The sequence below is a fragment of the Callorhinchus milii genome, unplaced genomic scaffold (assembly GCF_018977255.1).
Source record: "Callorhinchus milii isolate IMCB2004 unplaced genomic scaffold, IMCB_Cmil_1.0 Scaffold7, whole genome shotgun sequence".
In the NCBI taxonomy this organism is placed as follows: Eukaryota; Metazoa; Chordata; class Chondrichthyes; order Chimaeriformes; family Callorhinchidae; genus Callorhinchus; species Callorhinchus milii.
Window position 1 is genome coordinate 711,353 of NW_024704748.1, and position 60,948 is coordinate 772,300.

Sequence of the window (60,948 nt, forward strand, 5' to 3'; positions counted from 1 at the left end):
CAAATTATAATGTAAAATATTATTATCGATGTGTGTATATAATCTCGCGGAACCAAAGGCCGTAAACAGTGTATGAGCAAACTGTGTCCCTGTCTGAATAAGAATGAGCTTCGCTAATTAGTTAGGCTGGAAACTATTAAGTTGTGTTCATCTCTGTTATTGTGATCATCTATGGGTGGCCTTTTGGTCTGTCTGTGTGCGCTCGCCCGCTTATTACTGGCGTTTTTTATGTTCAAATAAACCTGCCTTCCCATGGTTTAGTTCTGGCCAGTGTCTGACTTGTGTTATACTTAAGATAAGTAATTCATTTGTACACTCACATGTGTGGTTCGTGCTTTCTGGGCCAGTGTGCATTTAAGCGCACTCTCTCGCTGGAACCATTATATTGTAGGTTATTTCAATGGAGAAAAAAATGGTGGTTTTATTAATGGAGTTTTAGGATTTAATGTACATAAAGCACAGTGCAAAAATATGAGAGATTTTTGTCAAATGGATCTATCCCAATGTCTCAGATGGTTTTTTTTGTGTGTGAGGGGAGTAGAAAGTGGAATAAAAGGCGATCAAATTGATCATGATTATATCATTCTTTATCTCACAATTGGAAACGAGTCAAGTGAAAGTTAAACGTTAAAGTTGCTGAAACCAAAATGTTCAAACGCGCAGTTGCAAACCGATTATTATTTACGTAATAATAATCCTTGCATGTATTATATTCTCTGCAGCTCAGAAGCGAAAAAGAAAGGGGAAAACGGGTCACAGTTGTTATTTGCAAAGCCATCACTATTTACTTTTTGTTGTTTCGAGAATTCACAAATGTATTTTGAAGCAAGCAAACTTTTTATTAACTTTAATAACAATAATCCTTGAATTTATCGAGTCTTCGGGACGTCTCAAAGCGATTCACAAATATACTGTAAAATAAATTGATTGTATATTTTGTGGGAAATATGCGGGTGTTGGTTTCATTCCCAGGCCGTTTGTATCTGAATTACTATTAATTGTCGCTCTCTCTCCGTCTCTCGCTCTGTCTCTCACCGCACGCCTCACACTCAGAAAATTCTTCCTTGAAAAAGTCTTCGGAAATCGAGGAGAACAGTAAGAAAGAGGAGTCGGAGAGGCCTAAGCAGAGGCAGAGGAGGAAACCTCGGGTGCTTTTCTCTCAAGCTCAAGTGTTCGAGTTGGAGAGGCGGTTTAAGCAGCAGCGATACCTGTCAGCGCCCGAGAGAGAACAACTCGCCAACAATCTCAAACTCACCTCCACTCAGGTCAAAATCTGGTTCCAGAACAGGCGGTACAAGTGCAAGAGGCAGCGACAGGATAAGTCATTGGAGATAGCCGGGCACCATCACCCTCTACCCCCGAGGAGGGTCGCCGTGCCTGTTCTAGTCCGTGATGGGAAGCCTTGTATTGGGGGTTCTCCAAGTTACACTGGGTCTTACAATGTCGGAGCCGGCGCCTACCCTTATAACAGCTACCCCGCCACATATGGCACTTACAGCAACCCGGCTTACAACACAAACTATAGCTGCGCTTACACCACGCTCCCTTCTCTGACATCCTCCACGGGCGCCCAAGCTTTTATGAATGTGGATCTGAACACGATTAACACGACTGTGCAACCGCAGGCTCACTCAACCGCATCTGTCTCTGCTTGTCAGGGGAGCTTACAAGGAATCCGGGCCTGGTAGGTGATGGGTGTCACTCAGAGAGACGATAAAGGATATATTGATTTCCTATGAACTTTTTTTTTACATATAGATAATTTCAAATAAAAAATATAAGTGTGGGGGTGAGGGGGTGGGGACCAGCACGTTTTCTTCCCACCAAAATCCAGTCTGGATTGAAAATGATTGAATTGGCCGAATATTTATCCCCTTGTGTGTGTGTATGTATTAAACCATTTTTGTTGCCTTTTTCTGTAATGTGTGCTTTCCAATCCGACGCGGTTTGATCTGATTGTTAAAACTTAGACCAGAGAGACTGCGTGCACACTTCATCTGACACACATAAGTGTATCATTTCAGACCCCAAACACACATACACACACTCTCCCCTCCGATTCACTCCCGGATTAAAGGACTGGGTGAACTATAGAATTATAGTGCACAGAAAGAGGCCATTCGGCCCATGGTGTCTGTGCCGCATCTTTGGAAAGAGTTTCCAAATCAACCCCACTCCCCCGCGCTCTCCCCAATGCCCTGATCAACCCCACTCCCCCGCTCTCTCCCCATAGCCCTGATCAACGCCACTCCCCCACTCTCTCCCCATAGCCCTGATCAACCCCACTCCCCCACTCTCTCCCCATAGCCCCGATCAACCCCACTCCCCCACTCTCTCCCCATAGCCCTGATCAACCCCACTCCCCCACTCTCTCCCCATAGCCCTGATCAACCCCACTCCCCCGCTCTCTCCCCATAGCCCCGATCAACCCCTCTCCCCCGCTCTCTCCCCATAGCCCTGATCAACCCCACTCCCCCGCTCTCTCCCCATAGCCCTGATCAAGCCCACTCCCCCACTCTCTCCCCATAGCCCTGATCAAACCCACTCCCCCACTCTCTCCCCATAGCCCTGATCAACCCCACTCCCCCACTCTCTCCCCATAGCCCTGATCAAGCCCACTCCCCCACTCTCTCCCCATAACCCTGATCAACCCCACTCCCCCGCTCTCTCCCCATAGCCCCGATCAACCCCACTCCCCCGCTCTCTCCCCATAGCCCTGCAAACTTGTCCTCACAAATAATTATCTAGATGACTAATGAAGATATTTTAGAGAGGATACAGAGAGACGCGGGTGATTTTTAAGGGAGTAATTTACTGCTTGTAGCTTCCATATTTTGGAAAACGTGAGAGATATAGACAGACAGAGGAAAGGGTGAGTTAAAATGATACATTTATCCGCAGTCTTAACTATATTTAAAGAATTACAAACTATTGGCTGTTTTAACCTTCCTTACTCCCCATCCCAATACTCACACACCTCCAGAACTAAGCAAGGTAAATGTCAAGATTGCCTTTTATATATACCCACACACACAAATGCCAGATTGATTCTGAACACATTGAGATACCTACGGGAAGAGAGCGAACAAGCAAGCGGCTCACACACACACACACACCGCCCTCTCAACCACTTGAAAATATCGACTTAAAGAAAAGGCGAAAAAAATCACTTAAATAATTGTAGCTCTGTTTTTAGGTGGGGAAAAAGGAACGGGGATGAGAAAAGGGGGAAGAAAAAAGGAATGAGGTGTATGTATTCACACGGATTGTTGGCCAAATTGTCCGATATTTCACTGAATGTTGCTAAAAAAAACTCTTCACTGTACAAAAAAATAACCTTACGCCACGATTGCAAAGATGGAATGGAATGTCATGTATAGAGTTCAACTTGTGTTAATAGCACAGACTATTGTGATGTCTGATAGTCAAAGGGAAATCCTCCCTCCCCTCCCTGGTCTTGTATAAAACACCACTCTGCTATAAAAACTGCTGGAATACACTAAACCGACTAAAAAAATAAACCTTCAGGTGCAATATTTTTTTCATATCTGATTACTTTTGTCTTAAAAGTGTTACATTTGTTTCTAGCGACCAGTTACGGTGGTACTGTGATTATAAGTTTCCAGTGATATATTATTAATAAGGCCTCAAATCGCATGTTCCATTATATCTTTAAGTATATATATATATAAAGTATCACTAACTTTTTTTTAAAAAAGTTTCCATACTTTGTAAAAAATATTTAATTGGAAAACGTATTGACATGCTTTCTTTCTGGACAGACTAATGTAAATATTAGTTTGCTGTGTGTAAATATGTTAATCCGACGGATTCTAACATGCTTGCATTTTAATTGTTTATCTATATACATAGAAAGCTGTATTTATTATTATTATTATTAATAATGATAATAAACGTGAACAAGGTATTGGACTGAACGCATTTCTGCACCGCGTTATCCTTTTTTTTATTTGTAATATTATTTTCCCAATGGGTAAACTTAAATGAAACTTAAATGTTAAATATATATATATATTTCTTTATCTTTAATTTAAAAAAATGTAAAAGCGTGACTCTCACGGCTTGGATCTCGCACAGGAGGAAATATATGTCGAATTATTATATATATTATATTATGATGTATATGTATTTTTTTTAAAGTTTTCGGAGAACAAACGTAATTTTAAAAAATTGCCACATAGCAAACAAAGTCAACTTTTTTTTTACTATAACTCCCCCCCACCCCAACGCTTTTAATTCTATAAAATAATCCAAAAATGTTTATTCAAATTCTCTTCAAACCGCCCAAAAAGCGGGCTTTTGTGTGTGCCACCTCCTCTTTCCCTCTGGGGTCCCTTTTGCTAATAAATGGCTTTGCACTGGCGACCCGACACACTCAAATTAATTGTCCCCGTGGCTTGGCCTGTGAAAGGGGACGTTATACAGAGAAAGAGAGGAGAGAAAGGGTAGAGAGGTGTGATTAAAAACCCCTAAATACACGGAGAGAATGGCCCGAGTTAGCCTGAGAGGTGGCGACAATAGAGTTTTTAATTGGATTCGCGGAACAAAAGTTGCATGTCGGAAAGGGCTGGCCTCTCCATCCACACAAAACCAGACTGACATTGGTAAATATTCCCTCCTCATTGACGCCCTGCAAAGCCGGACATTATTTAATAGGCTGATTAATAAGACGATGCCTCAAATGTGTTCAGTTTCTCTGCCTCTCTCTTGCGCCGTAAAGGGGTCCTGATTAAAGAGAGGTCGGGTATGTATGTGTGTGTGTGAGAGGGGAGAGAGAGATTGCAGTCTATCAGTCTTTGGGTTCGACGGAAGAGCGATTAAGCCGCAGACAGAGTGGGCTACAGCAGAATTATTATTGTTATTATTTATTTTAAATTAATTACTTTTCTTCGCCCCCTTTGCACTATACTGCGGGCTCGGCTGTGCACCTCTCGGTATTCGTGGTCTGAGAGAGAGAGAGTTAACATTACATATACTATAAACAACACATATATGTGTTTCTAAAAGTTTATATGTATGTTATATATAATATATAGCATCTTCAAACAGGAAAAATAGTCAACCTGCATTAATGTAAGACGATCAGTATTCGATATTCACTATGCAGTCAATTCACTTCACAGTATATTCTGTGAAACGCTTTGAGGCGTCTCGAAAACGTGATAAAGCGCTATATCAAATGCAAGGATTATTATTATATATAATATATTACATATATATGATATAAGCACTATGTTGATGTCCTTTATTTGCGTTAGCGTGATTTATTCTAACAAATCTGCTCTCCTTTGAGAGAAACATTGTACATTGTATAAACTGCAATTTTTAAAATTGTTTTGAAGGCCAAAAGGTATTTTCTATGCGCAAGCCCTGATGTTCTGTCCTGGGATAGAGGCTTTATTCCATAGCAAACCTTACACATATTTTAATTCTCAAAGCTATTCTAATCTGTTTTGTTAATAGTCAAATAAGTATAGAAAGATATGTAAAGATATATATTAAAAATGCATACCATTGCAAATAAATCTGTCCTCGAGGGGGAAAGGGGAGATTTTCATTTTGTAGACTAATTGGTTTGAAATGTGAAAACAAGTTGCTTTTTCACTCAAGGTTTTCTACTATAAAAAAAGATAACATTGATGGATGAAAATACTCTCTCTCTGTGCTCTCTCTCTCTCTCTCTTTCGTTCTCTCTCTCTGACACACGGCCCTACACGCGTACATTTTCCCATTCTCTCTCATTCTCTGCCACACACATAGTCACAGTCAGACATACACTTTCACTGTTCAAAACACACGTACATATTGGAATAGACATGTTGCATCCACCGCTTATAACCTACCTACTTGCTCGCTCGTTCACACGGGCTCTCTCTCTCTCTCTCTCTCTCTCACACACACCACACAGACACACACACACATGCGGGTAGTCAGAATGACAGACACGCGTTTTCTCTTCCTCTCTCCTTTCTCTCTCCCAAACAGGTCCACACAGGTATGTGCACACACACAGGTTTAGGGATATATATATATAAATACACACACACACACACTGAGACTAAGGGTATCACACACACACACAAAACAAGCACACGCAACGCCCCAAGTCAGCGCCCCTTTCCCGTCAGTTAGGCGTTACGAAACATACAGACACTGCGCCTTACAGTATATCTTATGAAGCGCTTCGGCACGTCTCAACGACGTGATAAGGCGCTATATCAAATGCAGGGATTATTATTAATAACTACTAATAATAGTCTATCAGCATGTTCAGAGCCTTCTATTTAGGTGGGAAGTTTATAACCACAATATTCTATAAGTAGAGTATTACTAAATTAAGGATTACAGTAGAAGTACAGTATTATTATTTACAAATACAGAAATGTATAAGTACAGTTTTTGTATAAATTGAGTAACCGAAAAAGAATAGCTCGGTAAACCCGAATTGATTTAAATTCATTTGAGTGAGAGAGAAATTTCATTAAGCATGTCATAATTCCTTTACAGTATATTCTGTGAAGCGCTTTGAGACGTCTCAACGACGTCGTAAGGCAAGTATTGAATGCAAGTATTATTGTTATTATATCTTGGTTTGACTCGTTTATAAACAGCGTTGTGGCGACTGGAAACTGCAGTGAAGTGTGTCACTTTTTACGGGTGGAGCAGTCAGTGTGTCCGTGTGGGAGGATCTACCGAAATGTTTAACCAACACTTCTTTAATATTGTGCCTTTCTTCCAGGGCATCGCCTCAAGGTGTGTAGTGTGGGGGGATTTGACCGAAGGGTATGCTCAATAAAATTCCCCCCACCACCCGCTTAGCCAAGGCAACTTTTGAAGGGAGGGCGTGGAAGAGGGGTGCAATACGATGAAACGATTGCAGGGGAGAGCGCTTGACAGCGGTGTATTGGAAATCTCCATCTCCCACACACGCCACATACACACAAACCACACACCACGAACACACACGCACACACACAGATACATTTACATCAGTGTCAATTGGCATTTTACAGTACAAAGAGAGAGATAGTGAAATACAGAGAAAGAGAGAGTACAGTGAGTGAGTGTGAAACAGTACACAGACAGAGTGGAACAGTACAGAGAGAGAGTGACACACACACACACATTTCACGCACATTAACGCCTTGGTATTTTATTTCCCTTTGGTGGCACTGAAAAACAGTCACGCGTTTAGGAAACAGTCAACGCTCTTCCATTCAACAACGCATCCCATACCCTAACGCGTTGGGAGTTAAATATTCCAAATGGCTTTAAAACAATAAGATAACACCTGGAAATGGGTATGGTCTTAATTCCCCCCACCCCACCCGCCTCTCTCTCTCTAAAACGACTCTGTACCACTACCTGCAAACACCCTGATCTACCCACTAGTGCTCCATCTGAGGAGTGGCTCAGCTGATGTTTAATGTGGGAGTAATAAATCGCCAACAAACATAGGGGTCTGAAATGGTGACTGTCTGGAGGCCGGGGCGCACGGTCTGCCCCACCACCGCGGAAACACACTCGGTCTCAGTGGCCAGAAAAAGACACCGAGAGACAGAGACGTGACGCCCGCGGACTGTGTTTTGTTACTTGGAGATGGTTGAATAATAATAATAATAATAATGCGGGAATGGGAGGTGCGGATATCAGTTCACACTCAACGGTAATCAGAGCACGAGTCAATCTGTCTTCAATTTTTTTGTAATAATTATTATTTTTAAGAGAGGAAAAAAGAACTTTGAACCAGTGGCCTGTTGGAACAGAACATACCCAAGGCAACTTAGCTTCTGCCACTAAGTAAGCGGATTCGAGTGGTTTTTTTTGCATACAATATATAAATTAAATGTTAACCCTATTCTCTATAATTAGCATACTACTGTATATTAATAGTAATCATCCTTGCATTTGATGTAGCGCCTATCACGTTGTTGATAATATAATATTAATATGGAACAATCACAATAATTTATTATTAATAAAATAATATAATATTAACAGACACATTGACATCAATGCAATATGATGATGAATACATATATTTCTATATACTATATATACCAACAATGCTTCATATATTTATCAAATTAGATAATTTTGTGTGTAATCTGTGTCAGAATTAAAGGAAGGTATTATTATCATACAGAAGGAATTATTAAAAAAATAGAGATGACAAACGGATGAAATAATAACCTGTAATTCATTTTTTTTAATCCGCTAGATTTAATAAGGTAACGAAAAATGGACTTTGGTTTCGATACTGACCGACCAATCGACATTTAATGATTTTGGGGGGTTTGTTAACCGGAAATATTGGGTGTGTTGAACGAGTGGAGAGTGTCGAGGCAGGTTTGTTTTATGTGGTTTTCTTTTTATTTGTGTGTGTGTGTGTGCGCGTATCTGTGTGTGCATGTGTGTGTGTGTGTGTGTGTGAGTGTGTGTATGTGTGTGTGTGTATGTGAGTGTGTATGTGTGTGTGTGCATGTGTGTGTGTGTGCATGTGTGTGTATGTGTGCATGTGTGTGTATGTGTGTGTGTGTATGTGAGTGTGTATGTGTGTGTGTGTATGTGTGTATGTGTGTATGTGTGTGTGTGCATGTGTGTGTGTGTGTGTATGTGTGTGTATGTGTGTGTGTGTATGTGAGTGTGTGTTTATTTGTGAGAATTCCTTTTGAACAAGAGGCGAGAGGAAAAAGACCTGTCAATGGAATAATCCGAGCGCCTTACACAACAGTCTGGCTTCAGGCAAACCAACACAGAGAGGTAACACACGCAAATAATAAACATATAGTAAGTAAGATAAAAATATAAATTGGGCATTTTCCCCCACTAACACACGTCTTTGCAAAGAGTGGTTAAACTGTCAGACTTGCTGAATTTACACGTTGTTGGGAGAGCTGAAGGGGAAAGAACACACATTATTGTCAGTCTCTCTCAGGCGCTCTTTCAGTCTTTCTCTCTGAGCCTCTTTCAGTCTCTCTCTCTCTCTCTCGGTCTCTCACCCTCTCACCTTATATTGCTTGTATATTTTAATTACTTACTTTTAATATAAACAGTCGGCTATTCGGAAACCGCCGGATAATGCGAAAGCTCCACAAATAATGTGTTCTCAAAACACAGAGAATTGAGAATGTCTGGTCAGTTACCAAATTGTTCCTGTATAAAGTGGGACAGAGTGTAATATATACACCAGGGAGAGAGAGAGAACTATAGAACTTCAGACAATTGCAGAAATTTAGTAGGTAAAAAATTAGTAAATTGGGAGAAAAAAATTACTAAAGTGTAAAAAAAGTTCAATTTAGTTTAATTCAGGGCTCCTAGTCTCTCTGTCTCTCTCTGTCTCTCTTTCTCTCAGTCACTCTTTCTTTCAATCTTTCATTGTCTCAGTCTTTCTTTCAGTCTCTCTTTCTCTCAATCTCTCCGTCTTTCTTTCAGTATCTCTTTCAGTCTCTCAATCTCTCTTTCGTTCAGTCTCTCTTAAGTCTTTCCTTCTCTCTCAGTCAGTCTCTCTCCCAGTCTGTGTGTGTGTCTGTGTCTCTCTCCCAGTCTGTGTGTGTGTGTCTGTATGTCTCTCCCAGTCTCTGTGTGTGTGTCTGTGTCTCTCTCCCAGTCTGTGTGTGTGTGTCTGTGTCTCTCTCCCAGTCTGTGTGTGTGTGTCGGCGTCTCTCTCCCACTCTGTGTGTGTGTGTGTCTGTGTCTCTCTCCCAGTCTGTGTGTGTGTGTCTGTATGTCTCTCCCAGTCTCTGTGTGTGTGTCTGTGTCTCTCTCCCAGTCTCTGTGTGTGTGTGTGTCTCTCTCCCAGTCTGTGTGTGTGTCTGTGTCTCTCTCCCAATCTGTGTGTGTGTTTGTGTCTCTCTCCCAGTCTGTCTATGTGTCTGTGTCTCTCTCCCAGTCTGTGTGTGTGTCTGTGTCTCTCTCCCAATCTGTGTGTGTGTCTGTGTGTCTCTCCCAATCTGTGTGTGTGTCTGTGTCTCTCTCCAGTCTGTCTATGTGTCTGTGTCTCTCTCCCAGTCTGTGTGTGTGTTGTCTCTCTCTCTCAATCTCTATACATTGTTTTTTCCTCTGCTTCTTATGACAAATCTGGGCTAACAATTAGGTTAACGCCATAATTCAATTAGACTCTAAACATTGTGACATGTGAGCGCTCCTCTCTCGCTCTCTGTCTCTCTCTCGCTGACTCCCCACTTGAGCAACAACTGATACGGAATCGAAGTGAGAGGCAAAAAGGGAATGATGTGAAACACACACAACACATCAGCTATTGCGATCCTCGGCCGCGGGTCACACAGACATCTATAGTTTGGGAAAGTGTTACAGGAAGCCTATATTCACGGGCTTGGGATTAGCAGAGCATTACAAAAAAANGTGGGGCTGTTTTCATTGGAAAATAGACGGTTTGGCAAGTTAGGAACATGAATTTGAATTAGTCGATTGGCGGATCGCTTTTCCGGGAATAATAATCCCTTCAAAATAAATAAAAATAATATTTTGGTTACTTCAATCCACGGCTGTTTGTGGGGCGCTGTTGTGTGCAATTGGCTGTCGTGTTTTGCCCACAAAATACAGTCAATTCACTTTACAGTATATTCTGTGAAGCGCTTTCAGACGTCTCGAAGACGTGATAAGGCACTGTATCAAATGCAAGGATTATTTTTAGTACTTTATTATTGTATCCCTTATTGAGACTGAAACCACAAAACCGTGGATGGACATTTAATGGGGAAGTATATAGAAGTAGAGTGTGTGTGTGTGTGAGTGAGAGAGAGAGAGAGAGAGAGTAGAGAATTGGGATTTAGAGTAGAAAATGGCTCATTCAATGATATGGTTTCTGTAGTTTTGTATTGAAATGTCTTCTTATGACTGTTCCACGCGCTCTCTGAATTATTTGATACAGGGGTAGCCTTTCTCTCTCTCTCTCTTTCTCTCCCACTCACCACTTTGGTGACTGTGATTTTGCTGACAGAATTCTGTACTGAACTCACGGAGTATGTGAGACAGCAATTGGAAGGCTGGACCCTCACTCCTGTGTTAGATTTGTGTTTTACACATTTCACTCACAAAATATATATTCTGTGAAGCGCTTTGAGACGTCTTGAAGATGTGATAATGCGTTATATCAAATGCAAGGATTATTATTATTATTTACACTAAATTTACACTTTCGCCTTGTGTGGAGGCCTGGAATAGGGCATGTGTCATGGTTTCTGAACTCCCATAATCATTGACATTTAAACAAATGATAAGTAAAAAAAATAGTAACACGAACATAATTACATGGACACCTTTCATGTTGGGAGGACACCTAAAAGCATCTTGTGGGATTTACTGTAAAATGTAGTGACTGTTTAGTTTTGTCCCACCAAACAATCATGAAAACATTTGAAATGTAAACATTGTATTCCAGAAGGTTGTATCTTAGACTGTGGTACTCATCATCATAATAATAATCCTTGCATTTGATATATTCCCTTATCAAGTTGTTGTCATCTCAAAGCGCTTCGCAGAATGTATTGTAAAGTGCATTTTGTGGGCGAAATGCGGCAGCCAATCGTGCACAACAATGTCCCACAAACAGCCGTGGAGCGAGTGACCAAACTATTATTATTTTTTAGAAGGGTTTATTATCCCCGGAAAGCGATCCGCCAATCAAGAAACAAGAGAGAGAGGCAGACAGAGAGAGAGAGAGGCAAACAGAGACAGAGACACTGAGAGAGAGAGAGAGAGAGAGAGATGGGGAGAAACAGACAGAGACAGACAGATACATATACATAAGACCTTGAATAAGCCCTGTCCCCCCTTACACACATATTGTGCTAGGCTTGGTGTATCAGTGTATCACAGATCCATTTCAAAGCCTCTTTCCTGCCAATCCCTTGAGGAAAACTTGAACCAGGTTCAAACAGGAACTGGACAAGGCATTTAAAGGGACAAAAGGGGATGGGGAAAAGAGCAGGGAATTGGGAATCACAGCAGATAGACTACAGAGGAGGTCACAACAAAAATAGATCACACCAGTGACCTCCCACTTTGCTGTGATTGTGGAGGGGGATATTCTATGGGCAGATTGGGTTGGGGAAAAATTCTGATTTTTTTTACCTCAAATAATAACCACGTTTATTTTATTTAGTTTCAATTAACATTTATTCTGACGAGTGCTGTGGGGTATTTTTAACACTCTGATGTTAACATTAAGCCAGACCAGGTTAGATATAAGCTTCCTTTACTGTTGGAAGTTCCCTACACTATCCCCTCAGCGATGCCTCAATCCACTCTGGCCTAATTCACCAAGTCAATTCACCATCTTACTAGCCTCCAACTATGGGGAATCTGGAATCTATACTGTGAGCCCTGGATATAATAATAATAATAATAATAATAATAATAATAATAATAATAATAATAATAATAATAATAATCCTTGCCTTATCACGTAATTTAGACTTCTCAAAATGCTTCACTGAATATAATAGACAATATAATAATAATCCTTGTACTTGATACTGCGGTTTATCTCGTCTTCGAGACGTCTCAAAACGCTTCACAGAATATTCTGTAAAGTGAATTGACTGTATATTTTATGGGCAAAATGCGGCAGCCAATTGCGCACAGCAGTGCCCCACAAACATTCATGGATCAAGTGACCAATTTATTATTATTTTTTGATGGAAGGAATTATTAACCCAGGAAAAGTGATCCACCAATCAACTAACAACCGGGTTCCTACTTACTGCTAATAGAGGAGTTCAGCCCTGCCAGGAATCAAACCCAGGTCTCTTGCTTGCGAGGCGAGTGCTCTAACCACTGAGCTACAGGACTCCACTATTGGATTGCAATTATGGGATATAATGCTGAGCTAGGTGTGCCATTGGCATTTACAGAGCATGCGAAGGACATGGAAAAATCTCGGTTGCTATGACAAAATATTGACCAACGCCTCCCACACATAAAACATCCATAAAACAAACTGAATCCTTCTCAGAAGCCATCAAATGACTAATGCATTGGAAAAAAAAACTCCCAAATTAGCAAATTTCTGGCCATAAACAAATCCAAAATCTCCAGCTCTTCCAACCCACATTCACTCACACATACACACGCAACCCAACTTATATCCTCACACACATATCCACACACCCTCACAGAAACTCATTCACTCACACACATACACACCTTATTCCTTTACACAGGGACTTGCACTCAATCATTATGCTCACTCCCACACACACACATACACATCCACCCACATACATACACATACACTCACACACCCACACACAGAGGATGCAATCATGAAATATCATTTTGTTATATGGAATTTCAGTGATTGGCATCGCTTTGCTTCTCTCCATATAACTTTAATGTCATTAAATAACAAGCAACATTTTGCCTTATACCTGCTCCGCAGTCGATCATACACTTACTGTGTTAAAATAAAAACCAACAGACTACTCCTACTTAAGAGATGACCGATTGGCCTCACCTTACATCCGTGCAGAGAAGGTTATAAGTGAACACCAGCAACTCAGCAATTACATAATGCATAAAAATACCATGGGTTTTCTTGTCATCAGCCCAACAGAAACAAAGGCTCTCTCTCATACTCCGTCTGTCTAATTTTCTCACTCTGACTCTATGTATCCGTCTGTTTATCTCTCATACTCTGTGTGTCTCTCTTTATCTGTTTGTTTCTCTCTTTTTATTTCTTCTTATTCTGTCTGGTTCTTTCTCTTTATCTCTATTGCAAAATAATAATATTAATAATCTTTACAATTGATACAGCACCTTTCATCAGGAGGGTGTTTCAATGGCTTCACCGGATTTACTATAAAATGTAATTATTTGTAGCCTAAATGCCTCTCTCTATCTCTGTTCATCTCTTACTCTCTGTTTCTCTCTCTCTTATTTTGGTGTCAGCTATGCTCAGTGGAGTAGCACTCCAGCCTTTGAGTCAACACATCAGGACTTTGACTAAAAAAAAACAGAGTGTATGTATGTTCGGGGGTGTGGGGGTTGGTGAGGCTGGATCGTTGTAGGAACAGTCTTTTGGATGCGATGTTGAAAGTCTGTTCAGGAGGACATTAAATATCCCATGGCACTATTCGAAAAGTAAAGAGAGATTCTCGCTGTGTCCTGACCATTTGAAAGTGTCACACGAACAGTTGTGGAGCGAGTGACCAATTTTATTTTAATTTAACTTTAATTTATGTGGTTGGAGGCGAGAATCCGCTTGAAGTTACTCTCTATTGTGTGTTTTTTCAAACAAGGGAATGACTGACTCTCGTGGGTTCTGTAATAACCTTCCCATGAACTTTTTTGACTCTCCAGTGATCTCTACGTGGAAAAAAGTCAGCTTTCCAAATCCCATTTCAATGTATATGTCCCATTTGCTTTTAAAGGAAGGAAGGGAGTGTGTGTTTGTGTTTGTGTGTATGTGGGTGGGGGGNATGGGGGGGAAAGCATTAAGTACTGCAAACGTCAAACCACATAGTTCGCACGAAACAGAAGCATAGAGTTTCAACAACAAAAAAACCCTCTCATTTATCATCTTTAAAAGTCTCATTTCCACAGTTCCCTTGGTTTGCAGGAATGCGTTGTCAGCCACCTTTGCCCCTCAGACCTCAAATTTTCAGTTGCATTTCCATGGAATTCAAGCAAGTGTGATAATAATAATATTAATAATTTGCATTTGATATAGCACGTTAACACGTCATTGAGACTTCTCAAAGTTCTTCACAATAAAGTGAATTGACTGTATATTTTGTGGGCGCACAGCAGTGTCCCACAAACAGTCGTGGATTGAGTGACCACATTTTTTTAAAGTGATTAGCCGGGTTCCTACTCACTGCTAGGTAAACAGATCCGTGTGGTATGAGGAAACGTGCCTAACGCTTTGCCCTGCCTGGGCTTTGAACCCAGGTGCTTTCGCTTGCGAGGCAAGTGCTCTACTACAGGACTCCACTTATCATGTTGTTGAGGCATCTCAAAGAGCTTCACAGAATATACTGTAAAGTGAATTGACTTTATATATTAATAAATTGCTCTGCAATTTACAAAACTCCTCAAAAATGCCTAAAATAACATATTCCAATAACAGACGATAACTGTGTGCCTGTCAACTCTCCCACTATCCTGTATCTATGGTCCTAGCTGGACGAGCAGTGGGAAAGTTTGCCTGACAGTGCTCTCAATGGCAAGCTACGAGGTTTAGCTGGTTAGACTCCAGCAGTTACCTCAACGTACGCTCTTGTCTCTTGCCAACCTGCGCCTGTTACTATCCAGAATGAGGTAAGCAGAACGTGTCCCTCCTGGGAGAAGGAGTGCGCATTCCATTCCAATAATCTAGCTCACGTGTACTTGGGAATGTATGGAATTCTCAGCTTGGTTTGGAGCCTCTTAAGCAGGTGGTGTGTCTCCGCATGTGTCCGGCCAAAATAAAACCTCTGCTGCCATCCAGCACGTTTACAATACCCGCCAGCAGGTGGCGCTGGTTCCTAACACATTGCCCCAATCTCCTTATTGGCTCTGTGGAGCCCATTCACACAGAGGTACCTCTCTCTTAGACACACATTCGGAACATGCTACACAATGCACGCCTCAAAAAAATATACTGACACCTTCTTCAAATACTCCTTAAGACACCGCGCCAAGCCTCTGCTAATGCACTGCGCCAATCTCTTGAAACAGTCACTTGGATCATGTTAAGTTTGTGACTAATTTGCTAAAGAAATTGTATACTTGGGTGAGAATTTCTACACAATAGGTTGGAACCTTACACTGTGATGGGCAGCCAGTTAATCCAGACTCAGTGATGCTCTTTATTAATATCCCACATAGCTCCTCTCCTTATTGTTCTGTTTTATTATCTGCTGAGTTACAGCGAATCCTATATCAAAGGCTTACCCTCGGGTGTCGGTTGCATGCAAATGACAAATTTTGACATGATAATCGCTGAATCAGATTCCAGTAGCAGCAAAGTGATCCCTCCTGACTGTCTAATCCCACTACAGTTTCGGGCTAACTTGTCATTTAAAACCTGCTGCCGGGACCCTGTTTATCTATCAAGTCAGGCTGCTTTAATCCATTAAAAAAAAGGTCAAAATGGGTTTAAAAGGGAGGCCCGGTTAGACTAGACTCATATAGGTTTGTGTTCCCTGTGGATGTGAAACACAAAGTTTCGGATGTGTTAAACAGAGAAAAAAAATGTCCAACCGTGTCTCACAGAGGAGCACCTATGGATGACTCTTTCGAAAAAATCCCTGTACTCTTTATGTACTTATTGTCTGTATCACCAGCCATTATTCCCCACTCCCTGAAGTCCATACTAAGTACACAATCATACAATCATAGAATTTTACAGCACAAAAAGAGGCCATTCAGCCCATTGTGCCTGTGAAAGCGCTGAATACAAAAAATGTAAATTACAGTCAATTCACTTTACATTATATCCTGTGAAGAGCTTTGAGACGTCTCAATGATGTGATAAGCCAGATATCAAATGCAAGGATAATTATTATTATCCTGTGAAGCACTTTGAGACATCCTTCCGACATGAAAGGCGCTGTATCAGATGCAAGGATTATTATTATCATCATGCACATTATGGGGTTTAGGTTGTGGTGTTTGTAAACAGATAGCCCTGAAATGTCATCTAGTCCTAAACGTTGGGACAGGTCTTCAAATTTCTGAATTTCTGCAGAATTGCAGAAAGTTTTTAAATTTAAAACTTGGAGGTTAATAACAATCCTTGTATTTGATACAGAGCCTTATCAAGTTGTTAAGACATCGCAAAGCGCTTCACAGGATATACTGTAATGTGGAGTGACCGTGCATTTTCTGGGTGAAACAAAAGTTTCTTAAAAAGAAAGCTGCTCACAGGTCAAGGTAAAAATATCCTGTTCATTTTCTGTAATTCTGCACAATCCGAAATTGTAAGGCTGAAATGATCTTGATAGGGTTAAGGAACAGATGGAAATTCAGGACATGGATTCTTCAATAAGGAATCAGAGTGGTGGATTTCTTCAGTAACTAATCCCGGCGACTTCCGTTTTTCTTTTCAGATTTCCAGCATCTGCAGTATTTTGCGTTAAGGAGTTTCTCTCTCCCGGTGTCCTGACCAACGACCCCCTTTAATAGAATTGATCACTCTCACACTCCATGCGCAAATTGGCTGCTGCGTTCGCTACGAAACGTACCGGTCACTTATGGCGAAGCCCGTGAAGTGCTTTGAGGTGTTTGGGTGATGTGACGAGGCGTCGTAGCTCACCTGTCCTTTGGATGAGACGTTAAACTGAGGCCCCGTCTGCCTGTTCAGGTGGTCGTTAAAGATCCTGTGTTACTATTCCAAAAGAGAAGGGAGTTTCTCTCTCCTGGTGTCCTGGCCAGCAATCCCCCAAACAAAATTACATCCACTCCATGGCTGTTTGTGTGACACTGCTGTGCACAAACTGGCTGCTGTGTTTCACCCACAAAATGCACAGGCACTACACTTTACAGTATAACCTGGTTTCCAGATATCTCAACGACATATTAATAATATTAATCCTTGCATTTGATTTAGTGCCTTTTCACATCTTTGAGACGTCTCAAATCGCTTCACAGAATACACTGTAAAGAGAATTGACTGTATATTTTATCGGCGAAACACAGCAGCCAATTGCGCACAGCCGCGTCCCACAAATGGTCATAGATTGAAGTGACCCAATTTTTTTAAAAGGAATTATTACCTCGGAAAAGCAATCCACCAATCAACTAACAACCGGGTTCCTACTTACTGCTGGTAAGCAGAAGCACCCAACGTTTCACTCCGCCCAGTAATCAAATCCAGGTCCTCTCATTTGCGAAGCGAGTGCTCTAACCACTAAGCTTCAGGACTCCAGATCAGATGCTATATCAAATGCAAAGATTACTATTAATGTTAATGTTGACTAATTGAACAAATATTTATACTCAGCATGGCTGTATTATGCCATCCTTTGGATCCAACATAGTCATGAAGTGAACGACTGATTAATCTGGAGGATTGTTGGCCAGGACACCAGATGTTCATCTCCCTAGTATCAAAGGAACATTAATATCTACTTGAGAAAACAGACAGGAGTTCAGTTTAACAATGCAGCATCTTCCCCCCATCCCACCCCCCCACCACACACACACAATATAACCCAGTGTAACCCCCTCCCAAACAAGTATCCCTTATAGACGTTTTGTGATTAATTTCTGAAATGAAAAGATCACGTTGATTTGCTTTGAGGAGATTCTTAATGTTCAAAGGATTTTTAAAAAAAAGTTTTTGTTTAACAAACTCAGCGCAAGGCAAGACCACGAGGAATAAGAGTCTGTGAATATTGCACTTGAATAGCTGACCTGGTGGCTGGTGCAATTACATAATATTTTTAAGCAAGTCTTGTCATGTAGAATGTGCTGGAGGCGTCTCAGCGGAACCTGATCTCGAGGATCTGCACTTGGCCAGAGCCTGAACTCAGAGAGCAGCAAATGTAAGTTACTTTTCATCAGGGATAAGCGTGAAATGCATAGAATCAGAGGAGAAATGGATTAATATTGGGTGTGGGACATATGCGCCTTGAGGGGACTCAGAGAGGGAGGACATAAATAATTCACAGGAAACCATGAGTTCTGTGCTGGCCTGGGGGATGGGGGGTGTGGGGTGGGGGCTGTGGGGGGGGGTGGGAGGTGTTGATCAGCAGAAGGTAGTAATTGTAGTTGAGGTGCAGATCAACCCTGTTGTAAACAATGGCGGAATAGGCTCGAATGAATGGACTACTCCTGTTCCTATGTTCCTAGGGTGGTGGTTGGCAGGGGGGGCGGGGGGGCGGGCGGAGGGTTGGGCCATTGTGGAGGTAAAGAGGTCAGTATTGTTGAATAGTACAGACGTGAAAATTCCTGTATGTTCTGTATATGTTCTGTACGTAAACAGGTGTCGGATGCAAGTGTCAGCCTGGCTCATTTGGCCGCACTGTTACCTCTGAGTCAGACAATTATGGCTTCAAAGCTCAAAGATCACAACCCATATTGTCTAAGCTAACACTCCAGTGCAGTGCAGGGGATGTGCTGCGCTGTCGGAAGTGCCGTCCTTTGGATGAGACAAAATGAGGTCCCGTCTGTCAGTTCAGGTGGATGTAAAAGATCTCATGTACAATTCAAAAAGAGAAGGGAGTTTCTCTCTCCCAGTGCCCTGGCCAACAATCCCCCAAATCAAATTCATCGCTCAATCCACGGCTGTTTGTGGGACGCTGCTGTGTACAATTGGCTGCCACGTTTCACTCACAAAATACACAGTCAATTCACTTTAAAATATACCCTGAGAAGCGCTATGAGGCGTCTCAATGACATGATATATGCTATATTAAATGCTATATTATATTAAAGATTATCATATAACAATCCTTTAATCTTGACTAGCGCAAATTACATCAATAAGCCTCAAAATACTATATAGGTGTCTGCTGTCACATGTAGGCGTTTGCTGCCAACTGTGTAGTTGTGGGCAAATGCAGCAGCCAATGCTGTACACAGCAATGTTCCTAAAATGACTATGAAGTGAGTGACCAATTTTATCTGAGGGATTGATGTCCAGGCCAGGACACTAGGAGTAGTGCAAATGATCTTTAACATCCACTTGAAAAGGTACAGATGGGTCGCAAAAGGCAACACCTCCGACAATGCTGACAGATGTGACGAGGTGACAAGCAAATGTTTGAAGCATTTGGACAAAAGAGGACGATGGTGATGACAGTATTATAACAGGACAAAGTCCGGGTAGTTACGGCAGTAGCAGCTGTTAGCAGAATAACAGGGAACTTGTTTATCCTTGACTGAATGCTTTCAAATTTAGTTTTTTTTGGGTGCGGGCAGTGGGTGGGAGGGTACAGGCAGGGGGTAGGAAAGGTGAGGTTGGGGGGGCTGGGGTGGTGGTGTGTTCAGTTCTGTGAAGGAGTTCACTTGTTCAGAGGTTTGTAGTCACACTGTTTAAAGAGCAGTTCACAAGCATAATTTTTTTTAATGCCATTTAATACTCTTGCGTTAGACGATGGAGTCTATAACATCAAACCATCTCAAAACGCTTCACAGGCAATTGCTGCCAAGTGTGTGTTGCTTGACGAATCCTGTATTCATTCTTACAGCAAACGGTCCTACAAACAGCTGAGATCCACCAATTGACTAACAACCGGGTTCCTACTCACTCCTAGGTAAACGGAGGCATGTGTGTGGAGTAAGGAAAGTTGCTAAGTTTTCGCCCCGCCAGGGCATGTAACCCAGGTCCTCTCCCTTGCGCGCTAACGACTACATTCCAGGAATCTACATCAATCTCTCGGATGGTTGGCCAGGACACAGTGGTATATTGGTGTCTTTAAAGTCCAGCAGATAAAGTTCATCTGAAAGACTCACCCCTGATATCACAGTTTTGGCCTAAACTGTGAGCTTAAAGTCCCGACTCTAGGCTTGAACCCACAATCTACTGACCCAGAGACGAGAGAGCGACCAACTGAGCCGAGATTTCAATGGCACATCACCAGTGAAACACAAACGTTTTGAAAACACACATAAAGCAAATGCTTTTAGCAAGTAAGGGATAATCTGGTATTGTCTTGCGGTCATAAAAGCTGGAAACCTGACATTATTATGACAGGGGAACACTGGGCAGTTTGCCGTACAAGTCAAGTGGTAATACACGTTTTCGACACAGAGTAGCGCTGTTGCACAATTTTGTTTCTTTCCCCCTTACATTCCAAGTGTGATATAATCATAATAATCCTTGCAATCCAATAAAGCCTTATCATGTCTTTGAGACATCTCAAAGCACTTCAAAGGATATACTGTAAAGTGGATTGACTGTGTATTTTATGAGTGAAATGCCAGTTTGCGCAGAGCAATGGGGCAAGTGACCCATTTTATTTGGGAATTGTTGGCCAAGACACTGGGGGAGATTCCACCATGGAATCTTTAATGTCCACCTGAACAGGAGACAGGTCCTTAGTTTAACGTCTCATCCGAAGGACAGCACCTCCGACAATGCAGCAAACCCGCAGCGCCACATTGGAGAGTCAGCTTAGACTATGTGATTCTTAGACTATGTGAGTCCTGACGTGGGGGCTTGAACCCACAACCTTGTGACTCAGAGATGAGAGAGAGAGAGAGAGAGAGAGAGAGAGAGAGAGAGAGAGAGAGAGCCAGGCTGACAAATCGTATAAACCGTGGGTGGGGGAGAAAAAAATTGATTTTTCATGATGGATTATCTCATCGAATCTATTTTGAAACATTGCATTTTCACCCCCATTTTTTTAAAAAAACAACAAATAAAGCAGGAGTAGATTTATTTTATTTTGTGTTATTTTGTCTACATGATAAACATCAACTTTATCTCCCTATGAAAGCAAAGAAGCGGCATCACGTTCCAATCAAATACCATTCAACCAGCATTTTTGTGAGGTGAGTATTGTAAATATTGGGATTTTTATCATTTGTAATAAGTTGATGGTCAGGCCAGAAACAGCAGCCTGGATTGTGTTCAGTAAATAGGAATGAGGCTACAGACACCATTTGTAGCACCTGGTTTACTGACGTTCATTCACAAATGAACATAAACCCATCACAGTGTTATCAAAAGTAATTAATCCGAAACATAAATATACCTGTACATCCCGCGCTTGTCAGATGTTGGAACCACCAACTAGTGGCAATCCTCCTTGTGGGGGATGGAAGTAAGTGAAATCTCCTTGGAGCTGAACTTGCTCCAATGTGACAGGCCTGCCAACTGAATGTCAGAATCGAACCAGTCCTCTGTGACGGTCTCCAGTCTGGTTCCTGAGGCAGGTGTGTCTGCAGTATCCTAGGGCACTGCTCATGACTCAGGGCACAGCCTGGCCTGGCTCATTGGCAGGACTTGGAAGGACAGACTAGTCACTGGGTCAGGGAATCCTCCCGCTCCTCTTAACTCTGGATGCCAAAACCCTAACAGATAGGGTGGTCACAGCTGGACAAGCTGTGGGAAAGCTTGCCTGGCAATGCTCTCAATGGCAATTTTAGCTGGTTAGCTCTTACCAACCTGCACCTCATACCTTCCGGAATTAGGTAAACAGATTTCCGGGACTCCCTGCAAGTTTCCTGGTGGGCAAACCACAGCTCAGCATGATAAGGCAATACAATACAACTGGTCTGTGCCGGTGTTTATGCTCCACATGAACCTCCTCTCTCTCTCTCTCTCTCTCTCTCTCCAGAGAGAGAGTTGGGTGTCATCCGCATACATGTGGAAGTTGACCCCATGTCTGTGGATGATGTCACTGAGCAGGAGCATATAGATAATGAAGAGGAGAGGATCAAGGACAGAGCCCTGGGGAACACCGCACGAGACGTCCGTGGGCTAGCGGAGAAGCCATTTGTGGAGATGAAGTGCAAGGGGTGTGAGAGGTCTGATCTGAACCAGTCAAGGACAGTACCATGAAGCACCATATCAAATGCACATTATTATGTGAGTATTAATTAATGATACGGTACCAATACATAAACACAAATAACTATACACATATAAATTCACATACATGTACTCAAGTGGCTTGCGAATATTCTCTTTACTGAAATTCCCTCAGCTGGAGTACTTTGTCCATTTCTGGCCTTTAGGAAAGATATCAGGGTCTTGGAGAGGGTGCAAAGGACATTACCAGAATGGTACCAGGAATGAGGGACATCAGTTATGTAGAGAGACTAGATAACCTGGGATTGTTCTACTTAGAGCAGAGAAGGTTAAGGTGAGATTTAATAGAGATGTTCAAAATTATGAGGGGTTTTGATAGAAGTAAATAAGAAGAAATTACTTCCTTTGGTGGGTGGGTCGGTAACCAGAGGACACAGATTTAAAGATAATTGGCAAAAGAACCAGAGGAGAAACAAGGAGAAATAAAAAATGTTTTACCCAGTTATTACAGCCTTGAATGCGCTGCCCGAAAGGGTGGTGAAAGAAGATTCAATACTAGATTTCAAAAGGAAATTGGATAGGTATTTGAAAAGGAAACTTTTGCAGGCCTGCGGGATAAGAGTGGGGCAGTGGGACTAGTTGGTAGCTCTTTTAAAGAATGGCCCCCTTCTGCGCTGTGCTGTAAGATTCTATGATTCTACAATAAGTGAGTTGGAATTTTTTAAATTTCCAGTCTGTGCTCGGGCCAGTCCATCACTTAATTACATGGAATAAAGTAACGCTTAAATAATTACGTTTGCCTAACAAATACACAGTCAGTACACTTGACAGCAATTATCTGTGAAACACTTTGAGATATTTTGACATTGTGGACACTGTTATTGTACACGTACATGCACACACACGTATAGCTGCTCTAACACATAATTATTTACATACGCTCTTATGCACACACGTAAAAGCATGACAGTTTAAGAATTAGTCAACCACTTTTATCTGATGTATTTCTTTAAACAAAGCCACAGAGAGCACACAGCACAAATACTGGAATTTTAACGCGGTAATTTTAACATACCTCGGAGTCAGAAGGCTGTGAGTTTTCAACCTGATTTTCAACTCGCTGTATAAGCTGATGCTCTAACACAGAGCTGTAGGAAGCGTTGCATTGTTGGAGGTGCAATTTTATGGTTAAACCAAGGTCTCGTCTTCCTTCGTCCAGGAAGACATCAATCCTGTGACACAGGTTACAAAGAGAAGTTGTCCTGGCCAGCAATCCCCCCAAAATAAAATCTGTCATTCACTTCATGGCTGCGTGGAAATTGGCTACATGGTTTCCCTACGAAACACACAGTCACAACATATTACAGTAAATAGAGGTTTAGAGATGTCTCGACGACATCAAATGCAAGAAGTATTATGTTAAACTCCCCTGTCGTGGACAGAGGCTTCACATTCCCCATTTTAAAGGCTTATTTTTAAAATATAAATATACTACTGCAGCTATGTTTCATGATAGGTAGTACACACATAGACATATATACATTATACATACATGCACAATTGCATGCATTTGGCCGACCTGCGTACATTTTACACAATTTCTATACACAAAAATGCATTTATTCACATTAAACGCACATAATCATATTTATGTATATATATCACTTAAGTCATACTATGTCAATATCCCGGCCACATTTATTTATTCATTTATACATCTGCCTCACTCAGCACTCCTGATAATTTGTCACTGATCCCTTCTCCCTTGGAGTGACAAGTTATCAAGAGTTTATTGATGTAATTAAATTAAGAAAGGATTATTTAAAAAATATAATGATAGTGTCTTACTTTAATTAAAGTGCTGATACATTGTAACCTACATCACAAAGACAAGATGTAATTGCCAATATAGTTTCTCCCCAAATACTTCCCTGTTATTAAGTATCTGGGGGAAAACAAAATTTATCTTTATTTACTTAAATCTTTGACTGTAAAATCAGGCTTAATATTATTAAAGGCTTATTAAATATTAATAATTCTTGCAATTGACATAGCGCCTTATCACGTCATTCAGACGTCTCAACCCACTTCAGTATATTGTATAGTGAATTAACTGTATATTTTGTGGGCGAAATGAAGCAGCTAAATACACACAGCAGTGTCCCACAAAGAGTCATGGACTGAGTGACCTTTTTTTTTAAGGGAGTATTACCCTGGAAAGCGATCCATCATTCAACTAACAACCGTTTTCTGATTTACTGCTAGGTAAACAGAGGTATATGGAGTAAGGTGTAAACTTGCCTAAGGTTTCGCCCCACCCAGGAATCAAGCCCAGATTCTCTCACTTGAGAAGAGAAGCAAAATTTGTCTCTTGTGCAAATAATAATAATAATAATAATAATAATCCTTGCATTTGATATAGCGCTTTTCACGTCTTCTCGATGTTTAGAAGATGCTGGCTGGAAGCAGCAAAAATAAACTGGGTGCAGATGGACAAGCAATAAATTGCAAGCAGAAGGCGAGATGTCTGTTGTGCGAAGTTGTACGAAGCATACGGACCACACAGCTTTCCAATAAACATCAACTCAAAGCAAAACAAACACTATCCAGAGTGGTGCGGTTAAATAATGTAAAAACAAATCCAGGTTTTCTGGCCGGGTGAGAAATCATTTCATATCAAAGCAACAGACAGTCCCTGGTAGTTTCTATTAAAATCTTATGATTGTTTCAAATTTGAAAATGCCTAGGGGTGGATGGTTATTAATAATAATATTAATCCTTGCATTTTGGAATGCGCCTTTCATGACTGGAGGACATCCCAAAGTACATTGTTTGTGTTTTGTGGGCGAAACATGGCAGCCAATTTGCGTACAATAATGTCCCCACCAACAGGCATGGAGTGAGTGACCAATTTCATTTTGGGCATTGTTGGCCAGAACACCAGGAGAACAGAGAGAAAGAAACTCCCTTCTCTTTCAAATAGCCCTGCGGGATCTTTAACTGTATCCACTGTATCCATGGAGACCTGAACGGCAGACGGGACCTGTTGAAATATAAGAACCGTTTCAGGCAGGAGTGGATGTGATGCATTACACTCAGACTTTCAGAGAGTGGAAATAAACAACATTTGAATTTTCCTGAAAACTTTATTGGCTTTTCTTTTTAATGCTGTAATAATGAAGAAAATGTGCACCTTTTGCAATGAGTTCTATCACTAGTAATGATATAATTGTTGGGAGATTTGATTTTAATAATAATAATATGCTGTAATATGCAAGCAAGAGAATCTGTTTTTGATTCCCAGGTGGGGCGAAACGTTAGTTTCCTTAATCCACCCGTTTCTGTTTACCAAGCATTAAATGGGAGGCTGTTGGTTGTAAGTTGGTTGCAAATTGATTGGTGGATCGCTTTTCCAGGAGTTATAATCCCTTCAAAAATAATTAAATAATGAAAATAAATAATAATTTGGTCACTCAATATGGATTGAGTGACCAAATTATTATTCATGACTGTTTGTGGGACATTGTTGTGCGCAATTGGCTGCCGCACTTTATCCATAAAATATACAGTCAATTGATTTTATAGTATATTCTTTGAAGCGCTTTGAGACCTCTCGAAGACATGATAAGGCGCTATATCAAATGAAAGGATTATTATTATTATTTAATGTCTATTGCTCCACACTCCGATGCAGTCCAAGGCTTATCTCGCAGCTATATCAATGTACAGGCAAATGCAGACAGCAATCCCTGGCAGCTACCAATGTTCACCCCCACCTTCACATATTGCATTTGCTGTTAACATTAGTAAACTGTTGTTGGCCAGACAATGTGTGACTCCCCCAGGCTGGAGAACACCAGGTGTTAAAAATATCTGCTCTCAGTTAAGCCAAGAGCACAGGATGAGAGGGCACAGGGTGCGAGAAGCAGGCAAATTCAGGACAGATACCTGGAAGTATTTCTTTCCGAATAGGGTAAGTAACAATTGGAATGGCTTACTGCAGGGAAAGATTACAAAGGCTGTACAGCATGGAAACAGGCCACTCGGCCCAAGCAGTCCGTACCGGTGTTTACACTCCACACCGATCTCCACCCATTCCTTTACTCCCTTGTGTTTGGCTGTATATTTTGTGGGTGAAACGCAGCAGCCAACTGCGCACAGCAGAGTCGCAAAATAACAGAAACATAATAAATTGCCATATTTAATTTCCCTTTCAAACATCTGAAAGCTAAACCCAATCCCTTCGGCCTCATTGACTAACCACTATTGATTGTATTTTGTTAACTTTAGATTCTTGTCAAGTTTGTGTGCATTTGATTTTAAAAAAAACGTATCCTTCCCAGATTATATACTTACTAAGCCAGGGTGACATGCTGCCAAGAGGAGAGCTTAGTAACTAGCTCTCAGGCACGTTAATAGTGAGGATACGCACCAAACTAGACTTGTCAGAAACCACAACAAATAGCACGACAAAAGCATTGAGAGAGTCAGAGAAACAGGGGGAAATAGCCTCAATTAAATTAGGAACATAGAAACAGGAGGAAGCTATTCAGTCCCTCAAGCCCATTCCACCATGGCTGATCTGTACTTGAACACGAAATACCTGCCTTTGCCCTATATCCCTTGATACCCTGACCTAACAAATATCTATCCACTTCAGTCCTGAGAATGTGAATGGATTCAGCATCCAAAGCCTTATGGGGGAGAGAGTTCCAGATTTCCACTACCCTTTGGGTGAAAAACTATCCTGTGATTTCACTCCTAAATGGCCTGGCTCTAATTTTAAGATGATGCCCTTGTTCTGGATTCCCCACCAGAGGAAGTAGTTTCTCTGCATCCATCTAAGATTTTAAAGGGGCGAGACAATGTAGATCATGACAGGCTGTTTCGATTAGTCCAGAATAGTGAAACCAGAGGACATGGCGTAAATTCACAACTAATCTATGGAAACACTATTTCAGTGAGCGAACAGTGAACCTGTGGAACAGGCTCCCTTGGGAGACGGTTGAAGCAGGAAATGTTGATTACTTCTAACACAGATTTGATAGTTTTCCTTTAGGAAATAACATTATGGGATGTAGTACATCGGGATTTCGGGACATATGTGCAGGCGTCTACCAGAAAGGTGGAAGGTGAACTAGATGGACCTTCATCTCTTTATCATCTAGCATTTCTTCTGTTCTTCTGTTCTTTGGTACCTTATCAAATCCCTTTATCATTTTTAAACACTCAGTCAGATTACCCCTCAACCTTCCAAACTCAAGGGAATCAAGTTGTGGCTCATCACTAGGAAGAATGTTATTGTTTGTTTCCTTGGGTGTCGCGGAGGATTTAAGGATGTTAGATGTTCACATGTTGTATTCAAATCCCAACCAGTCTGGTGAACTGAGAATCTTGGCACTGTGTCACTTGAATAGCAGTGTGCAAAGAGGTCTGAGTAGACTCAATCCAGTTTCTAACAGTCTCAGTGCCAAGCTGCATTTTTATACATTAATAATAATAATCCTTGCATTTGTTATAGAGCCTTATCACGTCGTTGAGACATCTCAAAGACGTTGATCACATCGTTGAGATGTCCTCTCGCTCTCATGGTGAGCCCTCTAACCACTATGCTAAGGGACTAACGCAGCATGACCAAATCCACCATAAGACCTGTAGCTCAGTGGTTAGAGCACTCGCCTTGCAAGCAAGAGGACGTGGGTTCGAATCGCAGCAGAGCAAACATTGGTCAAGTTTCCTTACTCCACATGCCTCTGTTTACCTAGCAGTAATAATAATAATAATAATACTAATAATCCTTGCATTTGATATAGCGCTTTTCACGTCGGGAGGACATCCCAAAGTGCTTCACAGAACACACTGTAAAGTGAATTGACTGTATATTTGTGGGCGAACGCGGCAGCCAATTGCGCACAGCAATGTCCCACAAACAGTCGTAGATTGAAAATGACCAATTTATTATTGTTTTTGGTTTTGGAAGGATTATTAAGTAAGTTGGAACCCTATGTAAGTTAGTCGATTGGCGGATTGCTTTTCCGAGGGTAATAATTCCTTCAAGAAAATAATAATTTGGTCACTCAATCCACAATTGTGTGTGGGTCACTGCTGGCCACAATTGGCAGCCACGTTTCGCCCACAAAATATAGAGTCAATTCACTTTACAGTATATTCTGTGAAGCGCTTTGAGATGTCTCGAAGACATAATAAAGCGCTTTATCAAATGCAAGGATTATTATGATTGTTATTATAATGCCGACACAGATTGGCAAACCAAGACTGAATTTAAGGATTTTCCAACATTCTCCAGAGTTCGTGAAGCTTTGAGGCAGTGCAATTCATACAAATTGTTGTTGCTTACATAAACAGAGAGTTTTAAAGGTTAAGATCAAAGTTGGCAGCAAGACAGGCACTTTAAAAAAGTTATTAAAAGGATTTAATTTAATTGAAAGAAAGTCACCTTTTGGAAGGCGTTGGAGAGAGACTTGGGTTGGACGGGGCTAACCTGTTGGAGCCCTGGAGCTAAAGTTAGCTTTGTTGCCTCTTTACTCAACTCAACACAAACAAATCATCACTCAACACCAGAGTTGCTTGAAACTGAAATACGTTTGTAGCCCAAAGTTCACCAAATGTAGCCCCAAAATAGCCCATTATTATGTGTTGCCTCCTTTGGGTAGAAAAGAGGCCAATTTAGGGTCAGTGCTTTTGCAATAAAAAGACTTCGAAGGTGGGGGAGAGAGAGAGAGAGAGAGAAAACGCTTTGCAGTTTTACATGAAAAATGTTAAAGTTCGGCAATCGCCCAAAAGCTGTTTTATTCCACCACTCACCGTACAACCAGAAACCCGCCCAACCCGCCCACATGGGATGGGCGTGTTGCTCCTCATGGTGTAGGGGGGGGGGTTGTGTGTGAGGAGGGGTGGGGTATGTGTGGGGGGGTGGGGTATGTGTGGGGGGGTGGACTGGGTGGGAGGTGTGTGTGGGGGTGGTGTGGGGTTGGGGGTGTGTGGTGTGTGTGTGGGGGGTTGGGGGTATGTGTGGGCGGGGTGGGGGTTTGGGGGTGGGGTGTGTGTGGGGGGGGTGGGGGGGTGGGGGTGTGTGTGGGCGGGGTGGGGGTTTGGGGGGGTGGGGTGTGTGTGTGGGGGTGAGGGGTGTGTGTGGGGGGGGTGAGGGGAGTGTGTGGGGGGGTTGGGGTGTGGGGGGGTGAGGGTGTATGTGGGGGGGGTTGTGGGGGGGTGAGGGTGGGTGTGGGGTGTATGTGGGGGGGGGTGGGGTGGGGTGGGCGGGTGTGTGGGCGGGGTGGGGGTTGGGGGTGTGTGTGGGGTGTGAGGGGTGTGGGTGGGGGGGTGAGGGGAGTGGGTGGGGGAGGGTGGGGGGGTGTGGGGTGTATGTGGGGGGGGTTTTGGGGGGGGTGAGGGTGGGTGTGGGGGTGTGGGGTGTATGTGGGGGGGGGTGGGGTGTATGTGGGGGTGTCGGGGTGTGTGTGGGCGGGGTGGGGGTTTGGGGGGTGGGGTGTATGTGGGGGGGGTGAGGGGTGTGTGTTGGGGAGGGTGAGGGGTGTGTGTGGGGGATGGTGAGCGGGTGTGTGGGGAGGTTGGGGTGTGGGGGGGTGAGGGTGGGGGGGTGTGGGGGGGGTGAGGGTCGGTGGGGGTGTGTGGGGGTGTGGGGTGTATGTGGGGGGGGGTGTGGGGGGGAAAGAGAAAAAAATTTTTGCCAAAGGTTTCTATTAAAATCAAAAATGTGAAACATTAAAAATAAGGCGCCGCCCAACTCACTGAAGCGGTGTGAGTGGGCGTGAAACCCGCCCAACCGGGCGTGAAGCCGCCCAATCTGACCACATGGCGCTAATGCTAACCGCCCGGTGGGGCGGGGGGCGGGGCGGGGGGCGCCCTCCCGACCAATCGCTTTGCCTGAACCCAATCTGTTAGCGAATGGTGTAAAATACAGCGCTGACCTGATCCCTGGGCTGACAGGGCTTTCGGATCTCTCTCTCTCTCTCGTGTGTGTGTATCAGATCGAATCGCCTGCGGCTAAAAATCGTTAACACCAACCAACTAAAGTGTTTTTTTTTCCCCCCCAAAAAAAAGATTTCTGTGTTGTTTTGATTATTATTTTTTAATCGGATTAGATTTTCTAATTAATTGGGCGGAGAGAGAAAGAGAGAGAGAGAGAGAGGGTGAGAGGGGGAAAAAAAAACCAAAGAAAAGCTAAACGAATGTGCGGATAAATTGTCCTTCGCGCTGGAGGGGAGGAAAGAGGGTAAATAAAACACAGAATTGTCTTTCTTTTTTTTATCCCCTTTCCCTTCTTCTCGAGGGGGGGAGAGGGGGAGGAGGAGAGGAGAGGAGAGGGAGAGGGAGAGGGAGAGGAGAGGGAGAGGGGGAGAGGAGAGGGAGAGGGAGAGGAGAAAGGGAGATTTTGTTGAATTAAAAGGATACGTCTCAAAATAATGGCAAATCGAGTGAATTCGTTGACGCCTTTTACAATCCAAGACATTCTGACCCGAAGCCACGAGTCCGGGATCAGTCGAATTGGTCAGAAAAGCATCAAAGTGGAATCCGGAGACAGACCGCGCGGGAGTGCGGGGCCCCGCGGGGAGTCCTCCGGACCTCACACCGACCCCGAGCAGCAGCGCACAGCGGTGCAAAGCACCAGCCCCCGAGCACCGGACACTCACCGGACACACGGGCAGGACATTGGCACCGACCCCAAAAACACGCACTTGGAAGTTCGGAGTTACACGAGTCAGAACTCGGGTGGAGATCACAGCACTGGGAAACCTGACACAGGTATCTGTCATCGCCAAACTCTCTCTTTATATAATATATATCATCGCCAAACTCTCTCTTTATATAATATAACATATATCAACGCCAAACTCTCTCTACATATATATATATACATAATATCTCTCAACATCTCTCTATCTGAGTGAAACTCTCTTTATATATAATATATATCAACGTGAAACTCTCTCTCTCTTTATATAATATATCTATCAGCGTGAAACGTTCTCTATATATCTATCTATCAATGTGAAACTCTCTATATATATGATATCTATCAACGTGAAACTCTATATATATCAACGTGAAACTTTCTCTCTCTTTATATATCAACGTGAAACTCTCTCTATATATGTATATTATCTCTCAACATACAACATCTCTATCAAAGTGAAATTCTCTTTCTCTCTTTCTCTCTCTCTCTCTCTATATATATCATGAAACTCTCTCTATATATATATATCTATGAACGTGAAACTCTCTCTATATATAGTGTAATATGTGTGTGTGTAATTTTTCTTATATTTACAGGGTGACCAAAAAGACGTGATACCATTACAATATCATAAGTTTTAAATTGATGATATTTTTGTTTGTTTTTAGATAATAGGATAGTTATCGCGACTTTTTGGTCACCCTGTATCATATATATATATGTGTGTATAAAATATGTATTTGTTTGAATGAAGGAGTTTTAAAAAGTAAAAAGAAGTTGTATAAGTTGTATCCAAACTGAAGCTTTCACTAAGTTATATTTTCTGGTTATCCAGTTTTCACCACCAGAAAAGAGAGAGAGAGAGAGAGCTTAACTGGGTCACTTCTCACGTAATCTTGTTTGTAGTTTGGGGGAATAAATATATATGTGTTTTGTTGAAAAAACACAAAAAAACACACATACCCAGAATAGAAAATAAATAGTGATATAAAAAGAGCCGGCGCTGAAAATGTTTAGCACAGTAACTGCTGGTGAGGAATGAATGAATGAGTGAATGAGTGAATGAATGAATGAATAATGAGAGGCCAGATGTGTGGCTTGTATTAAAGTGAAATGGACAAAAACAGCAGCAGAAATAGACAAGACTTAATAAGTACTAAGTCTTCATTTTTTATATATATTTTTGCATAAAATAAGTCTATTTTTTATATATCTTTGCATCAAAAAAGTCTGGATTTTTGCACACGTGGTGAGGAAAGTTATTGATCCCGAAATCCTGCTAATTTATACACTTTTCCCATTCCATAATAAAAAAAGCGGGTTTAATACTCCCACCAGGAATAGATTTATTTTTAAAATTGATTTTATCGACCGAAAGACTTGATGTGAATGAGTTTGTTTAACATATTAAAACAAACTGATTTCTACGTGGATTCCCTGCGATTTCTAGCAATAATGTTTGCAAATATGAACGTGTGAAACAATCACATACACACACTGGCGTTTTCCAACATTATTTCTAGGTTTGGCGAAGCGACCAGAGAGAGAGAACAAATTGTGTTCTCGATCAAACACTATTAATCAGAATTATGTCGCATTAAAAATGACAATACAATTGGATAATGCGATTGACTCGAGAGTGTTTCTGAATCTCCAGGATTAGTAGAACTAATGATACTTTCTCTAGACAGTAATAATAAAAATGTAAATCCAGTGTGTGATTGACTTGACAGCGTTTCTCAATCTCCAAGTTTAGTAGTAATAATAATAATAATACTTTTGCCCAAAAACTAACAATAAAAATATAAATTCAGTGTTAAAAACGGTGTCGTTTCCTTCGCCAGTAACCGGTTTGTCTAAATTTATCAATCGTGGATAGAGTAAACAGGGGTGTGTCCTCACACACTCAAAACTGACACAGATGGAAGGAAGTGTGTTATAGATTACTTACTTTCCGTGTCACAAATATATGGGATTGTCTGCGTTGTGCAAAGATTTCATTGGGATGTTTCTTCTTTTTCAAAAACATGCAAGCTCCAATAAAATACAGTGATAGCCAGAGAGAGCGAGAGAGATAAGCATCTGACCATAATTTAATGTAACATATTTTTAGCACAAAGTAGATCGGGAAAGATAGAGAGTTTTCACAAACAGAGGGCCGCCCGCATACACACAGCAGCTTATATCGAACCCGAAACAGAGCCGGAGAGCAGGTTAGCTTTAAAGTAAAATAATAACAACAGTCCTCGCATGGAGACGTCTCAAAGCGCTTCACGGGATACATTGCAAAGTCAATTGACTGTATTTTGTGGGCGCAACACGGCAGCCAATTGCTCAAGCAGTGTCCCACAAACAGTCGCGGGGCGAGTGAGTGACCAAAATGTGTTATTATCCATTAATAGTTATCTCTAATCTTACTATTAGACGTGTGGGCTGTTATACATACTTTATTCATATCCCTGAATCTGCCAAACTGGAATTTAATTAGAAGGCAGTTGCTCACTACTTTATCAGCTATTGTCAACTCAAACTCTTTTCAAAGTTTATAATCTTAACACTAACATTCTCTTCTCCAATATAATTAAACTCGCACATGAGTGACAATGATTCCTGTTAATTTGTTCCTCTTTAAAAAAAATCTCAAAATAATGAACTTAGTTGATGGATCTCTCGTCGACCACAAAATACTGAGTCAATCCACTTTACAGAATATTCCGAAATGTCTCAATGATGTAAAAAGGAGCTCTATCAAAAAAGCAAGGATTATTAATTCTTACGGGATATATACACTCAGCTGCAGAGATTGTCTCCGGGAAATGTCTAAAACAGCCCCCAATCATTTTTATTCATTGTTATCCTTGGATTCGACACAGCAAATTATCACATCATAAAAATCTTTACAGGAATTTACTGTGAATAAATCAAATATATTTTTTCTGCCCTTTAATGCAGTGCCTTTCTTGTCAAACGGACGCCTCAAAGCACTTTTTAACAGTAATAATAATATTCCTCGCATTTGATACAGTGCTTTATGTTGAAACATCTCAAAGGACTTCATATTGTGAAGTGAATTGACAGCGTATTTTGTGGGCGAAACTCTGGGGTGTTGTAGAGCAATGGTTAGCGCTCTCGGCTCGCAAGAAAGAGGACTTCGGCTCAACTCCTGGGCAGAGCGAAACTTACAGAGTTTCCTTATTCCACACGCTTCCATTTACCCCGCAGTAAATAGGAACCCAGCTGTTAATCAATTGACGGATTGCTTTCCGGGGTTAATAATCCCTTCAAACAAAATAATAATAATAATTTGGTCACTAAACAGTCAGTGGGACGCTGCTCTGCATAATTGGCTGCTGCGTTTCATCCACAATATACACAGTCATTTCACTTTATTGCGTGAAGCGCTTTGTGAGGTCTCCACAATGTGATAAGGCGCTATATAATAATAATATTCCTCGCATTTGATATAGCGGCTTATCACATCTTCTGGATGTCTCAAGCACTTCACAGAATATACTGTCAAATGAATTGACGGTATGTTTTATGGGCAAAACGCAGCAGCCAATTGTGCACAGCAATGTCCCTCAAACAGTCGTGGATTGAGTGACCAAATCATTATTATCATTTTTTTTAAATTTTGATGGAATTATTACCCTCGGAAAACCAATCGGCCAATCGACTAATAACTGGGTTCCTACTTACTGTTAGGTAAACAGGTGTGTGGAGTAAGGAAGTTTGCCCAAGGTTTTGTCCTGCCCCGGAATCAAACCCAAGTCCTCTCGCTTGCAACATCTGGGATGTCTCAACAAAGTGATAAAGCGCTATATCAAATGCAAGGATTACTATTATTATTATTATTATTGTTATTGAGGGATAGTTAATGTAGGCTTTATAGTGCTGCAGGGAAGATCAGATCTGCTTTCTGTTCACCAGCGTTGTCCAATGTTACAGATGCCGATGGCCAGTGCGGGACAGAGGAGGTCGAGAGGTTGGAAAAATTATCCCAGTCCGAGCAGACCGTCAAACCGGGCAAGAAGCGTTCTCGAGCGGCCTTTTCCCACGCTCAGGTGTTCGAGTTGGAGAGACGGTTCAACCACCAGAGGTACCTCTCCGGGCCCGAGAGAGCAGACCTGGCCGCGGCCCTGAAACTCACAGAGACCCAGGTCAAAATCTGGTTCCAAAACCGTCGGTATAAAACCAAGAAGAGACAGATAGCAGCGGAATTGTCTGTCATCTCACCACCCAACATGGCCAAAAAGGTGGCCGTGAGGGTTCTGGTACGGGACAACCAGAGGCAGTACAGTGCGGACGAGATATTAAGCCCTCCCTTGCTCTCCCTCTACCAGGCTTATCAATACTACCCCTACATGTACTGCCTGCCAGCCTGGGCTCCCACCTCCATGTCCCTCTGTGGAGGCTCCCATTGATGGCCAATTGGCCTTAATGTCAACAGCAGAAAACCTACCATTGCCTCACCAACCAACTGGAAACGATTCACCAAGAACTGAGCCACCAACCCCCACCCAAAGGCCAGAACACAACTTGTATTTATTTGTTGCTAGGACGTTAAATTTGGGTGTCAGTGTTAATTGTCGAGACTTTTTTTTTGTGTGGGGGGGGTGTGGGGTGTTGGGGGGTGGGATGGGGGGGGGGGATAGTTTTAACATCAAACCCATATTATAATGAGCAATTTGCAAATAATAGAGCGATAACTGGGGTGATTAAGAAGCGCAAATCCTGTTGGGTTGTGGATTCCCCCCCCCCCCCCCATCCATATGTTGATGGACAGTAGAAACCAGTCTTGTTTAACCCTTAAATGCTCATTTATCCCCGCGCTTTAACATTAACGCTTCTTATCCGCTCACTATAAGCTCACGGCACACGTTGTGCTGCGTGTTCCGCACAGAGCCGTCTATCCGCAATGCTCTTATTGAGGTTAATTGGACAATTGGATGTTGAATTATTTTTCAGACCCACGAAATTTTCTCTCTCCCCCCCCCGCGCCCCCCCAACCACAGAGCGGGATCGGATCCCCATTTTTTGTCACATTCTTCACCTTTTTTTTTATTCTATGCTATAAAATAAGAGGTTAATTTAAAATACTTTCTTAAAAAACACGTTTTTCGTTCTCTAAACCGCCCGAAAAACATGTGTATTTATCTCTTGTGACTCACTAAATGACCCTCTTCCCACACAAACAAATCTATAGTGAAATATATGTTGATAATTAGATTACAAATAACGATTCCCGAGTTATTTAACTCCAGGAGCAATGACTCTTACGTTGGAAGTCGATTTTATATATTCCCCGAAACGCGAATTTCGTTAAACTTTCGATGGATCAAACTTTTATTTAATAAAAAAAAGTTTTAAATGATAGACTGCAAGTCTTTCTATTCGCTGGGAAAATTGTGAAAACGATTTAATATTGCGCGATATATCTGAATAAAAAAAACACACGAATCCTTTGACCAGTGAGATTCGCTGTGGCTAATTTACCCCCGAGCAGTAAGCGCGATTCGCTGTGTGATAAGGAACAGTTAACACACTGTTTGGGGGAAAGTTGGGGGGAAAGAGACTCTATTTCTGAGGGGGGATTAAGAGTTAAAGTGTACACCTCGGGCAGAAAGTTGCCTCTAACTTTTTTTTAGTTAAACTAATAGCGGATTATAGCGAATGTCCTTTAGATTCGCTCTATCCGCCGTAACTCCTGAAACCGCAGTCACTTAAGTTTGATTTATTTTACCCGCATTAAAAAAAAATATTGTTTAAAGTGGTTTGATGTGGGACAGACAGGACTGAGAAGCCATAAAAATGCAAATGATTTTGGATTTACAGATAAGGTTAAACATATCCTCTGGTTCCTTATGATAAACAAATGTAACAGAAATATACCTTTTAATAACCTCACTTAAAGTACAAAACGAGTTACCAGAAATAACTATCAATCTCCACCGCTTAAACGATTTCCCTGTTTGTCAGAGCGAATGGTCGCTAATTGCGCCCCTGGTTGCGAAAGAACCCAGCAATGTGTGTTGCTGTTTCCCCCCCACCATCGCCCCCTCAGTACCGATTCATATTTATTTATTTTTCTTTTTAATAATTAATTTAAAAACTGCACAGTCAATAAAATGTCTCCAGGGAGAAAAAAATGCATCTTACTGCCCAAAGAAATCCATAACCTGTTTTACATGTAATGTGTTTTTTACATGTAATGTGTTCACCCACAGTACACACACCACACACATACACACAGCTCATGGCTCGTCAGGCTGACTTTATTGGAAAATAACAGAGAGAGAGAGAGGAGAGAGAGCTTTGAGCGATATTCAGCTGTATGTTAAATTTCAGTAAAGCTTTCGATATTCGCATTCGCTGATTTACTCTTCAGGGGAAGAACATTGCGGATTTTTACAGCTAATTGTTACGAACCACGTAACTTTCAGTTACAAAATAAATAATTACTAGAATTGAGAATGGTTCTATATCTTCAGTGAGAATCGAAAGTTTCTCTCTCTCTCTCTCTCTCTCTCTCTTTCTCCAACCAGACGAGACAGTCCAAATTCACCGTAGAAATAAATAATAATTATAATCGTTGTATTTGATATAGCGCTTTGTCGTGTTGTTGAGATGTCTCAAAGAGTATATTGTGAGTGAATATTTTGTGGACGAAATGTGGCAGCCAATTGTGCATAGCAGTGTCCCACAAACAGTCGTGGATTGAGTGACCAGATTATTATTTTTTATTATTATTTCTCCTGAGTCTTCCCCTGTTGAGACCCCTTTTGCCTTCAAAGCGAAGCATTGTGTGAAATTCTCGAACCCAGTCTGGATTCGGAAACTCTTTAAGAAATGCGGTTACCAGCTTGCAGACTGAGACACATTTACCGACTTACCCTAAAACTTTGAATTTTAAGACAAAAGAAAAGTCTCAGAGGCGAGGACTAGGCAGAATTTGGGGGCTGTATAGCCACAGTCTGCTTTGTAGATTTACCTTTATACATTGCCCTGTGGTGGCATATATGTTAACATTAATTAAATTATTAATAATTATGCATATATTAGTTACATTATTTATATATATTAATTCCCCCAGTTAGAGCACCTTCAGTGGCAGGGACACTGCGAAAATTATCTTTCCTGAAACGTGTTCATAGATTTTCCATACAGCATGTGTGTGCGTGAGTGTGTAACTGAAGGGGAGTTGGTTATTAACATCAAATAATTACTAGATAAGAGAGAGAAACAGCGTTTTAAAAATTGCTTCTGAATTACAAGCTGGAATGTGTTACCTGTGATTAAAGCTGGCACTTGGGTTTTGATTAAACCACCAATTTGGGTCACTCCAGTCAATAATAATGACAATAATAATAATCTTTGCATTTGATATAGCACCTTGACATGTTGTTGAGTCGTCTCAAAGTGCTTCACAGAATATACTGCAAAGTGAATTGACTGTATATTTTGTGATTGAAATGCGACAGCCAATTGCACACAGCAATGTTCCACATACAGTCGTGGATTGAGTGACCACATTAATTTTTTGTTATGCAATAAGACACTTGTTTCTCTGTCTGGATATATTTTTTATGCAATCACTGGGTGGCCTCATGTGTTCCCAGGTGGAACAGTTAATCTATTGGATAGGAAATATTTTCCTAGTGAGAGGAACAGAATGGTATCCGGTTTACAGGTGCTAAATTGAAACTGATGTAATGGTAGAGAGAGAGAGAGAGTAACAGTTTCAGATGATGGTTCCTATCTAGTTACCCTTCCCTGATTCCCCCTTCTCTCTACCCTCCCCCATGGAGACACTTTTAATAGGAAGGTGGTGGTGAGGTTTAAAACATATTCAAGTAAAATCAGTTAATTGATGCAGTGAGCTATATATTATAAGCACAGAGGAAGCGAGGGCGATTAGTTAATAATAATAATCCTTGCATTTGATATAGCCTCTTATCACATCATTGAGCCGTCTCAAAGCGTTTCACGAATGCACTGTGAAATGAATTGACTGTACATACTTTGTGGATGGAGTTAACACCCACATAACTGTTTGCTCAATTAACCCGTTCATCCCACATAAATGTGGTTGACAGAAAATGACATTATAAAAACAAACAGCTCTTGAGATGTCAGTACAAAGTCTATTCGACTTTAAACAGGCTACTTTACCCATTTTGTTTTGTGTGTGTATGGGAGGGGGGGAAGAGGTAATTAATATCATATAATTGCAAAATAACCAATAGAAAGAACGCTTTTAAAAAATGCTTTCCGAGTTACACATCCAGATAATAATAATAATAATAATCCTTGCATTTGATATAGCGCTTTTCACGTCGGGAGGACGTCCCAAAGCGCTTCACAGAACACACTGTAAAGTGAATTGACTGAATATTTGTGGGCGAACGCGGCAGCCAATTGCGCACAGCAATGTGCCACAAACAGCCGTAGATTGAAAATGACCCATTTATTATTGTTTTGGTTTTGGAGGGATTATTATTAGGCTCTGTGTGGAGTAAGGAAACTTGCCCAAGGTTTCGCCCTCTGCCTGGAATTGAACTCAGGTCTCTCACTTGCAAAGCGAGTGCTCTAACCACTGAGCTACAGGACTGACAATGAAACTGTATTGGCTTCTCGCAGGTGGTAGAAGAGATTTCATGGTCATTGTAGAGTCCTGTAGTGTAGTGTTCAGAGCACTCACCTCGCAAGTGAGAGGACCTAGGATCGATTCCCAGATGGGGCGAAACCTTAGAAATGTTCTTACTCCATACGCCTCTGTTTACCTAGCAGTATTGTTAGTCGATTGGTGGATGGTTTTCCATGGATAATAACCCCTTCAAAAAACAGAATGAACAAAAATCCATGACTGTTTATGGGTCACCTCTGTGCATAATTGGCTGTCACATTTCACCCACAAAAGATACAATCAATTCACTTTACAATATATTCTGTGAAGTGCTTTGAGACGTTTCTCTGTTGAGTTTTAGAGTCTTGGATTTTATAAAACGGGAGCTTATCATAATATAATCCTTGCATTTGATATAACGCTTTTTACGTCTCCTAGACGTCTCAAAGCGCTTCACAGAATATAGCATAAAGTGAATTGACTGTATATCTGTGGGCGAAACGTTGCAGCCAATTTCACACAGCTGTGTCCCTCAATCAGTCGTGGATTGAGTGACCAAATTATTATTATTTTTTTACATTTCACCCTGCTGTCCGATGTCATCAATCTCTCCCTGTCCACCGGTTCAGTTCCCACCCTCCTAAAAACGACAGTCATCACCCCCATCCTGAAAAAATCTTCCCTGGATCCATTCCTCCTCTCCAGCTATCGCCCCATCTCTAACCTCCCATTCCTCTTCAAGGTTCTGGAACGAGTTATCGCGTCCCAGCTCCGCTCCTTTCTCTCTCGCCATTCCTTCTTTGAACCCCTCCAATCCGCGCTGCCCACAGCACGGAAACAGCCCTGGTCAAAGTCACTCATGACATTCTGAACATCTGTGATCAGGGCTCCCTCTGCCTCCTTGTCCCCCTCGACCTCTCTGCTGCCTTCGACACTGTCGACCACTCCATCCTCATACACCGCCTCTCCGCTTTACTCAATCTTCACGGACCTACCCTTGCCCGGTTCGATTCCTATCTCTCTCACCATCTCCAATTCGTTGCCTCTAACGGTTTCTCTTCCATCGCCCGCACTGTCATGTCTGGTGTCCCCCAGGGCTCTGTCCTTGGCCCTCTCCTCATTAATATCTACATGCTCCCCCTCGGTGACATCATCCGCAGACATGGGGTCAGCTTCCACATGTATGAGGATGACACCCAACTCTATCTTTCTGCCTCCACCCTCAACTCCAGGACCACTGCTGTCCTGACAGACTGCCTGTCGGACATCAAGTCCTGGATGAGGGCAAATTTCCTACAGTTGAACGTGAACAAGACTGAGGCCCTCCTGATTGGCTTGCGCCAGCGCCTCAGCACCTCAGGCTCTGGGAGCATCACCCTCCATGGGTGTCCACTACAACTCACCAGCCAGTCAGGAACCTGGGTGTCTTGTTCGACCCTCAACTGTCTTTTCTCCCCCACATTCAAGCCATGACCCGCTCTGCCTTCCCTCACCTCCGCAACATCGCCCGTCTCCGCCACTATCTCACCCCTCAGGCCACTGGAACTCTTGTTCATGCCTTCATCACCTCCAGGCTCGACTATGCAGACTCCCTGCTTGTCGGCCTTCCCAACTCCTCCCTCCACAGCTGCAGATAATCCAGAACTCTGCAGCCCGTGTCCTCCCACGCACCAAATTCCATAACCCCATCACCCCCACTCTCGCCCGACTCCATTGGCTCCCTATCCTTCAGAGAATCCAGTTCAAGATCCTGGTCCTCACATACAAAGCCCCCCATGGCCTCGCCCCACCCTACTCTGCGACCTCCTACCAACTTACCAACCTCCTACCAACCCGCCCGTTCCCTCCACTCAGCCGGCTCTAGCTGCTCCACGTCCCCCAACCCACCCACCCCACTATTGGCCTTCAGCCACTCTGCCTCCAACCTCTGGAATTCCATCCCCCAGTCACGCCACCTCGCCCCCTCCTTAGCCTCCTTCAAGTCCCGCCTCAAGACCCTCCTCTTCCGCCATGCCATCGGCCACCCCCCTTCCCTTCCCCTCCCTTCTGCCCCCCTGACCCCAGCTGAAATGCTGTACACTGTCCAGCGCCTTGGGACTTCCTCCCGACGTGAAAGGCGCTATGCAAATGTAATCTTGTTGTTGTTGCTGGGAATCAAACCCAGGTCTCTCGGTTGTGAGGTGAACGGACTAACCACTATGCAGCCACTAACCACTTATGGGCTTCCATTTACTCCAATTCTCCACGCCGCCGGCGTGGTTTGAGTTCAACAGCCATTTCTCTCATCGCTCCAGAAACAAAAAGAAAATTCTAACCACCCCACTTTGGTTTGTGTTCCTTCTTGCGATAACCACTGAGCTACAGGATTCCTTGTAAAGGTGTTGCTTCTTTCCAGCTCATTACACATCAATAGTTATAGGTTGAGATAGAATCCACACTGACTTTTTAAGTTCTTTGATGGAGCAGGTAAGCACAGGATGGCCGAATGGCCTCCTTAGTGCTGTGAATCTGTGGTTAAAGTGGTTAAAGACTTTAGAATTCCACCCTGAAAAATCACCGGCTTTATTCTACAATTATACTGGGAGCAGAGAAAGAGAAAGAGAGAGAGAGAGAGGCAGTGAAGCCTCTCCTAGTGTAAGCCTGGCTCTGAATCTCACCACATGAAGAGACTACGTCTAAGTGATGCTTTGTTCTGAACAGAAGAAGGCAAAGAAACACATTTTCATGGGGTGGGGTGTTTTTCTGCGCATTAACCTTTTCAACAATAGATCGGTTTGCAATGAAAAATTTGCTCTTAATTCCACATTTTCAACTCAAGTAACATTCCACATCGTGTTGTTGCTTGACAACCACCCCACACCCCCCTTTTGTTTTCTTCCGACTGTAGAAAGTTTGGAGTGAAGATAACCAAATGATTACAATCAGCCCTTAAATAACGAGATGAAAGTGTGTTAGGAGTGAGTTGAAAGGAGTGGAGGGGAAGGGGGAGGGGAGGATGGAGAGTAAGGGAGTTTACTGTAATTTCCTGGTAAGTGAAACTGATTGATGTTTCAGGAACATTTTGACTAAAATTGTCCAGAAAAAATACATGGTTCAGTAAATGCATGCAGTGTTTAAGCAGAGGCTCAAATTAATTAAAATGAGTAATTACTTGATAATTACAGTAAAATTAGTAAAATGTTGTTTCTGTACCCAAGTGTTAATTGTAGTTTTTTTAAATATATAAATTTTAGCGATAGGAATTCTCTTTACTTTTTTAATATATTATTAACACTCGCTTCACGTTCAGATTAATTTAATGTGCATTTTTAAAGGAGTCCTGTAGCTCAGTGCTTAGGGCACTCACCTCGCAAATGAGATGACACAGGTTCAATTCCTGGGCGGAGTAAAACCTTAGACCAGTTTCCTTACTCCACACCCTCTTTTACCTAGTAGTAAGTAGGAACCCGGTTGTTATTCTATTGACGGATCACTTTCCTGCTGGGAATTGAACCCGGATCCTCTCGCTTGCGAGGTGAACGGACTAACCACTATGCAGCCACTAACCACTTATGGGCTTCCATCTACTCCAATTCTCCACGCCGCCGGTGTGGTTTGAGTTCAACAGCCATTTCTCTCATCGCTCCAGAAACAAAAAGAAAATTCTAACCACCCCACTTTGGTTTGTGTTCCTTCTTGCGATAATCCTCGCCTAGGATCAGACACTCTCTGCTCCGCTCCGCTTTATTCCACCCAATAGCACATATTTGAAAAAAAAATAATGTGGTCACTCAACCCACGACTGTTTGTGGGACGCTGCTGTGCGCAATTGGCTGTCGCATTTCGCCCACAAAATATACAGTCAATTCGCTTTACAGTAATATTCTGTGAAGCGATTTGAGACGCCTTGAAGTGCTATATCAAACCCAAGCATTATTATTATTATTATTTCCGCTGACTAACCTTGTTTCTCTGTGGACCTTCCGTGCTGCAGGATTATCAAGCGATAGAGTTCAATGAAATGCAGATTTAAACAGCTGCGCCTTAAGATCATAAGAAAGGTTCACTTGAGTAAGGCCCTTCAATCCCCATTTGATGTCATCCTGCCCGACCATCATCCTGTCAACATCAACAACACCTCGCATTTATCTAGTGCCCCTCAAGCAGGGTAGCGCTTGACAGTGACGGAAGCATGTCGCCAAGCCAGGGGGTAGGGTCCACACATTTCTTAAACAAGTCCCTGGTCTCAGCCAATCTGAGAGGCCCCGAAATGCCACCTAGTCTCAGGCTGAGAGAACAATTTTTGCCTAAGATGTCACAGAATGGTGGAAAATACTTATATCCAGGCTAAATTTGGAAGCAGTTTTTTTCAAGAAACTGTGGAAAACCTGGCTTTAGGAATTTTCTACCTTTTTTTTGGCCAGCTGGGTGTCGGACACATGCAGAAACCCATCACCATGCATAAGAGTATCCAAACCGAACTGTGCAGCTCTCTGAGACACTGGCGTGTATAAAGGGCAGTTTGTAAACACATGTTGCTGTTGTTGTTGTTGTTGTTGACCGCCACAGAGGCTGAGGGACTGAAGTGGGCCAATAAAGATTGTCTTCACGCTGTCCTAAAAAAATGCAGTTGGAGCGATTTAAAAAAGGGTCTCAAAAAGTTGGAAATCTGAAATAAGAAAAAAAGGCCAGTTTCTTATCCTCATCAGTTTTTCTTCTCCAATCTTCTCCTCGCCCTTTCCATCTTGGTGCTCGGCTCCGCTTTCCTGCCAGTGGCACAGATACCAGACATTCTCTGATACCTCACTCAATAGGCTACTATCAAGCTTCTAGTTGTGTCCAGTTAAGATCTACACACAGCAACACAACAACAACAACTTGCATTTATATAGCGCCCCTTACACAAGGTAGATTCCCAGAGTGCTTTACAGTGGCGGAGCACAAGACCCAGCCGGGGGGAGGGGGAGGTGACCGTAGGCACAGTCAAAGAATCTTCAGGCATAAGCTATAGATGGGAAAGGAAGTAGCAAGGCAGAGGGATTGAGGGAGAGTGTTCCAGAGTTTCGGGGCAGAGTGGCTGAAAGCGCGGCTACCAATGATGGAACAGAGTGGATGAGAGACAAGCAGGAGGCCAGAGCCAGTCGAGCAGAGGCAACGGGAAGTGGGTTGGGGAGTGAGCAGGTTGGAGAGGTAGGGAGATGCCAGGGCATGAAGGGATTTGAAGACAAGTGTGAAGAACTAAAAATCGATCTGTTTGGAGATAGGGAACCAGTGGAGCCTGGCGAAGACTGGTGTGATGGGAGTACAGAGGTAATAGCCCTGCACCGCCACCTACCACCACCATCGGACTGGAATAGTGTGAGCACAAAGTCTTGACAATGTCTTGAATCCTCTTGTATCAGAGCAGAGATTAGAGCAACAACTAAGAACATATCTCAGGACTGGTACACTCACATCATGTGAGCGCAATGCACACCCAGCGGACAAATGGATCAAACTGGTTTGAATTTGTTGAATTATTCCCAATGCCACATACATCAACTCTGACAACTGCGCCCCATTCCGCTCCGCCCGCCCCCAGGCATAAACTGACATAAATTCACCAACACTAAATAGACCCTGGAGACAGAATTCCCCTTAGTATCAAGGTGTCAAGGTTTTAGCAATTACTCATTCACATGGGATTTTCCCCACATTAAATTTGACGGTCGATAAAAATGACTCACATAATTTCAAGTGGAATGTCCCGTCACGAGATTGACAGTGTGAAACTCCATGGCCGTATCTCCTGTCCCCATCTCTGGTCAAGACTAGGGCTGCCATCTCAAAGCGCAAAAAGAAAAGGCAGAACAACAACAACAAAATTGCAGTTATACAGCACCATTCATGTTGGGAGGACATCCCAAGGCGCTGGACAATAAGGGCTTGGCACCCAAGATGCGGGCTGGGGTAGGAGAGGTGGAGGGCAAGGGGAGTGGTGGAGGGAAGATGACCGAAGGTATGGTCGAAGAGGAAGGTCTTGAGATGGGCCTTGAAGGAGGCAAGGGAGGGGACGAGGTAGGTTTGCAGTTCCAGCGGCTGGGTGTAGAAAAGCTAAAGACCCAACATTCGATGGTGGGGTGGGAAGGGCGGGGGATGTGGAGGAACACCTGAATGATAAGAATATTGTCAAGTTTTTCAAATCGCTTAGCAAGCAGTTACTGACAGGATGTTACGTTAAAAGATCCTGTATTGGAAAGAGAAGGGAGTTTCTCTCTCTCCCGGTGTCCTGACCAACAATCCCCCGGATAAAATTAGTCATTCCCTTCATGGCTGTTTGTAAGACCTTGCTGTGAACAAAATAGCTGGCGTGTGATTGTCTACAGGCACACAGTCACTACACTTACAGTACAACTTACATCAACTGTTGTGAGACACTGCTGTGTGCGATTGGCTTCTGTTTTTCACCCACAAAATATACAGTTTACAATTAACTTTACAGTATATTCTATGAAGCGCTTTGAGATGTCTCGAAGATGTGATAATGCTATATCAAATGCAAGGATTATTATTATGTAGCTCCTATCATGTTGGGTAGGACAAGTTTGCAGGGCTCTGGGTAGAGAGTGGGAGAGTGAGATTGATTTGGAAGCTCTTTTCAAAGAGCCGGCACAGACACGATGGGCCAAATGGCCTCCTTCTGTGCTGTATAATTCTATGATTCTTGTCATAAGGACATTTCAAAAGCACTTGACGGTTGACAGTAATCACCTGCGATGTGATCAAACAGTGTCAGTGAATCTTTAATGTCCACCCTCAACAGTCATGTGTAATAGGAAGGACAGCACTTGTGACAATGTGGGCCTCTCCCCCACACCACACACCCCACTCCATGACTACACGGTACACGGGAGTGTCAGCCTGAACTGCGAGCTCAAGTTTCAACATGGGAATGGAACCCAGAGGCGAGAGTGCTACCACTGAGCCAAAGCTGATACTGGATGATAAATACTGTGCCATTTTGCCTTAAGTTATTAAATCAAAGTTTTGGCTGCTCTGTGTAATGCACAAATCACATACACACAGGGCGATAGGGGAAAGGTTTATAAGCCTTTTACTGAGGCAAACATAATTGAGGAGCAAGCAGTTGCTACGATACTGGCCTTGTTTGCGAGAACAAGCTAGAAGCCTTCAAGCAACTAACTAACTGCCTGTGTCAGACATGGCGGCCAGACTGCAGCTCTCTACGGCAGCCACTGAGGACAACTGCACTCACTCCGAGCTGAACTGAGCAAAAGAGTGGTTTGGTCAACCTGATGGCTGTTAGTTAAATAGCACTTGGACTATCAAGAGAGAGAAAGAAAGAGAGAATAAAAAGATAGAGAGAAAGAGCAAGCAGAGCAGAGAAAAGAGAAGAGTTAGAGACATTTTAAAAAGGAATTTAAGAGGAACTACTTCACACAGAGAGTAGAGAGATTGTGGAACTTGCTGCCTGAATCAGACAGTACAGATACATTCAAGAGGAAGCAAGACCCTCAGATGAGTGACAGTGGAGTCCTGTAGCTCAGTGGTTAGAGCACTCGCTTTGCAAGTGAGAGACCTGAGTTCAATCCCAGGCAGAGGGCGAAACCTTGGGCAAGTTTCCTTACTCCACACAGAGCCTAATAATAATCCCTCCAAAACCAAAAACAATAATAAATTGGTCATTTTCAATCTACGACTGTTTGTGGGACATTGCTGTTCGCAATTGGCTGCCGTGTTCGCCCACAAATATACAGTCAATTCACTTTACAGTGTGTTCTGTGAAGCGCTTTGGGATGTCCTCCCGACGTGAAAAGCGCTATATCAAATGCAAGGATTATTATTATTATAGGGGAACAGAAGGGTTCGGAAGGGAGGGAGAAATGGGGGGAGACTCGTGTGGAGTATAAACACCAGTACAGACTGATTGGGCCGAGTGGCCTGTTTCCGTGCTGTACAGTCTTTGTAAATCTCTGCTGACTATGTGAATGTGCAAGCGCAACAAGCCTGAGTAGATTTGTTGGAGCACTTTGACTCCGATTTTTCTCTTAAAAAAAGAACACCCGATGTCACATCTAAAAAGGTATAAAATAAAGATAATGTGTAATTTTCTGCTTTTGGGAGGATGGGAGAGAGGCAGAGAGAAAAAAAATCTCTCCTCACTTTCCTTTTTTAAATTCTAATGACTACTGTGACAAGTAATCTCTGCATAGGTTGCTTGAAGGAACGTGCAAGCCTAAACACCGCCAGTGATCTAATCTGCCATTGTTGATGATGAACACCTACTCTGTGTGTTCTGCAAGAATGAACTGAATTGTTCTGTAAGAATACACGGCCGGAACTTAACTTTGTTTTAAAGTTGAGTTCATACACACACACGTACACACACACACGCACACAAATACACATGTAACAAGTACACACTCAAACACACACATGCACACACACATACACAAGTGGAGTCCTGTAGCCTATTGGTTAGAGCACTCGCCTCGCAAGTGAGAGGACCCAGTTTCAATTGCCGGACGGCAAAATGTTAGTCAAGTTTCCTTACTCCACACCCCTCAGTTTACCTAGCAATAAGTAGGAATCCAGTTGTTAGTAGTTTAGCGGATTGCTTTCTGAGGATCATAGTTCCTTTTAAATTAATTTTTTTAAATTAATAATAATAATTTGGTCACTTTGAGACATCTCAGAGATGCGATAAGGTGCTATGTCAAATGCAAGGTTTCTCTCTCCCGGTGTCCGGGCTGACAATCCCCCAAATAAAATTGGTCACTCATTCCATGGCTGTTTGTGGGACATCGCTGTGCGCAAACTGGCTGTTACATTTTGCCCACAAAATACACAGTCAATTCACTTTACAGCATGTCCTGTGAAGCACTTTGAGATGTCTTGATGATGTGATAAGGCATTATATCAGATGCAAGGATTATTAATATTATTATCCTCCTCCAGATGAACTGGTTGTTTGTGGGACCCTGCTATGCTTAAGAGTATACAAACCAAACTGAGATTTCCATGCATCCCAAGCGGTGATGGGTTTTCGCACGTATCAGACACCCGGCTGGCAAAACAACAAACATGATCTCATTGTGCCTCAAAGAGTTGTGGAAGCCGATTCGATAATAACTGATTCAAGACAAATAGATAATTATTTGGGGAGGACAAGTTTGCAGGGCTATGGGGAGAGCGCGGGGGGAGTGGGGTTGATCAGGGCTACGGGGAGAGAGCGGGGGAGTGGCGTTGATCAGGGCTATGGGGAGAGAGCGGGGGAGTGGGTTGATCAGGGCTATGGGGAGAGAGCAGGGAGTGGGGTTGATCAGGGCTATGAGGAGAGAGCGGGGGAGTGGGGTTGATTTAAAAGAGTCGTCAGAGACACGATGGGCCAAATGGCCTCTTTCTGTGCTGTATAATTCTATGAGTGAGTGAGGACCGAATCCGTCTCTGCCTCCAGTGTAACAATCCTGTGTCGACTTGCCACCTAGGCAATAATTATAACCTCTTCACACTTACATGATGCATTTAAAGAGCCACCAATTCCCCTTTGTAGCGGAGCTAATCTTCTTGATCCGCTTTGTAAAGCTTTTGAAGAGCTTTTGAATTATATTTCTGCAATCTTCTTGCTGTGGGAATATCACTTTTTACGTGTTCTGTCTGTACATGGCTAAATTGATACCTCGGTGCCAGCATGACACAACTCGTTGCGTTAGGTCCTCTGGATCTCGCCTCTGGGTCTGAAGGTTGTGGGAACGAGCCCCATGCCAAGACTTTAAGTTCTCAGTTCAGGCTATAACACTCCTGTGCGTTGCTGGGAGCTTCACTCTACTTGAATCCTTTCCCCCCTTCCCTCCGCCACTCGCTCTTTCTCACAACGTGACTGCGTTCGGTGCTAACTCCCAGTCCTACACACACACGCACTCCCCCATACTGGAATTCTCCGCTTTAATCTTGATTCACACAATGCAACACAATACAAAATTATATTTGAATAGTGCATTTCACATCGGGAGGACATCCCAAGGCGCTGGACAGACAGGGATTTGGACACAGGATTCAATATCGACTCCATCTCGTAACCGGAACCCCTCACGCTTTGACCAGATGCAGATTGCGCTGGATTCGCGTTCCATTGCATCACAGAGCAATTTAATATTTATGAGCGAGCACGCACACCAGTATATGCCGAATGCTATAGCTTCGTCCCCCCTCACCTCGCTACCTCCCTCCCGCTTCTCCCCCTCCCCTCCCCCCACCTCCGCCCCAGTTATATGCTCTTCTGATGTCCTCGTTATCTGCAACTTGTTATGTTTCTGAAGAGATCCGCGAGGCAGGGTTTAAAAGACAGTGCTGTCCTTTGTTGGAGGCAGAGCTGAACATTATCAGGATGTCTGATATAAAACTAATCTTTTATTTGGAAGCAAAACCGTGACTGATAGAGATAGACCTGGGATGTTACATTGTATGACTTTGAAGGAAAGTGATTCTGAAGTCAATCTAAAATAGCTGCCTCGCCCAATCCTGAACAATTAACCCGAGGTTAGTCAGTCAGGCACTTATATTAATATTGCAACTTGTAAGGTACAAGGTTGGGTTAGGGCAGATCTTGTTTCAAAAGGCTGCGGTAATTGTTATAAAGGTACTTATTGTGCAGAAAAGTCTTATCTCACGTATCCAACTGAACGTGGATACAATATGAAACACAGCAAACAAAGCAGAAATTACCCCCAGTCCAAAAAAACGATCAGTTGGCACGAAATTGCCAAGCTGAGCTCCTCCCTCTACCCCCCCCACCCACCCCCGGCACCAGAGTTTGCTCGGCCTGATCATCCCTCGTCCTCTCTGCTCCACCATCGTTAGCCCCGCTTTCAGCCACTACGCCCCGAAGCTCTGAAACTCTCTGCCCCATTCCCTCCACCTTGCCCCCTCCTTCCCCTCTTTTACCGTGATTACATTCACCTCCTCCCACACTCCCTCCAGCTCAGCATCAGGCTCCGCCACTGTTAAATGCTTTGATACGTGAAGGGCGCTGTGTAAATGCAAGTTGCTGTTTGCATTGCAAATGGACGGGTGACAGCCAGTCTGCTCACTGCCAAACAGAGGCGGCTGGCTCAAGGCACATAGCAATGGGACAGGAAACAATTGGATAAGCTCAGGCCATTCAGCCTTGAAAAGAGACATCTCGTAGCAAGGTTTACAAGAACAATATTTTTCCAAATCCCCCAAGGCAGTCGGGCGAGAGAGCACACATTCAGGTTGTGAAGGGCAATATCAGGACAGACACCAACCAGCAATAAAGGCTTGAACAGGTGACCGGGAAGGGAGGCTAGGATGCTGACACAGTCTGAGGCTCTTCTGGAGAGAAGACATCTCAGAGCGAATCTTATATGGTGTAAACAATTTTAAATGGCATTGGAAACATAAACCCAGAACAAATCATTAGGACGCATCAAGACAGTAGAAAAAAAGGATACAGGTTTGGCAGTGAATGAATGCTAGAAGGGCCTTTTTGCTCTGAACCTTTCGAGATCTTGAGCCCAGCTCTTAGGAGCACTGTTTATGTAGCAATAAGTAGGAAACCGTTTGTTAGGAAACTGTTGGCAGATCACTTTCCGGGGATAATAATCGCTTCAAAAAAATATATATGTTCACTCAATCCACTTTACAATATATTGTGTGAAGCGATTTGAGACATCTCAACAACGTTATAAGACACTATAATAATAATCCTTGCATTTGATATGGCACATCTTTGAGACATCTCAAAGCGCTTCACAGAATATACAGTAAAGTGAATTGACTGTATATTTTGAAGGCTTCATCAAAGGATTATTATCATTATTTCAAAGAGACATTTAATTGCATCTACCACACAGGATCACACGAGAGAGAGGGAGAGAGAGAGAGGGAGAGAGAGAGAGAGAGAGAAAGAAACGGGTTTATTGCACAAGAGGTGAATTCCAGTAAACATTAACAGGAGGTGATCTCCTGTGTCCCAGCCCGCCAGGTCGAAGGGCTAGTTTGCTTGGAAACTGTCAAGGTCCGAACTCTCTTAGTCCCTTTAATTTCCAAGCTCTCTCTTTCTCTCTCTCTCTCTCTACCCCGTCCTCTTTTACCTGCTCACCCACCATGTACCCATCAACATCTCTCCTGCTTCTCATCGCATCCTCGTTCTCCCTGGTTCAAGCCAGCAACAGGACTCTTTGCCGGGCAGAGGAACCCGCAAATTACTCTGTCAAGTTCTCAGCAGAATGGAACACCCTGTCTTTCCCAAAGCAATACCCAACCCACAGACCCCCAGCTCAGTGGTCTCTGCTCTTCGGTGAGTGCAATCCACATGTGTGGGACCTAGTCTTTCATATTTGCCTTCAGTTATGGAGAGTCTAGAGAAGCCGGGATTGTTCTCCTTACAGCAGAGAACGTTACGGGGAGATTTAATCGAGACGTTCAAAATGATGAGGTGTTTTGATAGAGTAAATAAGGAGTCCACTGGCAGGTGGGTCAGTAACCAAGAAAACACAGATTTAAGATAATTAGCAAAAGAACCCGAGGGGAGACGAGGAGACATATTTTTTTATGCAGCGAGTTGTTGCAATGTGGAATGCATTGCCTGAAAGGGTGGTGGAAGCACATTCAATAATAGCTTTCAAAAGGGAATTGGATATGTGCTTGAAAATGCAACATTTGCAAGGCTATGGGGAGAGAGAGAGCGGGGGAGTGGGACTGATTGGGAAGCTCTTCCAAAAAGCCGGCACAGGCAGGATAGGCAGAATGGTCTCCTTCTGTGCTGTAATATTCTAAGATTCTATGTTTCTATTTAGCGTTCCAGTGCTGAGGGAATTCTACTGGACAAAGTAGAGACGAGAAGATTGTTTTTTAGACAAAGGGTTATCAAGGAGAAAGGAGCACTGGCTCATTTGAAAAGAGAAGGAAGTTCCTCCCCCTCTTTCCTGGCCAATAATCTTCCAGATAAACTGATTCACTTGTTAGGTGGTTTGTGAGATAATAATAATAATAATATTAATCTTTATGTTTTAAATACACGCTTTTCACGGGATGGGAGGTCGTCTCAAGGCATTTCATGGGATTTATTCTGAAGTGACTCTGTATTTTGTAGGCCATCGTGGCAGCCAAACCTGCACACAGCAACGTGCCGTGAACTGCCATGAACTGTATGGTGGGTTTTATTTGGAGGAAACTGAGGTTTTGTTGTGTAGCTGCTGATTTGAAAACCAGGGATGAAATTCACAACAGATTTAGAAACTCTGATCATCAATCATTGCACTTCACCCTTCTTTTGAATGAGACGTTAACCTGAGGTCCTGTCTCCTGTTCACGGGGATGTTAAAGATCCCGCGGTGCTATTCAAAAATAGAAGGGAGTTTCTCTCTCTCCCCCCTGCCCCCTGGCTGACAATCCACCCAAATAAAATTGGTCACTCAATCCATGGCTATTGTGGGACATCGCTGTGTGCAATTGTGCTGCCTACAAATACAGTCACTTAATTTCACAGTAAATCCTGTGAAGCACTTTGAGATGTCCTTCCCACAATATAAGGCGCTACACCAAATACAAGGAGTATTATTATTAATAAATCCTGTAAATATCATTTGAGACTTCTGATGTGATAAGGCACTGTATTAAATGCAGTGTTTATTATTTTTCTAATAATCATTGCATTTGATAAAGCAATTTATCACATCATTCCCAATGTCAAAGTGCTTCACGGGATATATTGTAAAGTGCAGTAACTGTGTATTTTGTAAGCGAACATTGTAGCCTACAACAGTGACCTACAAACAGCCAAGATAAGTGAGTGACCAAATTCATTTGTGGGATTGTTGGCCAGGACACCAGGAGAGAGATAAACTCCCTATTCTTTTTCAATAATGCCATAAGATCTTTAAAGTCCACCTGAATAGGCAGACGGGACCTCGGTCTAATGTCTCATCCGAAAAATCGTACCCCCAGCAATGCAGCACTCCTCCCCAGCCTGCAGTGGGGCGTCAGCCTGGATTATGAAATTTGGGATGTTTGAGAAATTGTCTCAACTAGAACTGTAAGGCTTAAATATTCAATGTGTTAATAATCTCTGTAAATTTCACTCCATATTGTGATTCTCCCCCCAAAACATACACACACACACGCGCAGGTTGTGTTCACAGTGATGACTTCACTCTCTGGGCCGAAGGGGACATGGCATCTGCGGGGGTGAAGCTTTTTGCTGAAGATGGGAATCCTGACTTGCTGCTGGAGGAAGTGAATATCACGGAGGTTGTGTTCACTGCTGACCCCATCACCCTGGGCGAGGGTAACACCTGCACCATGCTCACGGCTACACCTTCACACCCATTGGTAAGTCGACCGCGCTTAGGATTTTACTGTACAGCGTAGTGACCGTGTATTTTGTAGACAAAATGTCATAGAAAACGGGCATGGTCAAAGAGGAAAGGTTTTGCCCTGCCCAGAAATCAAACCTGGTCCTCTCTGTTTGCGAGACGAGCAGGTTAACCACGACGTTACGGGACTTTATCTTCGATATCAGAAACTGTACGCACATGGGGATTTCAGTCTGGTCCGAGGACTCTTAAAGGCAATGATGGGTCTCTGTGCCAGTCAGACACGGCTGATCAAAATAACATTACCTATTAAAGCCGTCAATTACAGTAAAGAAACTGTGCCCGCGCAGTGGAAGGCGATCAGGATCGGAATGCGCTTCAGACTCGGCTCCAATAACAAGGTGCTGTTGCAACACCATTTTTACATAATCCAGTCCAGGTTTTCACACTGGTTGTCCTTGTTGTTCAAATCCCACTTTACTGTGAGAAACGGGAGAGTTTGGTGTTTATCTGCTCATCGCCTCCGACATTCAGACATAAACAGAGATGTCGGTCGGGGGTAGTCAATCAGAACCCCACGGTCCAACTATCAGACAGTGATCTTTCTACGCACATTGCAGATTTTGTCATGAGTCACGAGCAATGCCTTTCCATTGGTGGCTCAGTGTAACTCCACTCACATTGCTTAGACTCGAGAGGTTAGGGATGAAGATTGACCTTTACCCATTTGATCTCATCCTCACGACATTCCCAACCGACTGCCTTCCCATCCTGGAAAGTGGAGTACTGCAGTGCAGTGGTTAGAGCACTCGCCTCGCAAGCGAGAGGACCCGGGTTTGATTCCCGGGCAGTTTCCTTACCCCACACGCTTCTGTTTACCTAGCAGTAAGTAGGATCCTGGTTGTTAGTTGATCGCTTTCCGGGATTAATAGCACAACTCAGATTCTGAGTCTGAGGTCCTATCCCACTGCCTCTAACCGTGGTCCCAAATCAAGGGATAATAACCAGGATTCTCTCTCGTTCAGGTGTCTTTCCTGGTGCGTGTTATCCCAAGTCCGGATTGGTTCCTGGGTGCTAGCCGTGTAAATCTGTGTGAGGGCGATGAGTGGAGGGAATCCATCTCCCTGGACCTGTTCCCTTGGGACGCTGGCACAGACAGTGGGTTTACCTTTTCCTCGCCAAATTTTCCCACTTCCCCTCAGGAGCCAGTGTTTAAGATCACAGCCAAGCACCCGTCCCACCCAGTCAATTCCTTCTTCTACCCCCGCCTGGAATCACTGCCCAGAATGGGCCACCTGGAGCTCAGCTTGCTCTCCGCAGCCCAGCGGGGTGAGGGGATGGACAAGGCAGGAGACAACTCCATGGAGTACGTGCCAGCCAACCAGACCCTCGCTCGCAATGGGACAAGCAAAGCGTGGGAGGAGATGGCAAAGCCGGGTGGAGTTTCGAATGAGGTGCTCAGCAAAGAAGCGGACAAAGATTCTGCAGGTTGGTGCAGTTGGGTTTTACCCTGTAAGAGTGTGAGTCCTGTAGCTCAGTGGTTAGAGCACTCGCCTTGCAAGCGAGAGGACCCGAGTTTGGTTCCCGGGGCAAAACCTTAAGCAAGTTTCCTTACTCACAGACACACACCTCTGTTTACCTAGAAATCCGGTTGTTAGTCGATTGGCGGATTGCTTTCTGAGCAATAATCTCTTCAATAAATAAATAATTTGGTCACTCAATCCACATCTGTGGGATGTTGCTGTGTGCAATTGGCTGCAACGTTTCACCCACAAAATACACAGTCAAACCATTTTACAGTATATTCTGTGAAGCGCTTTGAGACGTCTCAAGGCAGTGATAAGGCACTGTATCAAATACTTGGATTATTATTATTAAAGGCATGTGCAAAAGAAAGACAGACACAGACTCGGAAAGGAAGGATATTAAGGATAAAAAAGGGAAAATGGGATTAAAGGATCATAGAATCATAGAATTATACAGCACAGAAGGAGGCCATTTGGCCCATCGTGTCTGTGCCGACTCTTTGAAAAGAGCTTCCAAATCAACCCCACTCCCCACTCTCTCCCCATACCCCTGATCAACCCCACTCCCCACTCTCTCCCCATACCCCTGATCAACCCCACTCCCCCGCTCTCTCCCCATAGCCCTGATCAACCCCACTCCCCCGGCTCTCTCCCCATAGCCCTGATCAACCCCACTCCCCCGCTCTCTCCCCATAGCCCTGATCAACCCCACTCCCCCGCTTTCTCCGCATAGCCATAGGATGTGTGATTTCAGAGCCCAATAACAACTTGAGAATGGGATACATCCCCACATGAAGGGCACTATATAATGCAAGTTTCTATTGCTGTTGTACAGTAACATTGGTCAGTTCAGTACACTGGAGTGTAACAGAAGGTTACAGCAACACAAAACCAAATGGTATTGTTATAATCGGTGGTGTGTAAACACTAATTTACTGCAAGAGCTCTGCTTTCAAAGGCTGTGCCTGCAGAATTTGTTGTGATGTGTAATTGAGGGATGGGTAAGAACATAAGAACATAAGAAATAGGAGCAGGAGTAGGCCATTCGGCCCCTTGAGCTGCCCCGCCATTTGATAAGATCATGGCTGATCTTCTAACCTAATTCCATTTACCCACCCTATCCCCATATCCCTTAATCGCTCTATCCTTTAGAAATCTATCAACTTCATTCTTGAATACGTTCAATGACTGAGCATCCACAGCCTTTGGGGTAGAGATTTCCATAAATTCACTACCCTCTGAGTGAAGAAATGTTTTCTCAACTCAGTTCTAAAGGGCTGACCTTTAATCCTGAGACTATGATCCTAGTTTTAGATTCTCCAACCAGGGGAAACAGTCCCACACTATCTACCCTGTCAAGACCCTTAAGAATCTTATAGGTTTCTATAAGATCACCTCTAATTCTTCGATATTCTAGAGAATATAGGCCTCATCCCAGGAACCAACCGAGTGAACCTACGTTGCACCCCCTCTAAGATGAGTATATTCTTTCTTAGATAAGGTGACCAAAACTGCATACAGTATTCCAGATGCGGTCTAACCCCTTTGCAATAAACCCTAACATGCTATTAGCCTTCCTAGTTGCTTGCTGTACCGGCATACTAACTTTCTGTGATTGGTATACAAGGACCCCTAAATTCCTCTGAATACTAACACTATCTAATCTCTTCCTTCTAGAAAATAATCTGCTTTTCTATTTTTTCTACCTATGCAAACAACTTCACAGTTCCCCACATTATACTCCATCTGTCACCTCCCTGTCCACTCACTTAACCTGTCTATGTCCCTTTGTGTCCTCCTCACCGTTTACTTTCCCACCTATCTTTGTATCGTCCGCGAATTTAGATACATTAAGCTCTACTTTCCCATCTAAGTGATCGATGTAGACTATAAACAGTTGAGGCCCAAGTACTGATCCTTGCGGCACTCCACTAGTCACAACCTGACAATCTGAGAAGGACCCGTTTATCCCTACTCTAATCTTATGTAACAACCTTTTATGTGGCACCATGTCGAATGCCTTCTGAAAATCTAAGTACACTGTATCCACTGGTTCCCACTATCTAACCTGCTAGTTACATCTTCAAGATCTCTAAAAGATTTCTTAAACACCATTTCCCTTTCATAAAACCGTGTTGACTCTGCCTAATCATATTATGACTTTCTAAGTGCCCAAGATGACGTCCCTAATTATAGACTCTAGAATTTTCCCTACCACCGATGTCAGGCTAACTGGTCTATAGTACCCCACTTTTTCTATTCTTAAATAGCAGTGTTACGTTTGCAACCTTCCAATCAACGGGAATTGTTCCAGAATCCAGGAGAGCATCCACTATCTCTGCAGCCACTTCTTTTAAAACCCTAGGATGCAGGCCATCAGGTCCAGGGGATTTATCAGTTTTTAGTACTATTCAGTATAGCCAGGTAAGAACGCCGCAGTCAGGGTTGGGGGTTCATTTGATCCCAAGCAACCTTATAACTGGGCATGGAAGCTGGTTAGCGTTTCAGCACCATGACATCACCCATCCCGTGACCGTTCACATGACACAAGCGTGGCAGGTCAAGGTGCTCTACTGAAGCCACTGACACTTCAATACGTACATCATGATTCAAAGCAAGTCTAAGGGCTCTTTTTTGGGGGTAAATAAATAAATGTCAGGGGTTATGCCCCAATTACGTTGTAAGTGAACCGGCGTTATAATAATACGTAGGAGGGTAACCTGAATGATTAAGGGAATGGAGGGACTGAATTATGAGGAACGACTAGGTAAATTGGATATGTTCACACTGGAAAAGAGAAGATTGAGAGGTGACATAATTTGCTGTCTTTAAGATTCTGAAGGGGCAAAACAATATGGATTATGACAGGCTGTTTCAACTTGTCCAGAATAGTAAAACCAGAGGACACGGCCTGTGATTGAAGGGATGTAAATTGAGAACGAATCTACACAAAAACTATTTCAGTGAGCGAATAGTGAACCTGTGGATCAAGCTCCCTGGGGAGACGGTTGAAGCAGGAAATGTTGATTCTTTCAAACACAGATTAGATAGTTTTCTTTTAGGAAATAATATTGTGGGAACATTATGGTACATAGGTAGTTCGGGACATATGTGCAAGTGACCACCAGGAAGGTGGAAGCGAACTAGCAGGACTTTGATCTCTTTTCTTCTAGTATTTCCTATGTTCTTACATTCCTATAATGAAGCGCGCTACAACAAGATTCTACTGTAGATTAACTGCACCTTGGCTTACCTGGCCCTGGCTCCCACTCTGTCTCTGTAGAACACTTAGGGACGGCGATCCACCTAACAGCCAGGTTCCTAGTTGGGTAAATAGCTAGGTGTGGAGTAAGGAAACTGGACCAAGGTTTTGACCTGCCCTGGAATCAAACCCGGGTCCTCTTGTTGTGAGATGAGTTGTGAGGTGAGTGCTCTAACCACTAAACTTTAGGACTCCAGCGTTGTGACCCAACACTACACTGAGTTTCCTATGACTTTCAGAGACTTGGAGAAAAGGGTTGAACACTACTCCTCTGGACTGTGAAGTGTCCAACTGGTCCACGTGGGGTCTGTGCAGTCACAGATGCGGGATTAGCACCCGGCAGAGAACCAGGTACATTGTTCAGCTGCCGGCCAATGCCGGGGACCCATGTCCTGCGCTCCTGATCCAAGAAAATTGTGAGGAGGTCAAGTGCCCAATGCCCACAGCGGACCCCAACCTGACCACCCAGCGGCCCCAGGGAGCTGGGAACACCGAGCCTTCCCAGACCAGCACCTCTGACCCACCGGCCTGGTCGCCCAACCAAACCCAGCCTGTGATTCGTGACCCCACCACCGAGCCCCCGCTCCCCCCAGGTCACACCACCCACTGAGGCAGCAACAATACAAGTGTGTGAGCTGTGGGATATGACAGGTAAGTTGGGGGGAGCGGGCGGGAGGCGGTTATTTCACAAACTGCCATCGCACCACATTGCACCAACCCATCTGTGCTTGTCAAGGTGGACATTAAAGATCCCACAACGCTATTGAAAAAGAGAAGGGAGTTTTTCTCTCTCTCTCTCTCTCTCTCTCTCTCTCTCTCTCTCAGTATTCTGGCCAACAATCCCCACAAATAAAATTGGTCACTTATCACGTCATGGCTGTTAGTGGGACACTGCTGTGTGCATTTCAAACGATGAGTCAGCCAGTGGAAAGAAAGTTTACGTTGAGGACATAACATGGGATAGATTAGAGAAAAAATATTTGCACAAAGGGTTGTGAGACTGTGGAATAACTTACCACAAACAGAAGTTAAAACTAAGTCAATAACACTGTAATACTATAAATGATATTGCTTGCTTTTGATACTGCACGTTTCATGTTGGGACGATGGCTCAAAGAGCCTCACAGGAATCATTGTTAAGTGGAGTGACTGTATTTTGGACGCGAACACAGACAGTTATGACCCACTAACAGCTTTGAATTGAATGATCAATTTTATCTGGGGAATTGTTGGCCAGTTCAAATAGTGCCGTAGGATCTTTAATGTCCACCTGAACCTACAGATGCGACCTTGGTTTAACATCTCATCCTACGGACAATGTAACAGTCTCCAGGACTACATTGAAATATCAGTGAGTTCAAACTCTGAATGTGGGGCTTCAACCCCCAGTCTTCCAACTCATAGGCAATATTAAAATGTGTGAGGAAAGAACAGGGAATAGACAGCTCCATTGCGGGGAGCGAGCCCCAGCACAGGCACGATGGGGAGAAAGAGAGAGAGAGCAGGGAATGGGATTAGAGTAGAGAGCTCCAGTGGGGGAGCGAACCCCAGCACAGACACGATGGAACTGTAAACAATCTAATTCTGTCTCAGGTCAGTTGATAATACTTCGTATGTGCATGTCCCTCTCTCAGGTGCAGGTGAAGTTGATGAGAGTCAATTCCTGCAATCCCATCAGAGTTTACATCCACATCTACTGACTAGCTCTCCAGCAACAGCCCCTTAGACACAGGATCAAAGAGGGTCCCATAAACAGTGTGGATGATGTATGTGTGCGTGTGATGTATTTTGTGTGTGTGTATAAAAAAATCATTTGGTCACTCAATCCACAACTGTTTGTGAGACGCTGCTGTGCACATTGGCTGCCGTGTCTCGTCCACAAAATAAACAGTCAATCCACTTTACAGTATATTCTGTGAAGCGCTTTGAGACCTCTCGACCACATGAAAAGGCGCTGTATCAAATACAAAGATTATTATTATGTGTATATGAGGTGTGGAGTGTTTATGTATATTATGTGTTATATGTTGTGGTTTGGTGTGTGTTTGCA

At 43.1% G+C, this 60,948-nt stretch overlaps 3 protein-coding genes across 3 annotated transcripts in view; all 3 read left to right on the plus strand.

Annotated features, from left to right (window-relative positions):
- Positions 1–2,149, plus strand: part of nkx2.3 (NK2 homeobox 3) — a 3,560-nt gene extending 1,411 nt beyond the window's left edge. Inside the window, exon 2 of the mRNA XM_042337059.1 lies at positions 1,054–2,149. Coding sequence (XP_042192993.1) covers positions 1,054–1,688 — 635 coding nt within the window. The 3' untranslated portion in view covers positions 1,689–2,149. The remainder of the gene's footprint in view (positions 1–1,053) is intronic.
- A 28,659-nt stretch (positions 2,150–30,808) lies between these two features.
- Positions 30,809–35,861, plus strand: LOC103188917 (homeobox protein zampogna). Its single transcript, XM_007909095.2, has 2 exons — positions 30,809–31,234; positions 35,115–35,861. The coding sequence occupies exons 1-2, from the start codon at positions 30,895–30,897 to the stop codon at positions 35,588–35,590; spliced, it is 816 nt and encodes a 271-aa protein (XP_007907286.2). The 5' UTR covers positions 30,809–30,894; the 3' UTR covers positions 35,591–35,861.
- A 15,965-nt stretch (positions 35,862–51,826) lies between these two features.
- LOC103188920 (spondin-2-like) lies at positions 51,827–59,508 on the plus strand. The gene is made up of 5 exons (XM_042336788.1): positions 51,827–52,093; positions 53,924–54,126; positions 54,317–54,511; positions 55,136–55,598; positions 59,138–59,508. The coding sequence occupies exons 1-5, from the start codon at positions 51,901–51,903 to the stop codon at positions 59,506–59,508; spliced, it is 1,425 nt and encodes a 474-aa protein (XP_042192722.1). The 5' UTR covers positions 51,827–51,900.
- The last annotated feature ends 1,440 nt before the right edge of the window (positions 59,509–60,948 follow it).

What these genes read in the sequence shown, in the direction of transcription:
- LOC103188917 (XM_007909095.2), top strand. Translation starts at nt 30,895, where the DNA reads ATGGCAAATCGAGTGAATTCGTTGACGCCTTTTACAATCCAAGACATT. An exon ending in CACTGGGAAACCTGACACAG is followed by an intron (nt 31,235 to 35,114) that starts GTATCTGTCATC and finishes CCAATGTTACAG; the next exon opens with ATGCCGATGGCCAGTGCGGG.
- LOC103188920 (XM_042336788.1), top strand. Translation starts at nt 51,901, where the DNA reads ATGTACCCATCAACATCTCTCCTGCTTCTCATCGCATCCTCGTTCTCC. An exon ending in TCAGTGGTCTCTGCTCTTCG is followed by an intron (nt 52,094 to 53,923) that starts GTGAGTGCAATC and finishes ACACACGCGCAG; the next exon opens with GTTGTGTTCACAGTGATGAC. An exon ending in AGCGGACAAAGATTCTGCAG is followed by an intron (nt 55,599 to 59,137) that starts GTTGGTGCAGTT and finishes TATGACTTTCAG; the next exon opens with AGACTTGGAGAAAAGGGTTG.